The following is a 71,601-nucleotide window of genomic DNA, read 5'->3' as shown; positions in this document are numbered from 1 at the left end:
CAGAAAGCAGGCAGGTGATTGGCCCTGTGTTTTCCCACAGTAAGTGTTTGATGTTACAAAAGCATCACCAGGGCTGCACGTCAGACACATGCAGAGGTCTAGTGGTTCATTTGCCCTTTTTAGCTGAAATGCTCCTCTGGATGAAATCCCTGTCTTCAGTATTAGCACTCATTTCTTTTCAGTGACCGATGTGTGAATGAAAATGTTGTCAGTTGAAAATGCTGCAAACTCCACCTGCTGATGAAGGAAATGGATGGAAATAGCTAGTAAGTAGACCTTGAGGCAAGCTGTTTTGTCATTTTCACTTGCTATTTATTATTAAAGACACCTTTCAGGCTTTTTAAACGCATATAAAAATGTTTTGCTTGGAATAATAATTTGTGTCTGATTATGTTCTTTCCATTAAAACTTAAAGCCACATCTACTCCTTCTCCCTTATTAAAAAATCAAGAACCCGTGCTCAGACAAACACTGTATGATTCATTTTGTGTCAAACTCAAGCTCAAATAACCAACTTTCAGCAAAGCACATTTAGAGTGGAGAGGAGTTTAAAGTAGGTTACTCCGCAGTTATAATTGGTTTGTGTGTTTGCCTGAAACTAAGATCACACTGTCACTGTTTCTTAATTAGTTTCCTGTGTCTGGTAATTACCATAGAGAACACTGCATGCAGCCACATTCATGTTTATGTGGTCAGCATTTTGTATCTGTTAGGGCTCGTCATAAAAGGATTTATTACCAATTTTGGACTTAAATTAATTAATGCATGAGGTGTTGAACACATACACACACACACCACCACCTCTGAGCTCAAACCAGCGCCTCAACAGACAGAACCATGAGAGGGGATGTGGAGGGATAGCTACGAACATGTGATCCAGATCTCATTATCGCAAATCAATTGATCTTAATCAGATTGCTATTGCAAAATGTCTTGTCAAACTATCACACTAGCATCCAATTTTATACGATCGTGCTCTGCCAAATGAACCATGCCACCAAACTTCATCACCACACCAGAAGCTGTGACTCACTTTTGCTGTGGCTTTCTGCTGTGACACGGCCTTTTACATGAAGCCTTTTGGATGTAGGGACATTTTCAATGCTCCTATAATGTCTTTAGATGTACTGTGACCTGATGTTAAAGATGGTATCAGATACCTTGGGGCACACGTAAGATGAATGAAGCTTCATACTGGGTGTTGCAAATAGTTTACAGTGACAGTGGTCCTAAAGAGAGGAAAAAGTGGCAGACAAAGAGCTGAGAGGCAACTGAAAGGAGCCTGTTTCAAATGAGCAGCCAGATAACAGCTGAATCATTATGACTGAAATATCTAGCAGCCACTTCCAACACACTCACTTAAGCGCTTTTGTCTCTGTGCCTTTTATTTAAATGAGCATACTTTCATTCTTTCTTTTAACTCAGTCACTGAAGCTCAAAACGCTGCTGTACATGATGTGACAGGGCTGTGGGCAAAGAAAGTCATTAGCATAACCATGAACCCATATGTGACAGCGATAAAAACTGCACAAGGAGGAGGGAGACGATGAGAATCAAGGAGTAAATAAAAATGGAGTCGAGCAAAGAGGAGGATCAGTGGATAGCTGGCTGAGCAGTCAGGAGGCAAAGACTGGAAGAAACACAGGGGGAAATGAGACTAGAGAAGAGGGCTTGAGGAAGAAAGAAACAAGAGTGGCCTCGAGCAGCATTTAGGGAAGAGGAGCGACACTGAGGATAAAGCCTGGAGGCAAGGGAAATGAAAGGAGGGAGAGGAGAAGCACGACGCAAGGAAGGGTGGAAGAACAAGGATGGAGAAGATGAATGGAAAAATTTAGAAGACAAAAGAAATTATAAAGTAAGAAAGAGAATTAGGTTGCCAAAAAAAAACTCCCCACACACAGAGTGTGCTGAGGAAAATGAAGCACGGGGGAGGAAAAGGGGGTGATGGAGAGAGGAACGGAGAGGTTTAAGAGGGATGCTGCAGCTGCAGAGCTGGAGTAAGAGAACATGGGAACATGCTGGCTGTTCTGCCTGGCTGCATCTGCTCTGTCTTCAGGGAGAGCAGCTGAGGAGGAGGAGATGAAGAGGGCGAGGAGGAGGAAGGGGGTTGCTTTAGGATTGAATACAGAACAGACATGGAAAGAGGAAGAGGTTAGGGAGGGAGTTGGGAGGGGTGGAAGGGGAGAGAAACAGGGAGCGAGAGGCGAAGAAATGCTTCATTGAGGATGATGTACTGGCTGTCAAGTTGTTAAAACAAAAGTGGCCTTCTGAGACTTAAGAGGGAGAGCAGAGAGAGACAAATGGACAAAGACTGGGGGGGAAAGGAGCACTATGATAGTGGGACTAAAAGGGAAAGAAAGATAGAAAAAACAAGGCTAAGTGGGAAAAGTAAAAGGAAAATGAAAGGAGATAAAGAGCAAACTGGGAGCAGAGATGCAGGAGCCACTAAACAAAGACTGAAGCGTAAGACAACGAAAAGACAAAGTAAGCAGGACAGTAAGTCACCAGAAGACGAATAAAAAATAAGGAGAGGAGAGGGAATCATGTCAGAGTGATTGTGAGATGGCGAGGCAGTAGCTCTGGGCAGGGTGAGAGGAAGTGATGCGTACGCTAAGAGGAAGGAGCAGATCTCGGCAGCACGCGCCAATCAAACACCAGTCCTCCCAGGCGCCCTCCTTGACCGCCAGCACAAACACATATACATTATCAGCATGTGCACACACATACACGGACATTATGAAGCACTGAGGGGGGTCCTGGAACCATGCACACACTTGAACAGACATCTAATACAGTATGCACACAGAATGGAGGATTGGTGGGAGCAGAACACACACACACACACACACGCTAACACACATACAGGTCAGTTGGCAGGCCCTCAGTGGCATGACACGGTGTCCAGGCGATGTCTGGCTCACTCCTCAGGCACCACTGAGCCACAGTCCCCGCCACTTCATACTCACACACGCAATCTATGCAAAATATAGCTATGACGTGAGATGTAGTACATGGCACGTTTAAGAGCTATAAGTACCTGTACATCACACAATGAGGCTAAAACTGATACTGCATGTACCTCACTCACCACACAGCCACAGTTACCAGTGTCACGTGTAAACAGCATTAGAGATGGAAATGTTACAAGATCTCAGAATAAATAAAGATCTTCACAGTATATCGTGACTCATCATGCACCAACTAATTCATGTTAGCCTGTGAAAGACCAGCAGCAAACACAGCCGAGGCAACGCTAATATTTTCAGCATGTATCAAGCAATATATTTTATGTTTACATTGAATTACATGAACTTTTAATAGCTACAACTAATTTTTCACACATCAAAAGCAAATAGCCCCAACTCCTGCTTACGTTGCCTGATAATCTGCTCATTCAGTGACAGCAGGACACAGTTAGCAGAAGGCCACAGAATTAGGTTTTAGCCTGTGAGAAATTTCACCTCACAGGTGTTTTCAGTTACTCCAGGTTAATTAGACCTCGGTCCAGGATGTGCAGGGTATTACGAGGTCACCAAAGTCCATGTGCTAGAAAGAAAGAAGAAGTGGAAGTTTTGCTTGGTCAGAAATTGTACATACTGGAAAGAAATCAGCTCTAATCCAACTAGCAACAATGGTGTGTGTGTGTGTATGTGTGCATGTGTGTGTTCATGTGTGCATATGACAGCTTGGACTGGTCTGAGACCTCACCATAAACACTCAGAATAGCTTTTCTATTAATGTGGACAGATTTTTGTGCCTGTTACTTTGTAGGCTATGCAGTCCCATTGCCTCTAAGGTGTGCTGAAGCTAAAAGACCTTTTAATTAATGCAGCCTTCATTACCTAAATAATGAAGGCTGCATTCCTTGGAGGTGAGCTGGGCCCAGGTTTAGGCACTGTACATGCCAGCTCACTGGAAAGGCTCCTTGGGACAATTAGTTGAACAGAGTCATCATTAATCTTAGTAGTTCCATCATCTATGAAAATTCAAAGTGTCTGCTGTTAAAAAGGTCTACATTACTGTGTTCACATTTGTTGGATTGATACGAATCATTATACACTAACTGTCTCTCACATACATTATCAGCTATGTTTGATTTAAGTAGGGTAACGCTAACCCTATTTTGCTACAGAGGCGTCTTGATCATGGGATATATTTTCAGCAGCAAAGACGCTACTGATGATCAGAGAAATATTATAGGAATTCTACAGGCAGCAGTGTCTCTATGATCCTCTCGCTCCTCTGTGACTTGTCACTTTGATCATGAAGGCAGCTCAACTCTGTAGAGAAGGGCTTCTATAAATCCAGACGGCAAGTCAATCCGCACCCAGCCTCAGTGACTGTCAACCCGTTATTCACCAGTGGAAGAAGCCCAGTCTGTCCTGAGAATGAACTCCTCACTGAGCTTCCCAACCCGTGGCAATGAACCAAAAAGTCTGTAATTCATTGCTCACCCGTGCTACAGAATGGGATTATTCTCCAGCCCCGTCCTCTCTACTCTGCGAACCCACCATCAAACCACTCAGCTGCCAGGAGCACTCTTGTGTATCTTGTTATCATTACAGATTTCCCATGTTTGTTCACACTGATAATAAAGATCACATTATTTATTTCTGAGACAGAAAAATGAAAATATGAAACAGCAATGGGCTAATTAGACCTAAATATTTTTTTTATTTGAAAGTCCAGCCCCAACAGGGTCAATCCTAGAAAAATTCTGTCCCTTGGACAAATGTAGCTGATGACTCCTGCCACACTGTACATTTTCTATTGATCAATAAATTGTTAGTGACACAGAATATATAGTGTAGCTGGAGATTAGTCACCACGATCTTGTCCACAGATAAATTTAATTTTATGTGGCGTAGTTCCCTATAGTTGGCGTTTTTCTTTTTTTTTTCTTCTACAGACTTTCTACAACTAGTGTAAATGTCTAAAATGAATCTGTCTGACTAAGAAATAAACACAGACTAACTGTCAGAGCCGTGTCTGTTTCATGCTGCCCAATCACGAGAGATGTGACGTTAATTAACTGATTAAATGTTATTCTGTTGTCTGGACCAAATCAGATGTGGACTTTTGAGTAATACAGTTGAGAACCACTGCAGTTGAGTATATAGGCAGCAACATAGTATAGAATTCGGTATTTGTAGTATACAGTTTAGAGAACATTATAGATTCAAGATGAAAATGACAGAAGGGATTACAAATCCATCTTCTGCTTCAGCACCATGGACAGCACCATGGATTTAGTAATACGCAGCACAGTTAGGCTGCGACCCCCCCACAAATAGCCAACTGGTTAAACTGGTTAAAAATATTTGTGGCACTAGCTCAAGGTGAAAGAATTTTAACAAAACTAAGGAATATTGCAGCGGGACTGTGTGAGGTGAATATTGCTGGATCCCAGCAGCATGCTACACTTACCTCTTCGCTTTTACCACATTCAGTCTTTGGATCACTGGTTTAGAAATAAGCATTTCTATCAGACACAGCCCAACACCACAGCATCTGAAAGGTTAACACAGGCATACACACCACGGTATTTTATATCAGGTATACATAATAATGTTGAGTTCTTGTCATGTAAAGGAACACATGCAAGGCGGTTATTATGCGCAGAGGATGTGATAGCAAGGAAACTGTTGAAGCTAGCAAATAAACTAAAGGAAGTTTGTGTTGGCAGTGGCAAAATGTCATAATTTGTGGTGAAATTCCACTTTCACAGGCAGCTGTAAAGATCATCCAGCAACACACAACCTGTTCATCACGGAGCAGGAACCTGAGCATAAACAGAACAGGACTCACAACACTTTTTAAAGGCGCATAAGCCAGCAGAGATCCTGTACCGTCTGTTCTCACATGGAAGCCTCGTGACTGCGATATTTGATGTTTTTGTTCATGTTTATTAGTTTCAATTTTTAATTTGGAGATGGACATGGGAAGTGCATCACAATATTTACATTCTATATGAAAGAAGCATTTTGCTTGCTTATATTATTAAATCCTCTTATGTGACCTTCATGGTGTTAACACTTCAAATGGCAGGTTGGAATGCATTGCACAGATACGGCATATTCAACCTGACATGCCCTTTAAAGCAGCCTGACTCTCCAGCGGGTACTTATGTTGCATACTGGCTAAGTCATGAACATGAATAAATTCCTGTGATTTATGAATGCTTTTCTCTGATCTTATGTGGAGAATTTACACTATGCTGTTTTAAACAATTGATGCTTGTCATTAGCTATAATTGCAATTGTTTAACTGATGCAAGAAAAAAAAGCAGTTTCTGTGATAAACTGCACCATCTTAAAACTTATCTCAATGAATTAGTGACTCTCTCTGAGGGAGTCTGTCTATTGTTTTGGCTCTGGTGTCACTGCAATTTAGGCTTTACATTGGGTTTAGGCTTTAGGCTTTACCATCTCTCCCCTGTAGTGGGCTGTACGCAATGGGCCATTGATTAAATGTTCCAATTCATGCTGACAATTTAAATCTGTCCCAAGGGTATGACTTAATTAAAAATCCTTTTAATGTGACAGTAATTTAAAGCACAGAGCTAACTTAAATTACAACTGTGATTGCCAAATTAAGAGATGGGTTTTTAATAGACTTTTGCACCGCTTTTGATCTCTTTTCTTCCCTCACTGTTACCAGAGGAGTATTTCCAAAGAGCTTGCATCCTATAATCTTGTTTTGCTATGTTTAGAAATTATCTATTTTTCCCCCACATTTAGTCACCTATCAAAAGCTAAAAATAAATTCCAGCCTTGCCCAAGGTACAGCACTGCATGTGCAGCTGATATCATGTGTTTTGTCATCACAGTTGTTGAAATGATTGCATGATGAAATCCAGGATAAAGTCAAAGAGCATGTTTTATAAATAAGGCCCCAGTGTTTCCTTACATAATGCACAGGAACAGAGGGACAGTGGACATTAGACAGGAACTCTTTACCGGGCCGCTGGACCGAGTCTGCTAAGTGCTTTCAGAGAGACAGAGCATGGTGACTTACACTGACAAGCACACATATACAGGCGTACACACAGACATATACATATATCTGTACACAACTGCATGTGCATGCACCCATCGCTGTCCACTTTGAACTTACCCTCCTCCACCCCACATACACAAACCAGAGAGATGCACCATCCATCTACATGACACACTCTCCTTATATAATCCTCACCACGAGAGATCATTACAGGGGCTTTAAAGCTCCAATCCGTCACTTTAACAGCATCTCCAGCCCTGCCACTTTGTTTAGGGTAAGCTGAGGGATGGGGCACGGGCAAAAAAAATCTTGGAAGTTGATGCTACAGATCGTGCCAGGAAAGTTGCTCACAGAGTGCAGTTTGATATATTCACCCCAGAGAAAGAACAAAGAAACAAAAACCCGAAGGGTGATGCCTCACTACTGGACCTTTTAGTTGCAACTACCCATCAAACCAGTAAGGGTAAGGTTTTCTGTGTGGCATTTATTGCCTTCATTAGACAGGATGCAGTAGGGAGCATTGGTGGAAAACACACACAAATCCTTCACTTAAGTGCAAGTGCCAGTACAACAACATAAACACTCTCCATTGCAATGAAAAGTCCAGTATTCAAACTCATACTTTAGCAAATACTTGCTAAATGTTCGTAATGTATCAAAAGTGAAAGTATTCGTTCTGCAGAGACTGTCTCCTGTGACTGATGAATGATCATATATGATGATCAAGTTAACATGAATGTAGTGGAGAAGAAGTAGAAAGTAGCATAAAATGTAAATAATTAAGCTCATAGGCCTCACATTGCAATGTCATTGTAATTACATATTAAGTGTCTTATGACATGTTCAGACACAGTATTTTGTCTGGTCTCTGTCTCAGATTTGGGGATTACAGAATCATAAATTCTTGCCACGACTTGGCCAAAAGACATAAGAAGGCTACATGTATGTCCCCAGCCAATCAAAGACCCACAGTCTGCATCCAGTGAGTCGGACTGATAACAAAATGGATGAAAGTTGAACAGCGGATATGTGAAATCATAGCTGCGACAAAGCTTATGATCATCTGTACCTTACTGCTATTAAGTGTCATACATCACCTCCTGTTCTACTAAAGTGGTTGGCAGTGACTGTGTTTGTCTCTTGAACAAAATGTTGTCTGAAAATGTCAAAGTGTCACTTTCCCTCTCTGTAATTTCACGGTAAGTCTGTTGGCATCAGCAGTTAGTCATCTGACTTTAGATGTAGCTATAAGCCAAAGCGCCATCAATTCAATAATTCTTCCCCTTCAGGGTGATGGAAGTAGGACTAGATATGCAGGCAGATGGACAGATGAGTCAGCTGCTCTCCAACAGGATAAAACTGAATGTCAGGAGAACTTTTCATGACATTTGCATTGGCTTGACCTGAACCTCTCAGATGAAGGTGAAACAATCTCAAGCGACACTCAATCTGTCAGTATACAGTCCACACACACATTAGACATTTATGCATATTCATATCCAAATGTTTATCAGATATGAGGATAAACAGAGTGAAAGGACACTGTAAACGTGCTGAAAGCATTGTATTGCTACGGAGCGTATAAATATGTTTAATATGTAACAGATAATATGAAACGTAGAAGGCCTGAATGGCTTTCTCAGTGCAGTCTGCTGCAGCATATGCTGGCCTTTCCGCCTCCTCTGAATCACTGGGACTCTCTACAGGCCATCAGCAAGGACAGTGTAGCACCACAGTCTGAATCTGCTGTCAGTCACAAATGTACACCTTCAGCCTGTGTCTGCTCATCCAGCAGATGGTGTATGTGTGTGTGTGTGTGTGTGTGTGTGTGTGTGTGTGTGTGTGTGAGGTGAAAGGGCTAGTGGCGTGGGTTTATACAATTTGCATGCATGTATACACGAACATGTGCTGTCATCTGTCTGTCTGCGTGCTACTATTGCCACACAACTATAATATTGTTTCCTCATGTATATTTCACACATTCACATTACATTTCAACGTCGAATTTTCCCTCTTCATGCATTATTAACAGGAGTGATGTTCGTAGGATTCAGCTGGGTTCATTCTGAAGTCACTGTACACTGAACGTGCTCCTGTGTGACACCAGAAGATATACAGATGAGAGAGAGTAAATCATGTGTGGGGTGGGTGGGCAGTCCAGACTCTTTTAGCTTATGTTTTTTTGAACTGTTTAGACTGTATGGAAGTTGAGCAGACGAGCATAAGGGAAACACGAAGGTCTGGCGGCACTGAGGCTGCAATATTCAGCTCTTCATTGATGTCAAAATGACAATAGATACTGTCATGTGGTGCAGTATCAGAATGTTGCTGTTTGCTGTTTATGCATGTTATGTAAGAAATACATTTTTCAGTGGTGTTTGAAATGTTAACGCAAATATCTGTATGGTGTTTGCTGCAGCTGTGGCTTTAGCGGTGAGGTGGGTTATCAAGATGAGGGCGGTAAAGGCAATGAAGGGAAGTCATAGCAGCTTCAGCGGTTATGGGAAACAACAAGTAATCAAAGAATGACAAATGAAGAATGAACCGTGCTGAAAAAACCTCTTCTGAAACAAGTGAAAAACAGGAAAAGAGGGTGGGGACTGCACGACCCCTTGTATAATCCAAAGCTTGATGTACACCAGGAAATTAAGATATAACCTATGCGTGTTCCTACAAAACAATTTCACCCATTGCACGGCCACAGAAAATGGGCTTGCTTTGAGGAAAAGCAATTTCCTCCACTGTGTAACTGCTTTTCATGGAGGCACACATCATTTCGAATCAGCGAGGGAGTGTGATTTTTCTTTTGTTTCTCTCTACACAACTCACTCACACACAAACCTGGGTGCCTGACTGGTTACCATGAAAAAAGGCTGGGTGGATTTTAGCTCTCAAATCAGTCTATTCACAGTACTGTACTTTTTAGATTCAGTATTCCAGTGACAGTGAAGGGGAAAAATAGCAACGGAAAACAAAACAGAGACAACTACATGAGTAGTTTTGTTACTCAATTTACCATTTATTATTTTTACTGGAGGGATGGACTTTCGAGATAAGGGGGCAATAAAGAAAGGGAAGAGAGGAGCGAGAGGAATAAAGCACTCACCCCAAACGTGAGCCAAGATGCTCAACATGCTCTGTAGATATGTCTGGTTTTTGTTTAGCGTCTATCAAAAGAAGAGCACACGCAGGATAAAGACTAAGTCATTCTGTCTGTCCAAACAAGCCCTCGCACCATGTGCTCGACCCCGCAGGAGGAAAGGGGGGGCGAGATGAGCTACGAGGGGAGAAATGGATGATTAGGAGGGAGTGGCGGGGAAGGGCGAAGATGCAATCGTGAAATCAGGAAGTGGATCTACTCTGACCTTCAGTGATCCACGCAAGGCCAATGACCCCAGTTGGAATTGATTATATTTGTAGAAATGCCTTAAAAACACATCCTCGTATAACATACAGTACACAAATATGGTTCAGCTTTCTAAAAAAAAAAACATTTGTTAGCTCGAAAATGACCAAAAACATGTGGAGGAGAGGAGTCCACCTCTAAAGACTGACAGAATAAGAAGGACAGATGGAGGTGACTGAGGATAATGAAGAACGGCAGAGGAAGACGAGAAAGATGAGTGGAAGGGCTGACGGCTGCAATATGTGCTCCCTCCATTCTGTTGTCAGACTCGCATGACACGAAAATCATGGCTGAGCACGTATTAAGTATGAGCACTCGTTAATTAGCTTTCAACCTCGGTGCTTCAACATGATAAAGTGGGCTCTGATGGCACACATGGACGGAGCATGCGAGGGGTGGGATGAAGAGAGCTGTGCAGAGGGGGAAAGAGAGGGAGGGAAGCCGATGAGTGAGCTTGAATCTGCAAGCACGGGCCAATTTTTTGTGTTATTACTCAGAGTAAAACTCCGGAATTTCTAATGAATCCGACGCCAGTGATATGAGAGCAGAAGGCAGCGAGAGGGATGAAGAGGAGGGTGAAGTAGATGAGTAAGGCTGAGCTGCAGGGATGGATGGATGCACGGTTTCGTGAAGGGTGAAAGAGGAAATTGAAGAGACATTATGGGTATGTCAGTGGGAATAAATGAGCAGAGGAAGAGGAGGCGAGGACAATGACAAAAATGCATATGAAGGACAAAGACTGGCATAGATAACCGTAGCGGGAAATAGGAGAAGATAGAGAGTACATGTCATGTTTGCCCTGCTATCTGTATGCATACGCAATTATGATGCGAGTTGTTTTTATGTCACAATGTATGAGATACAGCGTATGATCTAAAAACATTTATTTGATGTATTATGTTTTGTGTGGAGTTCAGCCAGCAGTCACATGAAGAATCAGTGAATCACAACATGACATGTAACACTTCTTGAAGAGTGAAAATAACAAATTGCTCTCCTCTCGGCTAATCTTTCCCTTCCTCCGTCTCTCTGCACTAACGAACGCAGACACACGCAGCAGCTTTCCTTTGCTTCACAACACGCTCAGATATGCGTATTGATTATCTGATATGATTTGTAAATGGCCTGCGGCGTTGAAGCTGTCTGGGTTTTCTTAAAGCACAGCCTTCATGACTGAAGATGACACTCCGAATGGAAATGATAGTTCAGCCAGTCTTAGATATTCTTAGCGTGATTGAAAATGTTTAAAAAGTTTACGACTATTTTCAGCCTCAACAGTTGGTCACTCACCCCGGGGTAGAACTAACAGCTGTGTTTCCTTATATAGTCACTGATGTGTGTCAAATCACTTCCAAATTCAGTAGATGGTGAATTACTTTAGAGTGAACTGGCTTTTGAAAGCAATGCTGCATTTGCGCTCTATTAGTAGACAGGGCTTGCCTTGAAGTCGCACCAGATAAATGGCATGTAGCATAAATTAGCTATTTTTATCATGTTTCATATTCTTAGGTGATTCATCAAAAGAGTACTGCACCAATTTAGCATTGCTTCTATCCCACTGTTAGACGCACAATAGGCCGGTTTAAAAGAAGTATCAAAACTGATGCAGCAGAAAATGAGAAAGGTTTTTCTTTATTTCATGCATTTGTCTTCCTTATCGAAATATGGCTGGCATTTACCCACAATGCAACTTGACTGCTGAAAGTCCAGTCGGAGATTCAGGTGTGTTATTCTTGTAGTGGTTAATGTTGCCTCAAGCTGCTGGCCTCCAGCAGAGATGGGGAGCAGGCTATAGAGGTCTGGTGAACTCACTTCTTTCTATTTTCAAACTTGTGCCCCAGCTGACTCAAGTGACATCACTTGAGGCAATTTATCAGACTCCCCCTGGAGCCACTAAAAGCTTTATACAACTTTTTTCCTATGCAGTAGAACTCCCAAAGATCTGTAAACACACTTCAGGGTCTTAAAAAGGAGCTCCGCTTTAAATCTGCTCTAATAAATATCTTTATGTCAACAACGGATAAAATGTGAGGGAGGTCACTTGCAGTGAATGACCCACGGAGATTTATCACTAGGGTGAACATATTTTCAAACCCCCAAACTGGGACCCTTAAGTGTACCATATGTCCATGCATTTGCACATCTGCTCTTATGCGCACAACATAGGCGTTTCCATCAGGATAGAGGACAATTAATGTTACCTCAGTGCTTAACACACCTGCAAACCCTTCAACACCATTGACTCCAAGAGCACAGCATTTTCATTGCCAGGCTGTGAAGGAAGGAGTAAGCCTCCTGGAGCTCTTTCTCTTTGGTGTGACAGCTAACCGTGAGCATACTGACAAATTCTGTCCGAGAGAGATGCAAGACTCACAGCCTATGATGCTTGCCTATGGCGCACAGGCGAGCTAACAGCCTTGACAATGACACATTGATTGATTGACACACATACAGACAAATCAGTGCTGCGTTCAGATGTATGGTGCATTGTTTATGTTTTTATATTGGGTTAGGTAATAATGAGTAGGCCTGAACATGACAAACATCTATGTAAGTGCTGAAAAAAGGTATAATATTATAATTGTTATTTTAATTGTGGTGAAAACCGAGACAGTTGTAGTGAATGATGAAAGCTGGGACATTTTAATGTTTTACAAATACGGTACTCGTCAGGACTCAGGACACCCATCTTGAAACCGGGACAATCCTGGAACATCTGGTCACTGTATTTGTCAGCTCCACTCTTCCTGTCAGCTGTTATATACAGCATTTAAGCATCTTTCAGGTGTTTCAGGGTTTTATGCCCTGCAACTGTACTTTTTGATCCACTGTCACCACTATTATTAACCTAAGCTAAAAATCTCTAATAAACCCATTAGAGTTTACAAAGGAAGAAGGATGGCTGTGATGGCTGATCCGACAGGTATTCTTTCTTGGGGGAGGTGGAAGTGCAAGAAACAAAAGATCCAGCAAGTCTTGCTTGGTATTTAATGGTGCAGACAACCATGGAACAAAAACAAGGCGAATAATAGAGTAAATAATATTAATAATTTATTCTTCAAGCATAAAGGCAAACAAACAGACCAGCGCATATCAACTTTAGGTCTCCATCAGGGTCTGACAAACACACAAAATAGTCTGAATTATTTACCAGCTGTGGGTGGTACACTATCCAACACATGAGGCCTAATACAAATACATAATACATAATCCATACAGGACGCTGAAACAAAAGCATGAGCCCCGTACATACATCGACACTAATCAAATCCTGAAAGCCAACAAAAACTAATAAACAGCAATATTCAATAACATGAAAATAATGAAAAAAAAACTCCCAAACTGTATAAAACCAACCTCACATATTGTCAATGAATTCAAATACTGCAATGAAGCAACAAGTTAGAGCACTTTTACAGCCAAAAAGTTAGTACTCTGAGGCTTAAGTATAGATAAACAAATCTCAATCTGACAGTTAGTTATCTGATTGCCTTCAGAATGGTCTAATAATTACAGCAAGCACTGGAGTGTACTGCAAATCCAAACAGGTGGAGAGGGTGAATAAGGGTATCCAACTTTTCGAGACTGAACAGTATAATATTATGCCAACGTGAGTGACATCGAGTTGTGGGTAAAATACTTAAGTATAAAAGCACTATAAGGGTTGGTTGATCATAGTCACTGAACAATAGATGAACATAATATTTAAATGAGCAAATATTAACATTTTCACACTATCTTTGGACTCCCGGGGACAGAGCAGATGTTTTGTCTGCTAAATCTGGCAGTGAATGACACGTCTCACCACATTTCAGTGCACTCACTTTTATCTTCAAGCCACGGCACACCGTGGAACCACTTATCAGAGAAAAGGAGTTTCTTCTGATTGGGTTCGGTTTGACGTCTGTTTGCAGGCGGCAGTTCTCTGAAGTAGCCGCTAAATGTCTGTCTGTGGACATCTTATACAGTAGGTTACTTCACTGGCTCATCATTATCAAGATGTTAAAGAAACTGTTGAAAGTCTGCCTCACTGTCAGTCCTGGAAGCTCAGTGACCTTTAGTGTGACAATCGAAAACGTTTGTCGTTGGATGATCTGAACAGACAGTTTACTCTAAGTCTGGACAAAGTAGGCATTTGAATTATGTGGTACTTTTTGGTTTTTGCACAAGAGACTTTTTCTATCCTTAGATTTAACTTAAGTTTTGATGTTTCCAAATCTTGTGTAATGCTTATACTCGTGCTCTGCAAACCTGAGCTTAATTTCTGCAGATTTTAGATCAAAGTCCTTCTCTTCATTACAGATGCCACGAAACCACCAAAACTGTGTGAACAGGATGTTATGCAACTTATGCAGAGTGGTTTTGTGGTCTGTGCCCCTGCAAAAAACTGTAGTATGCAGCTCCCCAAAGGATTCTTTTGGTCCAGAGAAAAAGAGTTTATTTCTCTCTGGCTGCAATCTGAAGAGAGCTCCACACTGTCACTTCTAGAGTTGAGGCGGCTGTGAAGTTCCTCAAGGTCTTAGACTCTTTTTACCAGTGGGTCTTCATCATTAGAGAGCCAGCACAGGGCTGCATTCATGGTCAAATTAGAGGGGCGGCTGGCGGTTTGAAGGAGGGATTCAACTTCCGAGAAACTTTCTTGGTACATGCTGTCAGACAGGCATTGGTACTTATAGGACAAAATGCGGACTTGGGTCTAATAACCTCTACCCTGCAGATGCTGGTGTGAGGGTTTTGTAAAGTTTTCAAAACAGCATTTTGAGGATTTTGGTTGTACCGGACTCTGAGGTGCAGACGTGTGTAACATTTAAGTAAGAAAATAATTTCCATAATTTGTGGGTTCAAAACTAAGACCTCATGACAGTGAGGACAGACACTCTTGTGGGAGAGGCATAGTAGCTGGCATGATGGCTTTGCACTCACATTTACACAGTTACAGCGTAAAAGACATGGCATAAAGGTGGTGTCTTAAGGTCGAACACAGTGGGACATTGATGAGGTATTGATATTGTGACACATCAACAACACATTACCCCTGTTATAGGAAGGCTACAGTGTAAGAAGTTATGAAAAATATATAATTAACTGTCAGTTTTTGTTGCTGTAGAGCTACATTTGTTTCTCAAGGGACTCTTCACAGAGCTGGCATGGCATAGAAAACACAGCTGCAGCTAATGAACTTAATTACTTAAATACTTTGATTTAGGTAAGTTAATGAGCAACAAAAATTGACAATAGTCCGTATTATTGTCAATGTTTGCTAATTGGCACATCGCAGTCAAGCTTACCCTTTCTTCATTTTATTAGCCGCAGCTGCGCTCACCCTGCTGTGACACTGTGAAAAGGGTCTGTGAGTGCGGAGAAGCAGAAGTGTACCGACAAGCTACGTCAGTGTTATTTATAAAGCCCAAAATCACAAGTTTGTCTCAGAGGGCTTTTATTGACGTCACTTCCAGTCAGTGAGAAAAGATCTCACTGCTTTTTACAGTCTGTTTTGGGAATTTTCGAGGGAGACGATGCTACAGTCACATTCTGAGAGATAGACTGTAGTGATGAGAAGCGTCCAAGCAGTTATGGCTCAGGCATTCTCGCCATCTGACAGCTCCAGATGGTGACTGCCAGACTAGCTCACAAATTCAAATAAGTAGTTATTGAGCTACGGTTGTATGGTGATAGGCAGAGTTGGTCATGCAGACATAAAAAATATAAAAAATCTGCAACAAATTAGGGTAAATTTGTCTTAGTGTTTGACATCATATGTAATTATATACAAAATATGTTCATGTAGCATGTCATATAGCTTTATAAAACCAGCATCATTATTGTAATTTCATATTGAATATCTTATATTATTGCATGCAACATCAAGGGAAAATCATTGCTGAAATTTGGGGTTTACAGTCATTTTAATCCATAAAAATACAGGCACGTGCTTGCTAAAAAACAACTGCTTTATTCTGGTCATCTCCAAGAATGAATTAGATTTCAACATTAAAATGACTTTTGGGAAACCCATAGTAGGATAATCTTCCTCCGCATCCTCAGACTCGTTTGTGGTTGACAGCAGAATCAATCAGTATTTTAGACAGGGGTCCGGCTCAGCCTCATCAGACCTCCCACTGTGTGTGTGTCTGTCACAGTCTCACTAATCAGCTTACCACCTGAAAGAGCGAAGGGTTACAGGAGGAGACAGAAAGATTGGTAGATTATGTAATGTGTCAGCCTCCCTGACAGATTATTATACATTTATCAATAGTTCATCCATGACACCAAAGGTACTTGTGTGTGTTATTGTAAAATGAGATACCAACAACCAGGCTTTAAAAAATACTGACAGTATGTCTACACAGGGAATTTTGTAACTGCAGGTGAATTTGTTAAATACTTTAGTAGAATCTAAAATCTACAAAAAAATGTAAAGTGATATGTGACAGTCATTGTTATTTGGCATATGTCTGAACTCATGCCTGAGAAAAATGCAGTGTTGTACAGTGACCCACTAGTAGCAATGAAAGGCATTTATCAGCTAGATTATATGTGGCAAAGACACAAGTGAGTTTGGCTGCTCTGAGAGGTTATTTAATCATAGTTTGAATAGAAGCAGATATTGGCTGGTTGACACGCAGCCCAGAGTCCATTATCAGCTTAATGAAGCCACCGCGGAGTGAAAAGACAGGGCCGTGATTGATCACACCGTGAACGAACAGCCAGAATATGTTGTTAGTTATTCATGATTTGCAACTCGATCTCGGGCTCATTTTGAATCGTGCGTCTCCTGTTTCTCTCGTCCTCTTTCTCTTTTTTTGACATGCGTTTATAGGCCTGTGCGCTGAGCTGTGCTTATTATTACACACCACAGGCTCAACTCAATATTCTGCTGACAACGGCAGAGAGGGGGAGAGATTAGGGAAGGACGTGAACGGAAACGATAACGCATGAGCTGAATACATACATTAAAAAACCTGACTTGCACGTGCTGTTACGGAAGGAGGTTACACAGAAACGGGGGAGAAACAGATGGCTTTGGGAGTTAAGTGCAAAAGAAAAAAGGAAGAGAGGAAGTTAAGGGAGAGGTAGGATTTTGGTAGATGAAGAAAACTGGAGAGGAAAGAACTGGAACAGAAAATGACAGGATATACAATGACTGACATGTATAATATATGAACTCTAATTTAGCTACATCTATTTATAGCCTTAATGTAAAATACACTAATTCAATTCTGACAGTGAATCAGCAAATGAATGTACCACACGGCTCTCTGCATTAGATCTGATCTTCACTATATACAGGCTTTCATTTGCCTCAATTAAGTGAAATGACTCATCAAAACAGCCCATAACAAACACAACAAAAGTCTTATTGCAGTGGATGCAAGGAACCATTCAAAAGGCACAAAACAGAGATGACAAGTCAAGCAGACGTTTTGAGGTTAGTATCAGTTTACAAGTTACATCTGATGTATCATAGCTCACGTCGCTGCCGTGCAGAAAAAAGCCTTTTATTTCCTCTGCATTATTCATCTGCTGCTATGTAGCTGACACTTTGAAAACTCTCCCCAACCTAATGGGAATAGTCATACAGTATGTACAGTCGCTGTCTTCCAGAGAGAGACGAGGGATAGACAGATTTAGAAAGCTCTTTCTTCATGATAACTGGAGTGCGGGATTTATGCGTACTGCTTAATTTGTGTTAATTCAATAAATCTAATAAACAGAGCAGAATTTACAGATTAAGGTTAAGTGTGTGTAAGTGTGTGCATCAGCATGTTCAAAGGATTTTGAGCCAAAACTTTTACTTCTGATGTGAAGTCTCAGAGGAAAATCAGACCCTAACCTTGCTCTGTTTGTTGCAATTGATGGTGTTTGCATCTGTCTACATAAGCATGAGCCAGATTTTGTGTCTGTACAGTATTTGAGTGAAAAGCAGTGATTTTAGGTGTAGCATTCTCCAGTCAATGCTGTTTAAATCCTGTGACATGCTCCACCAGCTTATGCTATTTTTGGCTGATGTGCTATTCTGAGTGCCATTTCCCTACAAGGTAATGGTGCTGTATATTTGCACAGAGTGCATAAAGATAGGTCGGGTCAGCGTGCTGTTCGTCGCCATGGTAATTATTTCAATGGAAATTAGTACAGATGTGTGGAAAAGGAAGATAGCGAGAAGATGATTGTCTGCTCCTGTGTGGACACACATGCTCAAGCACACGTGGTAGACAAGGGTGTCTGAATAATGAGCGAATGCACAAAAGATAAGAGGACACACATCACATTAATAGTCCAGCAATGCGCACACTTAATTACAGAAGACTTGTGTGTATGAGTGTGTGTGTGTGTTTGTGCCAATTTGGCTATATTGTGAGTAACTTAAGCTTCAACAAAGCAAAAGTGGTTCATCCATGACAACTCTGTACCCATTAATCCTGTTAAATCATATATTTGGTATCACATTTTCCATTTAATTAATTTAAAGCAGTTTGCACAGATGTGAAGTCAACAAAATCTTAACACATACTGTGCACACGTGTCTGATTTTAAGCATCGATTCAGTCATTTGTTGGTTTGCTCGTTATGCCCTATGTGCCCTCCAGTCGCCCTCTCAGTGGCTGTCCCTCAATGGGAGCATAAAGCAACTGGCCCAGTGTGACCGCCCACTAATGGCCTTCCTGCCAAGACTGTAGAGATTTACAGACTCCACTGGTCTTATGGGAGCTGGTCAAAACAAAACAAACCTGACAGCCGCTAACGGTTTTGAGAATGCTGCAGTGGTTTGTGCGTGTGTGTGTGTGTGAACGTGATGTGTGTACCACATCTCTGCAGAAACAGAGGGAAGAGGAGGAGGCAGAGAGAAAGAATGAGAGAGACAACCAGCGGCTAATGGTGATCCCACAGAGCCATCACTTCCTGCGACTCACAGTAAAGCGTGGGGAGCCACAGGGGAGCAGCTATTAGGAAACCTCAGACTTCATCTGCCATCAGGACTGTGGAAGCTCAGCCTTCCCCCGCTTAAGAGAAATAAAATAGCACTAGTGATGAGCACCTGACAAGAGCTGAGCGAAATTATCTGCTGGTAATTGTTCTTCTGCTGAATGTGGTCTCATGCTGCCAGTATGCCTCTGCCATATACTCACTGACACTCAAGCAAGCAAGTTGAGGGAATAATGGACTTATATCAATTTAAGGACTGCATTTTAAGGTGGATTTAAGTGAGGCAGAGTAGTGTAATGAGAAGGACTATCACCCAGGGCTTTAACTAACATTTATTTTCATTATCAATTAATCTGTCTATTATTTCTTGATTAACTGATTTGGTGAAATTACGCTGTCTTGGTTTGAATGACCATGCTCAGAACTAATTTCATGCATATTTGTCTGGTAGAAAACTAACAATCTGTACTGATGGCATCATTTTACCCTCCATTTTAACAACCAAGTGTGTGCCACAAGGTTCTTTACTGGTTCCATTATTATTTACAATCTAGTTTAATGATATCATTACTCCAACACAGACTTATAATTTTAATTTTTGTGAAGATGATACAATGTTGTATGTCCTCTTTGGCTTTTCTCCAGCTCATGTCAACTCAAGATTACAATCTGGTTTTAACTTTCTTCAGACGTTTGATAAACTCAAACTGGATCAATTCTGTTAAGACAATGTGTTTCATTCTCAAGAACCCGTAATTCTAACAAACATTTTCTTGCCACCCATTAACATAATTATACTGAAATTAAAGTTGCTCAATCTTAGAGTTGAACATCAGCAACTCACAAGGATAAAAATGGTTTTCTTAATAAGGATAATGCTTCTTTTTCTCTAGAGGACAGGAAAACCATTAAGCAATTTTTTGAAAACCCAAGGGGATATTTTTAAATTACTTGTTTCGTCAAACCAAATTCAATTTACTATTACATGAAAAGATCAATCAGTTAGGGCTGCAATTGACTGACAATTTCCATATGATTTGTAATTGTAGGGACTGCTTTAAGCCTGATGGGATACATCCAAACATCATCAGTAACAGACTGCTCAGTGCCAATCTACCTCATGCTCTTAGCATGCCAAAACAAAAATGCATAAATAAGCTTGAAGGCACAAACAGGCAGACAGCCTGTATTTGTCACTCCTTGCCCGACCCTCTGCACCACCTCACTGAGGCAGTCAGAGGATGTCTCTGTCCCAATCAGGGATACAATGCCCCCTTCCCCACATCCACCACAATCACCAATCAAGGAGTTTGTTAAAGCTGCCACTCTGAAGCTCAGTCAGATTGGTGAACTATTAAATAACAATAACAATAAATAACAGACATCACCACTCAAGTGTCACCAGAATTGAGACAGACACCATAGCGCTTCTTTAAACATACCTAATAGTGATCATAAATTTGTCACAGCCAGTCAGTCCTGTCACAGAATCCCTGCAGCTGAACTTAACTCTTTCTAATGTCAGATCATTGGCTAGCAAGTCCTGTTATAACAGCACTGAAACAGGCTGGTCCTCAAAGTTAGAATTTTTATTAGTCATCATGATATGAATACCTGGCTTTTGAAGTCAAAGCAGAATTAACAGTGCTAATCGTTACGGAGATCTGAACATTCATATCAACAAAAAGAATGACTCCAAAGCTGTGGAGCCTGATAATTTACTGGACAGCTTTGAAATCACCAAACATGTATGAAACCACTAATCGGCATAGTAATATTCTGGTGTTAGTAATAACATTGATAATGTATCACTGTGTGTTTTTTGATGCCATCCTAATCTTGACAAAGAGTAAAAGGGAGTTTTTGGGATCTCTAGAAAAGTAAAAAGTCGCTATACAAATAAAGTTTATTATTATTGTTGTTGTTGTTGTTGTTGTTATTTGTTCCAGCTTTACTATGACCCCATGAAACCTCTCCAAGAAAACAGTGATACCTACCAGCTCCGGGCATGTTCTTGTTTACCTGATTCCTGACCTCACTGTGGAGGGGAGAAAGAGAAAGAAAATCAGTGGAGCACAAAATGCACAGTCATACGTGGAAACAGGTCATGATCCTCTTCTACTTTGGATTTGCTTTGTTAATTGCAGAGCTGTGAGGAACTGGACTGCTGCTTTTGCACGTTTTCGGGTGTGGATGTCACACAGTGGATGGGCGCAGGGCTTGCATACAGCTCGTGTATTTCTGTTGTTAACTGAGGGAAGGATAGGAAAGCCATATTTGATGTAATGCCACTACTCTTTTAAGCAATACTACTGGTGATATTCAAGAAGGCAAAGCTTTTTGAAACATTTTTTCTTTATGGGACACAGAATAGCCACCTATATGTTTGTAGACTGCACTTTTTTGACCTCAAACTTTAAGCCACTGCATGGCTCGCTTTTCAAAAATCCATTAAGGCAAAATCAAAAATTCATGAATATAAACAAACACATTCGAGTATGAATACAGTGCATCGATCCACAGTTAAACAATACGAACAAACATCTCATCAAAAATACTGCAAGATAAAATTCAAAGAGAAATGCTTTTGATCTGATGCATGAATATTCTTGGGGGTTGATATAAAAAAACAAACTGTCATCACAGAATGATAAAAATCGATTTGTTTCGAGGTGTTTTCAACCGGAGTTGCATGCAAAACGGATAATTCCTAAAGCTCAAACAGATCAGAATAGATTATCATCAATCTCCCTGTAGGTAGGAGTCACACATGAATACCCAAGAACACACACACACACACACACACACAGTAGGTGTTCTGCAGGCACTCGCACCACAGAAACTGTCCATCCATTCTGGTGGAGCATTGAAAGGCTGGTCCAGTAAGCAATCAATCTATTCCACCATCCATTCCCCAATCGATTCATTCATTCCCTCTGCCAGTCACTCTTTACTTCATTGGTCCATCTGCTCATTCAACCAACCCTTCAGTAATGTAATTTGCACAGGCTTCACATAGACCACACAGACTGTGACTCTTTCACTGCCTTTTCCTCCATCTTTCCATTGTTTTGTCAGATGAGAATCTGACGACTAATACCAAGGAACTATCCATCCATCCATCCATTATCTATACACCGCTGAATCCTTTGCAGGGTCACGGGGGGGCTGGAGCCTATCCCAGACCAAGGAACTAATGAAATGTAAGCAGTTTGCCTGACTTTACATTTACTATGTAATTACCCATCTTTTAAACACAATACAAACATAAATCTTCATGGTGTTACAGTAAAATATTAACATGTTTGCTTATGTTGGTCACTATTGAGTTTCAACCACTGAACATACCTAACCCCACTGTTGCTTCCTATCTATGCCAATCCTCTGCAAACACACGATAAAAGCACGAGCCATGATCTCATTCGCTAATTGTTTGTACCAGCAGGTGTGAGCCGTCTGTCACATCATGCTCACTGTGAGCGTGTGCAGACTCTTGGGGAGATCTATGCTTGTGTGTTTGCTTGGCAGAAGCAGAGTGGGTGTGGTGTCGGTATGCTTGTTTTTTGGCGACACATCTGTCAGACGAGTAGGGTTTCAAGCTGTCTTCTCTCCCTGTGATATTAACATGAAAATTCAGAGAATGCTTGGAGGAAAATTGAATAGACCAGCAATATTGATCTGGAGTTACTTGTGTGTGTGTGTGTGTGTGTGTTGTTTGTACACAGAGCCCCACATAAGGAGGCATTACAAAGTATTTCTGTTGAAGAATGCATTTGACAAACCATATTTTGTATCTAACAGAACCTCTGATGGATTTATAGAAGTAATCATGTCATTGAAAAGGTGACCACGATGTACAAAATCCAGTGTATCAGCAGGGTTGTGCAGAGTTGTAACAGTTACAGTCTGAAAAACATCTTACAGTTTTATATAACTGAAAATCAAACACCAGGGAAATGACTTAGGGCTGCATGTTTATACAAGAGAGATGAACAAAACAGATTTAGCTCTAATTTCATAGAAATGTAAAAGATTTGATAAAAAGATTGAAAATGATCGGTGAATATAATTTTCAGCATCATTTTTTTCGTTGTCTGATATAAGACAACTTAACTTAGCCATTTGATTTTATGCCAGTTTAACATCATTTATGTATTAGATTCAATGTGTGTAAAATATTGTAAAATAACTTTGCACCTGTGAAATGTTACTTCCTGCTGCATGGTTATGACATTTCTTGCATTATAACATCCAAAAGCAGCAGAAAAGTCTTCCTACTACATGAACGGGCAAGAAAATGGGCACAAGATGGCGGTGGCAGAGATGCATCCCACAAACCGAATGCACTCTTCTGTCCCCTCTTTTTCTGTTCAGGTTCTTTCTCTCACTCACTTTTCTTTGCACACAGAGATGTTGTAGTGAAGACAAAGAATAGTGGAACTAGGAGGGCCCCAACATGGTGAGGGCCCTCAAAAAGCCTGGAAATTGCCCGAAAACCCTGAAAATGTTTATTGGTAATGCATAATGCTAATAGTGTCCATCAGGTCCACCATCTTCTAATGTTACTGAGGATGTCAGACAAACTCAGCTCATAAGGTGCAGTTCAAGCAGTCATTTGCAGCAGTTGAAATGACAATTGCTAACACTAACAATGAGTAGTGTATGTTTCTCAACTAATGACTTAAAATATGATCAGTTTCACTGCTGTGTTTAAAGAAATAAACCTTTGTCAGCATCAGAACGTAGTTATTTAACATTACACCCTGCATTAATTCCAGTCAGTTTTTGTATATATTCTATATATATTTCTTAGAGTTTAATTAATAATGTTCTTGAACTGCATAGAAAGCCTCACACAGTAATCACAGTGTGATCAGAAAAGAGTGTACAGACTTTCTAAAACATCTCAACGTATTAGTCTACTGACGGCCCTAACAACCTGCAGATGCATGTTGCTGATTGTGTATTGTGGCTGTATATTAAAAAGGGGAAGGGGGCCCACCGAGGCTGCTTATGGCCCAGATTTCTGTGCCTCACTTGTTATTACCTGGCCAGCACCAGAGACGTGCATGGAGCGACACTCTGCGGTCACATGATGAACAACAGCCCAATTCTAATAATGCGGAGGTGCAACGTTTGGCCCTCACGACTATCCGTTGGACGGCGCTATCATGTCGGCTCGCATTATGGTCAGTTAACCTTCACATTTCCAGTAATTACTGAACTTACCAGAATAATTTTAAACATTTTACTTGATCCCTTTAAGTGCCAGGTAATCGGTCTGTTGATCAGTAGACATTTGTCAGTAGTCAGTTAATAGGCTGATAGCATTTTGCTACAAAGCTAAAGCTAACGCTAACTCACTCACAACATGCTGAATGCAACTGAAGTTAGCTAAAAGGACTGAATGTCTACATTCATGTGGCTGTATGCAACAAGCAGACCAAAGCGGCTGAGCCAGCACACTGTGTTGATATCAGAGCATGAATGCTTTTTTTTAAATTAACTGTAGACATGTCGTTTCTTTTGTTTGTCATATTCTCCGCTTTACTTGAGAAGAACTGGAGGACAGCGGTCACTGTCTCCTGTCCACGTCCCTCCTCTCAGTCTCTCTGTTCAGTCTCTACACAGATGTTGCCAGCGGTCGGCTCTTCTCATCATTGGCAGGCGGCCGCACAGCTCCAAGTCAGCGTCTCCGCCTCCTCTGCACACCAGGCTTCTCCTCTTCCTCACCCAGCGTTTCTACGAGGTGGAGGATCTCCTGAGCTGGAGGTCTCTGCGGAAGAGGAAGAGCATTCAGAAGAAGCACGCGTAAGAACCATTTAGGCAGTGCTGTTGCTGAGACTTCAGCTGAAACAGAGTGAATGAAATGAACTTCAGTAGGTCTCAGGATCAGTGAAATGATTGCCATGACGCGGTGCTTTAAGTCCATTTCAGATGCAATTTGTCAAGTTACTGTAGCTGTCCATCACTGACTTTTCCCCACTGTCTCTCACAGTTACTATGGCTACACTCAGAAGTTTTATGGGCCAGACATAGCAGCAGCATATTATGTCTTGAGTATGGAGGGAGGATTTAGGTAAGTGCCTTGTTCTCTTGCCATTGCACTGTTATCTGTCGTATGGATACACTGTAGGTTTAAGATTAAAGAAGATCTTTCTTCCTTTTTTAAATTACTGCTCATGCCAACCCTCTGGCTGTATTTGAAAATATTGTCTCAGGTGATCACACAATTTATTTAAACACAGCTCTTAAAGATGCCATTAAGAAGCACAGCTAATGGTTTCTGAACCTGTTTTTTATGGGGTTGGTATTGTGATATTCGTATCACTCTTTCTGGCAGTTATGAAGATGTTAAGCATTATTGTAAGCAGCATTACATGTTGTTACATAGTTGCATATAATCTGTGAGAATGCTGCAAAAATTACAATTTAATAAACAGGTTTCAAATGTGCCGCTGTGATCAGGCTTTCGTGTGATGGTCTGTGTTGCGTCCTCAGGTATGCTGGCCAGTCAGAGTGGTTCCGTACAGACCAGAAGGGCAACTTTAATTGGGACTTCTTGAATTACAAAGACACACCCTTAGAGGAAGTAAACATGAGCTCCACACTCATCAACTACAGAGGACTGAAGAACCTGGGTAATGAGCTCCAGCTCAGCCTTGTTTTCTTTTCTTTTTTTTAGTCTGTCTTACTCTGTCAGCCATGTACTCATTCATTTCTATAATAATTAGCTTTTAAGTAAAGTGTTTCTTAAGTACTTTGTCCTCCCTCAGAGGGGCAGCGATCTTTGCGGACTCTGTCATTACGAGGATGTCCTGAAGTGGACGACTGGTTCCTGGCCAGGCTCCATTTATTTCAGGACTCCCTGGAGGAATTGGACATCTCTCACTGTCCACGCATCACTATAGGCGGCCTGGCAGCACTCAGGAATCTCAAGTAATTCCCCAAAGACTCACAACATAGCCTATTTGTTCTTTCCAAAACCCTACTGTTGCATTAATTTCCTGCCTTTTTGTGTTGTGTGTGTATTTGTGTTGCAGAGGACTACAACGCCTAGATGTGTCATCCCTCCCTGGGATCTCATGTCCTGGGTTGGTCATTATCCTGCTGGAGGAGATGTTACCCCAGTGCCAGATCACAGCTGCTGGCTACGACTTCAGCCTGAGGCAGGAGAGAGGAGAGGGGTACGAGGAGCAAATGCAAGAGCAGAGGTAGGGCATGGACCGGCATGGAGTTCAGAAAGAGACCTCTAAGAGAGCGCTCCTGTCAGTTCACCGTAGCCTGACAGAAAGGACAGTGATGGAGCAAAGAGACGTACAGAGGAAACACCTGACATAAGAACAGGGGAGGCCGTGAGTCAGATTTTTGCAGCAACGCAGCCATCACAGCTTGTTTTCAGTTTTGGACCACACCAGTGTCCGCTAACATCAAGTCTTGATGAACCTGCTAAAAACTCATATTTGATTGGACAGTGGCATCATCCAATTAGATATAAGCACATTAAGAAAAAAGAATACAGCAAGCGTGGCACAAAAATGTTCTGTCTGAAGTTTCGTTTGAAATTTTTTTTTTTTTTTTTTTTTTGCCATTGTCATCTCTGGTGTGCGTATATCATCGCAGTCTGCTTGTATTCTTCCAGAATCAACTTGTTGTCATGTGTGCACATTTATGATGCAAAATCATGTCTGTGTGAAGCTAGTTACTCCTTGTCAGCATATGTAGTAATGATTTTCTGCTGAAATGTAAATATGATTGTAAATATACTCAATAAAGATTTTATTGTTCAATATCAGGATTGCTGTAAATGTATGACCTTTACCCGTGAATCCACAAGTCCTGTTTCACAGACAATGAAAAGCATGTGGCCACCCAACACAGTGTGTCTGCACATATTTCTAATCTTCACTGGAGGCTTATGTGAGGAAACTAAAGCCCATAATCCAGTGTGAGCCTTGTACTGCAGCAGAGTCAGACCCCACAGTGGATGGATGAACACACCAGTGAGACTGGGACACAAGAGTGAATGGAGATGAAGAAATCTCTTCTAATTTTGTATGTAAAGATACCATCTGCAATGATTGGGAGGCCAGTTTTCATGTCAACAGAACTTGCGTGAGCTACTTCTTCACAGCGCATTTCGGATAACATTGTCTTCTTTAAAGTTGTATGCAAAATAATGCATGTAAAAAACATAAATTTCTCATGTCACCCATGTATATTAGCAGTGAGTTTGTTGAATATATAGAGTTTTCGGTGACAGTAACTGAGCCCTAAGTAGTTAGATCCGCGGTAGGAACCAATCTATGGGAACTGGTACACAAGAAACACGGACCCTGTTTCTGACGGACAAAAACAAGACCCCCCCAGCTGAGCGGTAGCTACAGTTGATACCTGTCGTAACTTAGTAAAATCTGGAATTTAAGCCAATTGTCGCTCGGATCCTTGTGGTTAAAGGTCCTCAGTAGACGGATAAATGTCTGATGCATCAGGTAGGATGACTGTCTGATGTGAAAATCGAGTTATAACTTCAGACAATCAGACGGTTCTACACCGCGCTAGCTTGTCTGGTTAGTTGTGCTGCTAGCTAACATGACCATTTACATGGGGAAATATTTGCTGAGGCAGAGTTTAACTTGGTATTTAATTTTTCATTTGTAGAACATCCTAAAAAAGAAGAGGAGGAGGTAACGCCTGAACCGGAGGTGAGAAAGCCAATTTATCTGGGAGTTAGCAGGGAACTAAACGATAGGTGGGGTTATAGTCAGCTAGCTGCTGCTTTGTGACACTCACACAAAGCATGGTATGACAGGGCAGGTGTTGATAACGTAAATCTCAGATGAAGAAAACAGCCATTAACAACAGGCTTTCTCCTCGTGGAGTCACATGATTAATGTCAACGTTGTGTCCGTTGTAGGAGCAGTCCGACGACAGCAGTGAGGAAGAGGCTGCAGGAGACTCACAGAGTATGTGAGGATAATGCCATGTCCGGAAGTGGTGCAGTGGTGTCAGAAAACAAATAGAGATTTACACCCTTCGACAACTGTTGTCCATTTAATGCAACACCTATTACATCATGTGTCTCATACACATGCCATCATACTGTAGATGTTCTTCTGACATTCATTTTATTATTTCATGATGTACTTTTTTTAGTTGCTTTTGGTTGGTTTGTGTATGCATTGTATTCTAGAGTTATTTTTTTATTTTTGGTCCTTGTATTTGCTCCCGCCAGTGGACTTCCTGCGAAACCTCTTCTCCAGCACCCTGGGCCTCGGCTCAGCAGACAAAGTTCTGGATGAGCTGACTCTGGATGGAGTGGCACAGTACATAAAGAGCGGAAAATGTGAGTCTGTGCCTGCTTCCATTCAGCTCATCCATTATTTCTGACCACAGTGGATTGATTTGCGTCATACTATTATAATGATGCAGTTGTTATTGATCTAAGTCAGATGTGTCTCTGCATCCACACAGGTAAAAACATCCTCTGCATGGTTGGAGCAGGAATATCCACATGTGAGTATCTCAATTTGAACATCACAGATAAAACATTTAAAAGTATCAAACTGCTTTTAAATTATTATTGGTTATTTTTTAATCTGTTACCCTCAACACCATCTCCACCCTCAGCGGCCGGGATCCCTGATTTCCGCTCGCCAGGAACTGGCCTGTATGCAAACCTGCAGAAATATAACCTGCCTTACCCAGAGGCCATCTTCCAAATCGATTACTTTAAGGTGTGTGAAGATTGCTTTCTTTGAAGGTTTGGAGAATGACACACTGCAGTATATAATAGCTTTCTCAGGGGCCTCAAAAACCCCTGGCAGCTTTGAAAGATTAGAACTGAAATTACATTATTGATATTTGCCTTCATCTTAATTCTAACCTGATTAATCCACAGTGTAACTAAGAAGCCAAGTCTCTTGGATTTCAGTTTTGTTCTAGTATAATAACAGATGCGAAGATTATGGCAATTTTTTGTTGTAACTTTTGAGAAAGAGCTCTGAAAGCCATTGAACAGTGTCGGTACCTAAACTCAAGAAAAAAAAAAACAAGCACATTAAACCTAATTTTTTCCGTCAGATGGACCACTACCTCTTAGCCACTGTGGCTAATTGCTTGGTGTGCACTTGTACAGTCATCTGAAGACCATGCTGTCTTGTGATATGAGGCAGTGCTCACTCCAGTCTTCACTGTCGCTACAATAAAGTGTAACACTTTTCTCTGTCTTTGTTGTCAGAAACATCCAGAGCCTTTCTTCGCCTTAGCCAAGGAGCTTTATCCAGGACAGTTTAAGGTACAAAACACTTCTTGCTGCCTTGTGTGCCTCAAATAATTGTAATGAATATAATAACTCTATAGAATCAAAAATATATCAGAATATTTAAGCATAAAATGTGTCTTCACAAAACAAAGGCTTCAGAGGTGTTTGTTCTCTTGTGGTTGACTTTTCTCGGTGTTTAGCCGACAATCTGTCATTACTTCATGAAGCTGCTGAAGGACAAGGGGCTCCTGAGACGCTGCTACTCGCAGGTAAGAAAAAGAGTCCCCACTTCACATACAGTACATTGAGTCTTTGCGGTTTTGTATTGACATTAACACGTACGTGTTCTTTCAGAATATTGACACTCTGGAGCGCGTGGCCGGCCTCGAGGGAGACGATCTAATTGAAGCTCATGGAACGTTCTACACGTCCCACTGTGTCAGCTTCTGTTGCCGCAAGGAGTACAACCTGGAGTGGATGAAAGGTGTCTTTTTTTTAGCTTTTACATGTTGGAGCATCAGATTACAAGGTTGTGACTTCAGCCATTTGGGACTTTGACCTCCTCCCTCTGCCTTGCAGATAAAATCTTTTCTGATGACATTCCCCGATGTGACAAGTGCAGCAGTTTGGTCAAGCCAGGTCAGTGGATCTTTGTCTGTCTCGTTATTGCTTTTCTAGTTTCCGTTTTTGTTCTGCAAGCACTTTCTTACTTGTGTTTTGTAATTTTCTTATTCGTTCTCCTTCCAAAAAGATCTACCAACAAACTCTATTTTATCTGTTGCTTACATGACAAAATGACTGCTAGATAATTGTGTCAGCATATATCTCAATACCTCTGTGTCCCGTGCTCATTTTTCACCCAGACATCGTCTTCTTTGGAGAGAATCTACCTGTCCGGTTCTTCACTTCAATGAAAATGGTGAGGACATGGCAGTGCATGCATGCATGCGTGTTTAAAGAGAATGTGATGCAATACCTCTGCAGAAATACTCTCTTTTCACTGTCTTTATCTACCTGTCAGGACTTTCCTCGCTGTGATCTTCTCATTATCATGGGGACGTCTCTACAGGTCCAGCCATTTGCAGGACTAGTCAGCAGGTACTGCATATCAAGTGTCATATTCCTGCAAGCCACTGCTGATCATAGACACAGCTGCAGTGATAATCTGGCAGTGTGCTGCAGTCTAGCAGCAGGTGAGACCATCCTGCAGAATGAAAGATTCAGGCTTGATTCCAGCAAAAGGCTTGTCTTGTGGATGGGAATTAGGAACCGGTTCTAAATGGTCAAATCAGTGGGAATGGTATGCCTCCTAACCTATGAAATCCTTTCAGCGATGGCGGCATGTTTTTCTGACAGTTGCGCATTGCAAGACAGTGATTTTAAGCTCATGCGTCTATGCTGCTTGAAACTTCTGTCAAAGCGTGGCTTCATTTCATGAAAAAAGATGCAATGTCAGTTCATGTCACACACATTTTTCTTAGCAACATGGGCTTGAATTCTTGGAAAGCCATGTATTTGACATGCTATGCATGAGTGCCACAGCTTCCCAGTCAAGCAGCATGTCCGTTACTGAGGGTAAATATTTCATAGTATGATAGCATTAGTGTCACACAGGCAGGCGTAGCAGTTTTGTTTCTTTGACTGAAGAAACGAATGCTGCACAAATATTCTTGCATTTCATCCATTTTAGATGTTGACAGACAGACTGTTGCTGCAGCTGGCTCTCAGCCTGCAGCCAGCTCAACTCCAGTTACGTTGACACTGAAAAGCTTTTATTCCACACAGATAACTGATCAGGAATCAATGAGGAAATCGATAAAGTATCAGACCGCTGGGTAGAATCGATAATGGCATTGGTATCAATAAAATCAGTTCCCATCCCTACTACTCATCCACATTTTGAAACTTATTGTAGATTGCTCTGGTAAAGAGCTAGCTGAATGGCTGAAATATCATTGAAGTAATTGCTTTTTTTGCCCCTTTCTTTCCTTTAGGGTTTCGAAAAGTTGCCCTAGACTTCTCATTAACATGGAGAAGGCAGGACAGGTGAGCCTTCACCCCTCCATCATCCCTTTTCTGCCTTCATCCGTGCTGCTTTTTCTATTATAGATGTGTTTCTTGGCATTTCTGTGCAGCTTTGTCTGTGTGTTTCTCTGTGCAGGCTGATCCTCTGTTTGGGTTGCTGGGTTTTGGAGGAGGGATGGACTTTGACTCAGACAAGGCATACAGGTGATACAGAGAAAGCAAAAAAGTATAAACTGGGACATAATGATCAATAGTGACTGATATTTTTTTTATATTAAACCTGCATGTATTCTGTGGATTAGCTTTAACTGACATGATGCAGTTTACCTTTTGACCACCGGAGAGTGCCAAAGCTTTATCCATGTTGAGGATTTAATGAGATCAAATGTGCTATACTACATTTCTGTTTTACTTTTCATTAATTCATACTTAAACCCATTTCTCAGTAAGTCATTTAATCAGTAATCACCCAATCAATGAGTAGTCATAACATTCAGATGTTGTTGCTCATTCATGGTACCAATATTTAAGAAACATGCTTCAAATTTTTAAACAGAAATCTTTAGCGAAGTGCATTTTACTGGCTTATCAACAGAGTAAAAGATGTTAAAGAAGAGAAAAATAAAATCATTTGTGTTGGTGGACAGTCAGTGTTGGAATATTTGTATGTGTGCTGGAAATGAAGAGGTGATATGGAGCCATGTCCAGGTTCTAACATAGTGGCCCCTTTTTCCTTCTCTCCAGAGACGTAGCTCACATCAGTACATGTGATGACGGCTGTTTGGCTCTAGCTGACCTGCTGGGATGGAAGGTTAGTTACACAATCACCTTTCACAGATCCTGTGCTCATTTGAGGTCGTACTTCTTGCGTGAGCACAGTCTGTTTGCTGCAGAAAAATCCCACGACTCTGAGAGTAAACAGCCTAATATTGTAATCATTTCAGCGAAGAGGTAATCGTTTGTGAAATAACATCAACGCAGCAACACAGCCGTTTAAACCAGACAGGTCACGCATTTGAAAATGAGGTAATGCAACTGAAAAGAAGAGAGACAGAAAAATTTGTGTTTGTTTTTCTATATTTGTGGGGTCACTGGAAGCCCCCTCACTGTGTGGGATCCAAAATGCTGAATCCCATATGTTTAACCATAAGTTTTATGTTGCCATTCTGTCTGCAATAATAATGTATGGTTGTCACAAAATCCCACGGCACACCTGGACTTACCTCAGGGAGTGCCGTTTGGGGACCACTGCCACTGGTTGTACTTTAATAAAAACAGGCTCATGTGTCAGCCAGTCAGTATTTTTATCTCCATTGTAAGAAATAAAAAGTGACATACCAACAGCGCTTAAGTTCACTAATTAACTCATTGTATCTAGTTTGTTAAATCTGTGCAAAAATAGAAATGTGAAAAACACAATTTATGGTTTTATTTATAGTTACGTGCTGGACTAACTGCTCTTTGTGAACAACAGCTGGTCACAGTGGCTTCCTTGAGTCTTCCTATTGAGTCAGGTTGCCAGGCAACCAGCGGAGATGCTGCGGGACCTGACCACAAAATGTTGTTTTTGCTCAACTGTTTGTGTACAGATTAAATCACAAGACACAGAGTGTTAAACAGTAAACAGTGAGTTTTTTTTTACTCCCCCCCCGGCTCTCCCCCCGTTTTTAGTCTGTACGCTAAGCTAAGCTAAACACCTGCTGGCTTTAGTTATGGCCTACAAACATGAGAGTGGTGTCATCCTAGCATCTTTCACTCAGAAAGAAAGCAAATAAGCCTTTAAGGGTCATTGAACATTAATGGCATTTGGCATGTAAGCAGTCTAGTTTCAAGATATTGAATATCAAGTTACTGGTAGAGCTCATGTAGAAGTATCTGTATGCAGCCACACTGATATGTCTAAATATAATTTAAACAATTTAGTACGAAGCGCGCCTGCGGTAGTCACAAAGCCCTGTCAGTGCAGACCTGCAGCAGAAGCAAAAAAAAAAAAAGGTGAGAACTTTTGAAATGTCAGGCTAACCTATTTCTGATTTTCCTGTGTGATCTTGTGGTCCCAGGTCACCACTGTGGAGGGACTTCTTGATAAACGCAAGAGCACAAGCTGCTTCTCGCTTTCTTACAGTCTCTTTTCTGTTCACCACTCTGTCCTCCGCGTCTCCGGCCATTAGTCATGTTGAATCGCTTGTTTTGCCATCACTGCTCTGCAGGCGGAGCTGGAAGAGTTGGTGAAGCGGGAGCACGCCAGGATTGACAGCCAGGACAAGGCCAGTGAGAAAGGAGGAGCTGCAGCCAAGGCCAGCTCTGCATCGGTGGCACCAGAGCCCAAAAAGGAGGAGTAACGTCTTAAAAAAGTTCCCTTTTTCAGAAAAGCTACCGTAGTGATGTCATTTTTCTGCACAGTTGGCCGTTCAAGGGAGATTATGATACCAGGCTTTTTGTTTGGAAGGAAGCTCATTTTCCAAACGCAGACATTTAATTCTCCTGAACAACCTCATGGGATAGCCCTGTGTTTTATGCTCTTGTCCTGTTTATATCGCTTATTTGCACTTTACTGACATCAATCTACTTTCCTTTATTTTATTTATTTTTTCATTACCCCACATCTGTCTCAGCTGTATACTTCTGTCTGGGGCAGTTCAGACATGTTCAAGTATATCTACATTTCAGCACCACATGTTCCCACAGAGCATGGAAGGTGGTTCATATCTCCAAAACCCAGGCATGACTCTGCTGCATTATAGGACAAGCTACAGTACTGTCTCCAAACGTCTGGTGCAGTGCTTTGGGCCAAGCTACTTCAACTCACTTCATCTTTCCCCCAAGCCAAAATCTGTTGGCCTGATTGGTCAGCGACTTCATAAAAGTACTTCCTGATAGGTGAACCGAGGTAGCTGTAGATGTAACAAAAGGATAATTGCTTATGTGGAACTTTTAAAATGTAAAAATAACATTTTTTCATGTTAACCTTTTGCTCTTGTTTGATTTGACTTCTATAACGTATTTTAACACAATGTTCTCGGATGTAAATGGAACAACAAGCAAATGAACGAGAAATGATGCATAAAATAACAGTAACTTTGTGCTCTCTGCAGTCAGGTCCTGAGTTGCTCATTAGGTGGTTTTGCCTTTTAAATCTTAGGGGATAGATAGAGTGCTGCAGAGACACAAGGAGCCTAAATGGGCAAGAATAGTTTAAATACGGTGTAGTGAAGTATGAGACGGTGTTGTTTCATAGGAAACAATGTGGGCTTTCTGAAAAAAGCATGAATTGTTGCCTAATGATATAGAAAATACAGGGGGTGGACACATTTACATTAACATCTGTACAAAAGAATGGAAACCAAATGCAAAAAAAACCTGCAATAAACCTGGCCTTTGTAAAGCTGATGATGTTGACTTTCGTTGTGGCCTTTTCGGTCTTTTTTTGCTTAAGCATTTGAATACGTCCACATATTGTACACATGCACCAAGTTTCGTAACTTAAATAACTTCTGACTCGTAGCACCACCATCTGAAGTATTGCTGCCATCATTTCTTCTACATGTAAACCCAACTTGCTGTAGTTTCAGGATGGAAAGGTTGAGTAATTTTGCAAAAACACGGTGGAGTTGTGAAAGTTCGCCTGATGGTATGCGATGAATGATGGGATGATGTGGCACTGGCTACCCTCAGTCTGATTGGCCACTTTATTACCATTTTTATTGTGTATCTTTTACTGTTTAACCTGATTTACACATCCATACATGCTAGCAATAAAGGTGGTTGATTTGAAGTGCTTGGTGATGCGTGTTAATGAAATTCTTTTACATGTTTTCATATTTGTTACCATCCATAGGCTTTTATATGAACAGTGCTCATGTGGTCTCAACCTAGTTTTTGCCCTAATGAACTTGTTGCATCAGATGTGATTGGTTGGAATATAAGACTGATCAAGAAGCAAGACTAAGAGAACTTTTTAGGACATTTCACTAAAATCACAGGACCAAAGAGGCGGAACAACAAACAGGCTGACTGAGCTTTTCTGTCCATTGAGTCATGTTGTTAGCATGGTTGAAAACCAGTCACACATGTGTGATGGTCTTCATTTTGTACAGTTGTTAGGAAAGCTTTGAGAAGCAGAAGGGATCATTTTCTGACTCGCATTCCAGAGGTTATTAGTTGGTTTTGGCCTGTTTTGGGTTCATTGGTGGCAGCCATATTGGTCAGTTTCATTGTACAGATCATGGTGATGGCTGGAAATGATTAAACAGAAAGGGTGACAGCACTTCATGTAAAAGGAAAACCATAACATGGCATCATCTTGCCACGGAAATGTTGACCAATCAGCAACACCTCTAGCTGCGGTTTTGATGAGATGCAGGTCTGCTGTATAACCAGCATGATGTGAGTTAAAAATGAATGCTCTCAGTCAATCCAGCCTCTGTTCTTTCTCTCATATTTCTACTAGTTTTTCTATATATTAATGTCTCTAACTGATGGATTCAAAGCTGAGTGTATGCATCTGTGTGTGCATTTCTTCCACAGCTGCAAGATAAAATCTGTCAGGCAGAGAATCTCAGAGTTGTGGCGAAGCATTTTCAGGGCAGCTTTGCAGTTTTTACGATTCATTATTTCTGAGCAGAAGACAGAAACAGTGCTGCAGAGGGAAAAAATAGGCACATGTAGCACTTAAGAGAACATGCAGTGTCTTTTGAGTGAGAGCTGGGTTAACCACATGCAGACTAGAGGGGAGGGGAGAGAAGGCGCCGTGATGAAACATCAGCTCAACAGTTTCACATGAAAATTGAAAGTACATTAAATGCCAGCATGTGCAGGTGACAGAAGAAGGCAAACGTGGCGGCCGCGCGACAGCTACCTGCATTTTTAAATACTAAATATCCTACGTTACATGAGGAAACTTTTTGAGGATGTACACGAGCTTCCTTTTTTCGGCTGTGTCGGTATTTTGAGCTTTCTTAAGCAACATTTTGTGCTGTGCAGAAAGGAAGAGTTGAAGAGAGAAGATTACAACATGCGAATGTGCCAATAGCGTAGAAGAGAGAAGCTACATGAACTCACTGAGCCAGTACAACACATGTAAGTATCAACCATTTTCTAGTCTTTTTATAAAGGTCTGTAGATTTTTTTTGTCTGATTATTGAGAGTTATTGTTAAAAAAATTCAAATCTTCACCAAAAGAATTATTAGATTTTTAACCTTAAATTTGTCTCAATCTTGGAGCATGAAGGCATCAGCAGTCTGAACCTTTTTACTGCCAATTTGTCTATGTGTGACTTACACACTGATCTGTTTATGTGCATGTATGCAGACATTTGTGCATGCACATAAACGTGTCCACATGTTTGCATCCAGGGCGGTTCACAGTTCAGTTAACGGGACCACAGCCATCCCGTGGAGGAGCAGCAGGAGGAGACTGTCGCTCCTGGAGCAGCTGCGGGGCTGTGAGGAGGCCTGGTGCCCCGGGGCACCCTGGGATAGAGAGGGGGCCCACGCTGCAATCTGTGGAACACCTGCTGGGGTGAGCTGTCCTCCTCCTCACTGCATAAATCAATCAAGTGAGGAGTCCCACCTTTATTATGTCATGTAACATCAGGTCTTTAGTATGACGGTGAATTACACCTAATGCTGTTTTACTTGTTCAGAGAATTCATTGAAGTGAAAAGTTCAATGAATAATTCTCATTTTTGGGAAAAGCTGAAGCTGAAGTTCAAAATGCATTGGGTCTCATATTTTGGATTTTTTTTTTTTTTCAGTATTGTTATGACGAAAGCCCCAAATCACTATCATCACCAAAACCTAATCAGCTGATCGTAAATGGGGCAGTGATCTCGCACTTTGTCCACTAGCTCCATTTGTTGCATTTTGACATATCTTGCAACAAACAAGGGGTGAACCGTCGTTGATGATTTATGGGGGTGGGCATTTACTTAAAAATATCTTCATTTTTATTTATTTTTTGAGAGTATATTATATATATTTATATGTCATATATTTTTTGTGTCCGTCTCAGTTTCTCGTCATGAGAGTTTTTGCTTTCCCCATCTCTCTGCATGTCCTCTGTATCATCCTCTCTGTCTTCCTCTTGCTGTTCCCTCATTTTTAAGCAACCCAATATCATGCTTTTCTGTGCTACACGCACTGCACTGTGTGCTTCATTTACATTTACACAGCAGAGGTGATTTTACCCAGACTGAATGCTGACATGCACATCCGTGACATGAAAGTAGTTCCTTTTTCTCTGTTTGACATCTGATAACAAACGATTCTTTCGGGGCTGAGTGCAGAAGTAGTGTTGAATAAAAGCATGTGCGTCTCAGGGGTATGACATTACAAAACGGATACGGCGGAGGCAACGAGAGGGTGTGAGTAGATCCAAAAAAACATATTAAAGCATGTTTGTTATTTAAAAAAAAGCAAAACTCTAAGTGGCAGCAAAGAGCATGTGAGTGATTGTTCATGGGGAAAAATAAGAGTGCTTTTTTTACTGCAGAAACTCTCAGGAAAGCTCAGAGTTTGTCCTGTGAAACGTTGTACCTAGGATAACTCATTTAGTTGATTTAAAAGCGGATTTCTTTCTTTCATTTCTGCTTGAATGGTTTCCAGTACGCCTTCCTATGAATCAGTCAAGTGCATGCGTGTGACTACATGTTGCCGTTATGAATCAACAGAATATTTGTTCATGTGTAACATCTCCATCGCCCTGCTGCCCTGCTGCGCATGTGTGTGTTTGAAGTTTGGTGACTTGCAGTGAACTTGTCTCTATTACTGTGCGCACTGATCATGCAAGCCACTTCCTGTGTGTGTGTGTGTGTGTGTGTGTGTGTTTGCGTGTGTGTGAATGTGTGCTGGTGTTTGAATTCAGTTGTGGTGATGAAAGTGCACGACTGAGCCGCTGGTTTGCTATGCTAGGGATTGCATGTGCTTTGTTTTACCCAAGTTAATTATGTCTCAACTGTCTATTCTGTTGTGGTCACTGTTTCCAAACAAGGCAATCTAACATCTGTGAAGTTAAAGCAAAGTTAACAGTGTAAAAACACAGCGACTGCTATTATGATTTGGCTGTTAGGTGAAGTTTTATTTATTTCATGGACAACAGACAATAATAAGCATAAGCAAACAACCCACTTACAGTCATTTGTCTTTCAAATGTTGCCAGACTAAACTCTAAAGTGGCATCCTCTTTGTGTAACTGAGCCCTGCCTACTTCAGACGAACCCAAAAAATACAAAAGAAAGAAGCAAACCTGCTCTAACTTTGGCAAAAGGTGTTCTCATTATTCATAGGCAGGAGAGGGAGAAGGCTTTTTTAGGATGTTTAATTTAAAATCTAAAACTTTCATCAGTCTATGATTAGAAGCTCTTAATAATTGAGGAATCTTTACAAATCTGTCAGAAATTGAAATACAGACTGTGTGTGCAGTGGTGCATCAGTGAGGCCTGCTTGAAGAGTGGGCACTTATGGGAAATGTGCTGCTCTGTGCTTGACTTTCAGCTTGGCTACAGCCTGCCATCATGGCCACTTTTCAACATCAAATAGATCTGGTGTTGTCGCAGAAACAGACGCTGTGCTGATTTTCCACCACACCAGTGTGTCTCTCCTTCACGCTGCCGTGTAGCTTTCCAACACGAGGAAACGTCTTCCTGCTCGACCAGCTCCTCTAACGCTCTGTAATGGATACTGAAATGAGTCACTGCGTGTCTCCATCCAGAGTTTCCTGGTTGTTCGCGACTCTGCGACGTCTCAGCCCGGCCTGCTGTGTGTGTCCGCTGGAGGAGACGATGAAGCAGTTCTTGACTATGTCATCAAAAGCACAGACACAGGTGAGCACCAACTGCATGCAGCCACCTACTCCTTTCTGTTTCTCTTTGAGTGTGTGTGTGTGTGTGTGTGTGTGTGTGTGTGTATGTGTGAAGTATGTGTGTGTGTGTATGTGTTGATGATACAGAAGACAAGCTGTCACTTGGTCACTTAGTGGTTATTCTGTGAATCTTTTCGTCTGCTGAAACTCATTACACTTATAACAGTTGCAGAAACCCAACAGCGTCATGTGTTCAGTAGTTAGACTTTCTGATTCTGCCAACAGTGCAAACATGGTGAGGTTGTTACAGGTGAGCGCAGGTGATCTGATACACACCCCCTAGTCATTAGCAAACTGCAAATTCTGGTTTCTTTAACTGGGAGCTCCAGTTGTGTAAGAGACTCTTCTGATGTGAAACAACCTATTTAGCATTAGAAACCACTCAGTCAGAAAGCAACAGACTTTCTGGCTACTGGAGCTTGTGTGAAATTAAATTTGCAAGAAACAGTCACAGTGTCTTATCTTTAGAATTCCCCTTTTGACCTTCTTGGTTCAAGCTTCGGTGTGTTTCCAGGAATGTGCTGCATTTTTCTAACTGATACTAATTCTGCCCCCTCTTTCTCTGTTTCCCTGTGTCAGTCTTCCAACTGTCTGAGTCTCGTCTGTCTTTCTCTGACTTGGCTCAGCTCGTGCTCTTCTACTCTCTGACCAGGTAAGGACCTGCGGTGTCTCTGCTGCCTCTTCGTTTTGCTGTGTGGGACTGAGCTTCCATTGAAACTTGGGCGTCTTGAACGCTTTATCATAAATAACAGCCGCGTTGAATGAGCAAACCAACCTGCAGTAAACACATAGCACCAACAATACTGTGATTATCTGTGTGTTTTTTTGATTTTTCCATCTTATATTCAGCCTCATCAGCACTGTGGCCACTTCAAAGTCTGTGCAAACCTCTTGTGTCTGTCTGTTTAGCACATTTCTTTTATCTCTGTCATCTCGTCCTCTGTGCCAGGGACGTGTTGGCGGTTTGTCTTTCCATTCCCCGCTGGATCTACAGTGTAACTGAGAAGAACAAAGATCGCCTCTCACAGCTGGAACCCAGTGAGTCCTTCCATCTCTGTGGCTCTCTGTCTCACATCCCCTCCTAGATGCCACGTCACAAATGCAAAACCAAAAACATATATTTAAAGAGCTGTCTTATTTTTGATACCTCTCTAATGCAGAAACCTGGCTCTGCACACCACCTGACCAACAGACTGATGAAATGACCCACAGGGAGCCAACCACTGTAATGTGCTCCATACAGGTATATATTCTGCGTGTGGATGGTCTGCATCCTCCACTCTCATGAGCATTGTTTTCAGTCACAAAAGGAGGCTCTTTTCAGCAAAATAGCTCTAATAAACATACAGTATACTACCTGCCCAGCACAAAACAGCAGCTAGATTTGTCTTTAGTGAAAATAATGGAGATATTTTTCCCTGAGTTGGTGGAGACAAGAACAGATCTTAAAGGAGGGCAGATATTGGACCCAAATGACTGAGAATGCTGCTCTGTGTCTACTGGATGCGTAAAGACAACTGTTTGATTGTTTCTTGCCGACATTGTGGTGTACACACTGTCACACTGCCCATTCTCTTCACTGTGTTTGTGTCCATTAGCTGACTTCCACCAACGGGGCCCTGTGTATCATCAACCCCCTCTACCTCCACGAACATGGAGATGACTGGCTGACCCACAGGACGACCTCTGCACAGCGCGCCGTGCAGCCATCAAATTACAGACGAGAGCGACGCCTCAGCACCACCAGAACGTGGGCAGGGGCAGGGCTCCAGAATAAACGAGCCATCTCGTTGGACCAGGAACCCTCTGCTGCACATGTGGAGAGTTCTGGTGAGGACTTGTTATTTTTAGATTTGAGTTTAAAATGTGTTAAGAAATTTGCCACTCCCACTTTATAGGCCCAGCTCACCAAAATTACAAAAAAGCATACTTACCCAGTTGCCTGTAGTGATGTTTAACCATGCAGTTTTAATTGCACTTTCCCAGGTTTTGAGATGCCTACTCCTATATACCTGGTTATACCATGTGTTTTTTTTTTTAGAAACAACTTACTCAGGAAAATCCACACACTTAACAGCCAACAGCTTGAAGGCGTAGTTTGACATTTCGGAAAATCCGCTCATTAGATTTCTTGCTGAGAGTTAGATGAGAAGATTGATACCACTCTTGAATGGCAGCCAGGAGTCATTTATCTTATTTTAGCATTAAGACTGAAAGCTGGGGGAAATAGATAGCTTGGCTCTGTCTATAGTTAAAAAAATTGGCTTACCAGCACATCTAAAGCCCCCTTATTAAGGTTATATGACATTTTTTCAATGTGTATAAAAACAGAAGTGTACATGTGATATGTTGTGGTGTTATGGTGGGGTTATGTGCTGGATTATTCCTGGCTGGCTGCTTTTAAAGTGGATTTGCATTTCATTGCCAACACGGTTTTCATAATTGGTGTTCTCCTTGTCCAGGTCTAATAAGAGCGAAGTCCGCTGATTCACCACACTGCCCCCAAACCCCGTCAACGCCAGATGCCCCAGCAGGAGTGGTTCTCAGGAGGCCCAGCAGAGATGCTGCCTCCAGCCCGTCTTACAGAGGGAGCACGGGAAGCCTTCCTCCATCTACTCCCTCTACCCCTGGAAGTGGAAATAGCACAGTGTTCGAGCTGCAGCAGCATGGCAGCCCCGTGCCTCAGTCTCCTCACAGGGTGTCCTGGATCGAAGATGGGGTCTGGCTGCCCCCGCCAAGGCCTTCCTCTTTTCTCCAGCCGCCGTCGCTGGAGCTCGACTCGCTGTCAATCAGCAGTATAGAGGAAGAGCAGGAGTCCCAGACGCCAAGCCCCACCCCTCACCACCCGTCTACGCACCGGCTGGCTGACAAGGTCATACATCGGCTCTCAGCGGTGGGTCAGGCGCTCGGCGGGTTGGTGTGTCAGAAGAAGAGACTGACCAATCGTGTGCAGGAGATGAGCGAGAGGAAAGGTGGGGCGTTTGCAGAGGCTGTGAAAGGATTTGTGGAGATGACGGTGAGGAGTGGGGCTGATCCTGGCGGGGTCACAGGGTCAGAGTTCTTACAGGAAGTGAGGTCATCGCTCACATCACTGCGGGAGACACTGTTGGACTGTCAAGAAATCCAGACATTGTTGGACAGCATTACTGACTTAAATGACTCAGAGATCGGTGAGTGAGTGCTTTGACAAAAGACAAATAAAAAAGTAGCATAATTGACAGAACATGTGTTATTATTATGCATCTCAATAGATCTGTGTTTCGTGCTCCTCTAATTTCTCCTCACTTACCTTTTGACCCTCCTGTAGACTCCTTGGTAGAACTTTCCATCCACAAGGTGGCTCTGAAGCCCATCTCTGCACACCTTTACTCCTGCATCCATACCTCCCGGACCGATGACGGCAGCTTCAAGCGTCTCCAGAACAACCTGCGTGTGCTGGAAAAGAAGGGGATGGAGGAGCTAGGCGGATCGGCTGGAGTTGGAGTTCCTGACTCCATCACCCTGGAGCGGATCCAGCAGAGGTGGACTAGTGTGCATGCGGCCTATTCCCCGAACAAGAAGGTCCAGATCCTGCTCAAAGTCTGCAAGACCATCTACCACAGCATGAGTGCTAATGCTAGCTCAGGTAACCAGGTTGTTTTTTTTAGGATTGTCACGGCCTCCGGCCATGTCTGGGTGGGCACCTTGTTTGCCTGTTAAATCCACATCCTCCTCTCCTCTGCTGCAGGTACAGTGTTTGGAGCAGATGATTTCCTGCCCTGCCTGACGTGGGTGCTGCTCCGTAGTGACGTGGTCACCTTGCAGCTGGACACAGACTACATGATGGAGCTACTGGACCCCACACAGCTACAGGGAGAGGGTAAGGCAGATACAGTCAAACACAGTGTAATGGACAGGTTGGTGAATCCCTCATAGTTGCTAGGCTTCCTGGACTTGTTCGCACCAGCACTTCTTAACATAGCATAGTTATAACACAAATGTTGACTAAGTGGAGATTTACACATCACATAGTTAAAACAAGTTGCACCACACAAAGTAGTTCTTATGTAAAGATTATTTAACTCAATATTTTTACCCAGTGACTGCCAGGTGTTACTATTGCTGTTTAATCAACAGCTAACTGACAAAACTACTGTATGACCTGTTAATCTGACTAAAATGCTGCTCATTATAAAGTAAGATGAAAGATTTGAAATTACATTCCTCTAAAATAACACAGCATACCTCCAATTACAAAATATGCCAATAGCACTTTGTTAAATGACCAAATTCCATCAGCTAGGCTGGCGTAATCAGATGTTTCCCGCTCATCCTAAACTGTATGTACGCTGCTTACTCCAAACACACATATTTTTTTTGTGTGCATGTAAAAATAAAAAGTTGTGCCTAACACACCGCTTAAGTTTTGAGCAACCATGTTAAGTGAATCACTAGTTTAAATCTCACCTGTAGTCACTTAGAACTTCAAAAGCACTTGACGCACTAAACACGGGTCTACGAATAGGTGGTGCAACTCAGTTCTCACCACATAGAGGTTTGGGTTTGACTTGCGTGTAGTAGATGCTTCTGATTATAGAGATTTAGATACTGTTTAACCATAAGTCACAGACCGTCTCCCTTTCTGCATCCCCCATTTCAACAGGTGGCTACTACCTTACAACTCTATACGCCTCTCTTTACTACATCAGCAGCTTCCAGCCACGACTGGCAGCCCGTCAGCTCAGTGTCGAAGCCCAAAAATCTCTTAACCAATGGCATCGCAGGCGTACCCTGCACTGCAACCAATCACGCCGCAGCAAGCATCGACGGACCATTCGCAGGCAGGGTTGTCGAGAGAAGATCGTGCAGAGCTCTGAGACAGGAGCCGGAGGTGAAGGGACCAGCGGGAAAGAATCGGACTCGGTTAATATTGATGAGCAGCAGACAGAAAGCACCACAGAGGCTCTGCAGCAGGAGGAGACAAGTAGAGGACGAGGAGCTGAGGACGAGTCACAGATGTCCACTCCTGCATCAGACTGTACTCAACAAGATGTAATAAGGAGCAAACAAGAAGCGGGAGAAGAGGACCATAGAGGATTGTAACGGAGAGGAGAAGAATGGACCTGAGAAGCTAAGAATAGCAACCTGCCAGCCATGCATTCTTTGACCATTTAGACAATGTCTGACCATAGACTGTATAAAACATAGTCTCTTTGACGTCACCCATAGGTTCCTGAAGAGCCATAGTGAAGCTCAGAGACGGTGGCTCCGGCCGTCACTATCACAGCTAAACTCCTGGCTAATCCAAAAATAGGCGAAGAGGTGGAGTGTGCGTAGAGCTGAGGTGGGCCGAATGAAGCCTGGCTTCTGAAACCAACCAGCTACCTGTCACTCATAGTGACCGTGACCATAATTATGCATAACTTTAAGCATTAATGTAACTTAGACAAAAAAGTTGAAAAAAAAAAGTAAAATTTCACCACCATGCAGATGTCATCAATGGGGAAATTAGCGAGAGAGACCAAAAGCGTTTTTTGTACCAGGCCGTAAACATTTTTATTTCTGCTGTAAAGTTGGGCATGGAGGTCAATGGGGATTGACTGGCTTATGGAGCCAGCCTCAAGTGGCCATTCAAGGAACTGCAGTTTTTAGCACTTCACCCCATTCACCCCCAGAGGTCAGACAACCTAAAAATGATCTCAGTGGGTCCAAACCTCCCATGAGCTGCCACATAAATCCAGAGCATGTCCTGTCATGCTCAAATTACTCTTTCATAGAGGCTGTTACGCTTTTAAATGTTTTTCATTTTTTAAAACAAAATACTGTTCTTTTACCTCTTCGGGGATCTAAAAACCTTTCAAATGAAAAAATTCAGGGAGGCAAAAATCACTCCTTCACTCCTTCACACAATCACCATGTCCATACTGAGGCTATAACCTATGACAAAGGGTCAGAAGTGGAGAGGGCTCCATTTTACACGGTCATGTGCCAAAATGGTTGGGAAGAACAGGCCTAAATGTGTCCAGACTGCATGTCATAGTTGTATTGCAAAGAAGAGAAGAGCTCACAATTGACTGCTGTTCATTTGTTTCACAAGATCTGTGTTCCCTCTCAGCTGATACTTGAGTTTTCATCTACTATTTCACATTGATAAATTAATAATATATTGCCATCCATCCATTTTTTCCTAAGAAATGTGGTAAACATAAGCAAGCTTACAGCAGATGTCATTTGATGCCCGTCTTCTATTTTTTTTATTAAACAGAATCTCCTGACCAGGCAGCTGATAAAGTCCATGTTCGGAGGCTATTTGTAAGGTGCAACATAAGTTTCAATTCTTTTATATGCTGGTTGATTAAAATTAATATCATTTTTGATTTGTAAATATATTAATATCAAAGCAATAATGTGCAAAAAGAGAAAATGAGTGAGATAGTGATAAAACAGTTTGGCTCGTACGGCATGCTTCCGCTCTCATCAGCACCATTTTCACCGGCAGCTGGCAGCTGTGTTTCTGTGTATCATTACTGCAGAAGGTCATTAAACAGCTCTGGCCACAATTTTGTGGCTAGTGCAGACAAAGCCAACAGGTTCACTTTCATGTCTCTCATCAAACCTGAAAAAGCTTCACGGCAGAACAATTACCAGACAGCAGGTGAACAAACTGATATCCAGATATTTCCCTCAGGAGTGAATGCTGGAATTACATTCGTCTGATGGACAGAAACACGTCTCCAAACGAATATAATGTTGTTCTGTGTTTTCCTGTTGTGTAAGTAAGCAGCTGTTATTTAACATGTTGATCATCACACATTAATTGTGAGATGTGTGTGGCTTTCCTTCTTGATGTGGACTTCATCTACCCCCAAAGGAGCCAAAAAATATTTTTTTAAATCAATAAATGGAGCTTTGAATAATCATCACCTTTTTGCCTGATGTCACAGTGCCCTTGTTTAAGAGCTGTGAAGCCTTTTACTGACATGTCGTTTGTGTTATATCTCTCTTCCATAACCCCCCTGAGCTTGTGTATTTTATGTATACACTGTTCCTTCTTTGTAAATTTATCTACAAAGTGCATCAAGACTTCACAAAGACAAGCTCACTCAGTGCCTAACAAGAAATCCCCAAACAACTAGAGGGCAGTGTTTTTGGACCACTAGAGGGCAGCATTAACCCTGCTGTGAGATTGCAGCATATATCCTATTAAATGTGTAATTTACAGTTTGAACAGATTAGATTTTAAACTGATGGAATAAGGTTACACTGCACTTGCATTGAGGAATCTATATAAAAAAAGGAATAAAATCTGCATTTGTTTATGCAGTTTTAAAAAATGTAGAGAAGCAGTGTCACCGTGTGCAGCGGCTCCTGTCCTGCCCGGAGGTCGCTACAGATTTGTTTTTGTTTTCCCCCCTTTCCCCCAACAGGATTGCACATAAATAAAGATGAACCCCCGGAAAATGAGGGACTTGAGTTAAAAAATTGGTGGACAAGAACAGCAGCTGAACATTGAAACGAGTAGCTGAGCACTTAAAAGTTCCTCAAGCTAATAACAGCTGAAGCGTAAAGAATTTAAGGAGGTGAAGTGGCCGGAAGTGAATTTAAAGGTGTTGCTGGATGACAGAATCTTGTTGAAGTGGCAGTCAAAGCTGAAGCACTGACAGTTAATAAGGTCTTTGAAGTTTTAAGCTGAAGTTGAAACACTGGAAAGAAGTTCAAATAGCATGTGCCTGTTTTCTAGCCCCTCCTCTTTTTAAATATATATATTTTTTGTATTTTATTATATATATTGTTAAATTGTTGGATGTTTTCTTTGGTCCTTTTGTTTTAGCAAAGCATTTTGACCTGTAGTTGTATATAAGGTGCAGCATGAATGAAGTTTGTGATGGGAGATAAACTGACAACTGACAAAAAACTTACAATCATGGAGGTAGCAGCAAAAAAAAAAAAAAAAGACGGAGTCAAACAAGCAGTGGATATCAAAGGAACTTAAGTGAAGATGAGGCACAGAACGCAATGGAATGCTTAAACAAATGTCATTAACAGCTGAATGATTAGCACCTTATAAAGCTGAGGTTGAAGCAGATAAAGGGAACATTCATGATGACGCACTGAAAGCAGCTGAAGTGTTTGTAGGAACTGAAGTAGCAGCATTTCAGTGCAACAACTTGCCATTTCGTCTATTTAACTTGATACGTGTTTTTTCTTATTACTACCAATTATTTGTCTTTATATATTTTTTTGCCAGCCTGTAAAGTCAAATGTTAGCAAAATAGCTAATAAATGCACATACATCAGGCATGTACACATGTAAATAGTTATATGGGCCTCTCGTGTAAATGGACACACACACACATCTTCACGTACACACACATATGGAACCGTATCATCGCTGCATTCTAAATGACCGAGCCAATCAAATTTGCCTAATGAGACATCTGGCATTCTGCCTGCATGTGGATGTCAAGCCCAGAAACAGCTGGGCTTTTACACACACACACACACACACACACACACACACACACGCACACACATTCCCTTTCTCTTCTCACACTTTATCAGTACTGTCAGATCCGGTAGAAGACTGAGAAAGAAACACAGAGATACATGCTGGATCACACATTAATTAGGCACACACACACACACACACACACACACACACACGGCAAAATCTAAGGAAGCATTGAGGAAGGAGTTGTGGTCAAGACTATACTGGGCAACACATAGCGTCTCACACTGGTTCTCTCACACACAGTTCTTTCACACATGTGATATATTATGCATACATGAGTGTGTGTAACGCACTCACCACGGCCATAAATTAGATATATGGCAGTGGTGGCGGCAGCGGAGGAGGGGGTCCGCAGAGAAGAGAAGAGGAGTGTGTGTACTTGTGTGTATGTGAAATAAGGAGGGGGGGCACAGATGGCTGTGGCCTGAGGCAGTTGAGATACTGCAGCTAAACATGGAGACTGCAACACACACACACATGCACACACACCACACACAGAAGATTAAGTGTGTGTGCGTGTGTGGTTGGGGGGGGGCTGCTCACATATACAAACACTTACACCGGATAGGAGAAAGGAGAAATAGGAGACACAAAATCACATACAGTACAAACATACAGTGGCACAACCACTCAGCCTCCTTATCAGAAACAAAGAAACCCTCTTACAGGGAGTCAGTTAAATAAGAAACTGACTCCTAATAGTTGTAAGCATGAAAAAAACACTGTTTTTTTCTGTTTTTCTGTTTGGTCAACGATTGTTGGTGCTTGTCTTCCATGGTGGAGTGTAACTAAGCACATTTATTTAAGTACTGTACTTAAGTACAAATCTGAGGTACTTGTACCTTTGCTACTAACAGCTAAATATTGCACTTTTTACTCCACTTACAGCTGTAGTTACTTATTACTTTACAGATCTTACATACAAAACATGCTTTGTGGAGTAGTTCAAATAAGCACCAACTACAACAGTAAAATGCTGCTTACACATTAATGCATCTGCGCTAATAATCCAATATTCCAGCACAATATCTCCTATAATAACACTCACAGGAACAATTTTTCTGAATTATGAGTACTTCTACTTCTGACACAGCTGTATTTCAAGTACATAACACGATACATAACAGAAATGTACTTTACATACGTTTTTCATTTGGCAGTATTGCTGTTTTAACTCAAGTAAAGCTCATGCAGCACTTTAATAGCAAGCACATTTTGGACATAGAATCACCAGATTATTTGCTTTTGTATGTTAGATGAAACCTCTGCTTCATTGCATATTCTAACGCCTGGTTTTAATAACCACTCACGTTTTGTTTAACATGCCCCAAAGATGCCCTGCACTGCTTCGCTTTAAGATCAGCACTCCTCTTAAATCAGTTTGGATGAAGTGTTGAATTTGTCTGCATCTTTCCTGTGCTGGCCTGCCTTGTCCCCATTTGTCACCCATCCCCTGTGATACACAGAGGTGTCTTTGTCTTTACTGCGGCCTGTCATCCAGCAGCTTGGCCCTGTCGCGGCTCGTTCACACACTACAACACAATAAAACTTTCGCCCATTCTCTTTCTCTTTTTAACCCTGCTGGTCCTTTTTCATTCCTTCTCTCTGTCATTCAGTTCCTCTCTGCTCTTCCTCTTTGCCCCGCTGCATTCCTCCAATCCTTTCTCTTTCTCTCCCCCTCCCTCTCTTTTACCCCTCCCTCCACCTCCTCCCACCCCACTGCCCCTCCCTTTCTCCCACTTGTCTGAACTCTGACAGGTGTGTAATTGAATGATTAATGACCACCAGAGTGCCCCCCCCCCCTTCTCTCACACACACGCACACACAGAAACACACTTTATGTTAAAATGGAATTGTACATATTTATGCACACACATATTCATGCGCTGACACACGCAGGCGTTCACATTTTCACATTACACATGTGTATTCATTTTGCTTCAATAGCCCAAATGGTCAAATTCAAACCAGTAGGACTCTTGAAATGATGGAGACATTATAAGGAGCAATGCACTGAAAGCAATATATATTATCCTGCACAGGGCCGACACTGTACAAGTGCTGCGAGGGAGCTCATTTGAAATGACAATCACACTGTTGTCATTTTAACAGAATGTCTCGACCTACGTGAATTTTACGAAATACATTTCCCGCTAAAACGTGTCCTTCACTTTGGTCACCTCCTCAAAATTCCACCGAAACCTCACACCTCTGATCTGTGAGTTTGAAAGGCTGAATCATCTCCTGCAGCACCACACACTCTGCCTCCCTACGCTGTATTCTCCTCTAACCGCAGTACACAAACATTGAAACACAATGCACATTAATGCATTCAAGCACTTTCTCCCTCCCGTCTCCCCTCTCCTCTTCATTTGTCAACGTGAAGTCAACAGATTTTATGCAGTCTAATTCCCACCGTCTAATGGAGTCTGCGTTGGTGAGAGAAAAGGCTGGCAATCCTTGTGAACCAATCATAAGCCGAGGCTGCGGCTATGAATTATACTGTGTGAGTAAGGGCTGTACATTGATGTATGAATAAAGTATGTGTTGTTGATTTTTCTGCTGAGATCCCTGCCTGGGTTGTGATGTTGCAGGATTGTAAATCTTAGGATCATTGTTTTGAAATGGAGGGAAAAGAAGTGCATCCGTTATGCAGCAGAGCAACATGCTCTGTTATTGTAGGAAATTGTAGAGCCTGGATTTTTATGGTTGATACTGACGATGATATTCAGCACTACCTCCTCAAAATTACATATACATACCACTAATTTTTGTTTAGCCAACTGTGCTTTGTAGGGTTGGTAATTACTGCCTGGTGGCAGGGAAGTGCTACATTTTGCATTGCCAGCAAGTTGCATCTAGAGCTAACGTGACTTTTTTGGATTTTGAATTAAATGTTTTGACCAGTTGGATTGCTATGAAATTTGGATACACACATTCATGTTGTCCATTGGGGTGGTTTTTTAATTACATCATGTTAGCATGCATCAACTGGGCTCAATGTAAGTAAATTGGAAATTGAAATTGGAATTTTTCTTTATATTATAATGCTTCCAGGCAAAAATACATATACTTTATACATACATTATGAACTTTTTCCCCGTTTGTCTCTTCTTTTTTTTTTGGTCTGAGGAAAGATTTTGAGTGATGAACAGATGACAGAATATAGCTCTAAAGCAAAGCACTTTACATTACATGAATATATATACATGTATGGACAGGGTATATGCATAGTCTTACATGTGAACAAATTTTAACTTAAGGAATTAGTGCTTATTCATTTTATCATGGAAAATTTGTCATGCAAAAAAGAAATGTACCCATGTTTTCCCACAAAGAGCTTTGTGGTAAACCAGCATTCACCTTCCCACCTTCAGAGGTCATATAGTTTAGATCGAAAACAAAAGTTGTTGCACTGTTTTACAAGACGTGCTGTGAAAAAGAGAGAGGTGGAGAGGTGAAAGAGTAAGAGTGAGGGGCCCACGCTGACCACCATGTCCGAGGAGTGAGTGTGTGGAGGGACAAAGAGAAATGAAAAGTGGAGGGGTGCTGAGGTCAGGACCTAGGTGCCGGGGAGAACAGCCATTTCCTGTTGACCTCTGTTTGCACTCTGGCCCCTGACCCCCCGCCTGCTCCAGGCCAAACGGGGGCAGGGTGAGGAGGGTAGTCAGTATTTGTTGTGCGTTTGGGGTGCTGTGGGTGGATGTAGGGTGGCTAAAGGTGGAATTATGTATGGATGTTTGATGGCTAAAAAGATGTAGTTCAGAGAAGAGGTGAAGGTTATGGATAGGATGTGCACTCCAGGAGCTGCGAGGGTAAAGGATAGGACAGAAAAACTAGAGGTTGTTTAAATTATGTAGTATTTGCATATGTTGACACATGATATTATCCTTAGTTTAGGTGATACATGAGTCACGGAGCACTGGTATGAAGCCTTAATGCTATGAAACATTAAAGAAAAAAAATCAGAGCCCTTCCCTCCCTGTGATAATCCAGCCTGTGTGACAGATCAGTGCTGCTGCAGCCTGAGGCCTCCATCAGGGTTAAACAGATAGTCGGAGGAGGGGACGGAGGGAACGTGACTTATGATTGTAAAAAAAAAGAGGAAAATTACACTATTTGTCAAGAAGAGGTCCTGTAAAAGGGAGTGGCTTTGGTGGTTATTTGTTATAAGTGTCTGAACATCTCATGCAGGAGCCAGAATATTCCTGAGTGCTATGGATTATTGTTAATCAAGAACACTGTTTCGTCCTGCTTTTGATCTTTTCTGCTTCCTGTTTTTGACTGTGGTTATGTTTGGGAAGTCGTGAGTGAGGAGAGGAAGCGCTTGAAACTTGTTTGTCTCTACACAATGTTACTGATTTTTATAACTGATTCATTTATAGAGTAGATGCTACAAAATGAGAATGGGGGAACAAAAGCACATCTTATATCTACTGGTAAAAGCAGAAAAATCAAGCAACTGAGGATCTCAAGCAGAGCTCAGAGGAAAGAATATGTCAACTGCTGCTGTGTTTTAGGAAATTTAAAAACTGCAACAACTGGCAGCATTATCAATAATAATTGATCATTTTTGTCTTGGTTTTGCACCAAACTTACCTTCAGTTTAAACATTTTCTGTCAAACATAGAGCCTAAACATTGGCAGTGTCCCGATTCCATACTAAATAAACAGTACAAACTACACACGAATCGTAATAGTAGAGCCTCACCTGCAACCAAAAGTTTAATGGTGTCTTTGAAGAGCGAAGACTTTCTTGTTATGAGATTTAGGCGAGACTGAAGATGAAGTCCACGTCATGTTTTTTTGCACTGATGGCCTCACATCAGCATTGCTTTACACCACCAAGGGGATACCACAAACAAGCTTATGTGCTTGCTCCATTATGATTTACAATCAACATAACAATACTATTGCTCTACTTTATTCTATTTCACACTACTACACTGACCGCATAATATCCATTTTTATGCAGATGATACACTCATGCATCATGCCTCATCTCCAACTTAAGCCTGTCTTTAATACTTTTTATCAGACACCTTTGCATAACATCAAACTTGAACTGAATGCTGACATTACCAAAATGTCCTTTATTCTCAAGAACCCTAAATCCTATCATACCGTACATCTTCCTGCTATCCATACACAGAATGGGACTAAAATTCAAGTTGTTCAGGCTTGTATACATCAGTGTATTTGGTTAGATTGCAGTCTTTCTTTTAAGCATTAACTGGACCAGAAGGATAATAACGTGTTTTTTATAATCTGAATCATTGTACAATCACTCTGTGCTTGACCACAGAGATATTATGCACTTGCGTGCTGCTCCTTTCACCTTAAAACAGCTTGATGGATTTTACCACTGTGCCCAGTGCTTCATTACAGGAGATAAATATCGTACACATCACTGTGTATTATATGAAACATTTGCCTGGTCCTCACCAGCGGCAAAAAGAGAACTGCCAGTATACATGCTGTCATTTTTATTTATGATTGTCTCCTACTGCAGCTGCCTCAGTGTATCACATCACTTCCAGATCTCAGGACTGGTTCACTCTTGATACCCCATGAATACTGAATTTGGACAGATTGCCTTCCAAAACTTTGAACCTTATATATATACACTTCTTAATAAAGTGTCATTTACAATAATTTATTTTATGATCATAAAAACGTTGGTGTGTTTATTAGAAGGGAACTTTGCACTTTTTGTAGCAGATTTTATTTGTTCGGCTTGGGACAGAAGACAAAGTTCTTATGTTAGAGGTTCAGAGTACTTGTTTGTGCATGGCACAACAAATGGACTAACCAACCAAATAACTAACAATGCAATTTTGGTATCATAAATTAATGTACTTGTATTAACAGGAAATGATATAAAATGAACTTCAACAGTCTTTGATTAAAATTAATTTTTTCTAATACTTAAATTTTTTTCGAAGATCTTCCTGCAGCTGTCTTTTGTAATTTGTTTGTGCAGTTTTGTCGACTGCCCACTACAATCAAGTGAATTTTGCACACTGACATTTTTGAGTATTGATTAAGGTGACAAAAACCTGCTTAAAAATATAAAGTCCTAAAAAAAATGGGACACTTTACTCTCCAAACTAATGACTGTTGCTGCTGTCAGAAACTTCAAATCCATCACCTCCTGCACCAAAGCAATAAACTGGCCACAGGTAGAATCAGACAACACACACAAACACAGGACCAGTCACAAATCTTACAAAAAAAACATTTTAATACTTTAACTGTATTTCCCATCGTCATTCAGAAATGTTTCAGCTGTCCGAGCAGAGTGGAGAGGGAGCCGAAATGTTTCAAGAGTCCTTTGGCTGCAGCTCCCTCACACACCGTGGTGACAGACAAAAAATGTACTAGAAATGCTTACAGAAGATTGTGTGTGTGTGTGTGTGTGTGTGTGTGTGTGTGTGTGTGTGTGTGTGTGTGTGTGCGTGTGTGCAGAAATGGCTTTCAGTGTAGTGTGTGTTGCTATGTGTGTGTGTGTATGCTGAGTGTTTGCGCGTGTATAGGAAAGATCCTAAGGAAACGGACACCTGTTGGCATCTTAAGGAGGTCAGTGGTACGAGAGCGAGGCAGACTGGAAATCATTCATAGTGTTTAGCTTCATGCTGAGGAAGAGCACTAATATTTTAACAAGCTGGCGTGAAGCTGCATCCGCCTGGAGTGGCACACATAAATATAAAAATAGAATAAGAAAAAACGTAAATCAGCTTTAAATAAAGTGTATGTGAAGGTGTGTGTGTATCTTTGACAGTCAACATGTGAAGGAAGACAGGGACTAGTGAAGAAGGCGTGTTCACAGGATCAACTCCCATCCAGTAACCGTCCCCGTGCCGTTGCAAAGTCTGGGATAAATATTCATCTGTCCCTCCGATCTGATCAACCGTCCTTCCGTGATTCAGGCATGATGGGAAGTGTAGTTTAAAGCATGTGTCTCACCCACAGGACACAGTTGAGACATTTGGAGAGGAGGAAGCACTTCTACTCTGAAAGAGGTATGGCTTAAACCTGTGGGTCCAGACTGTGTATGTGTGTAAGTGTCATGTTTATGTCTACTTGTGTATGTATCTGTGTGTGTCTGTGTGTGTGTGTGTGTGTGTGTGTTAGCGAGTGGAACAGCTACATTGAGGTCAGTGTCTTTCAGTGGGGAATGTAAACTTCGGAGCAATGTGTCTCTTTTCTTTAAATAGTGTTCTGTATGCGTCATTACACATACACAGCAGTACACACACACACACACACACACACACACAGACACGCACACACATCTCACTGCAGACACTCACATTCACACATTCATACAGTACTTTGCCTTCACACACACCCCAACCCCCCCCACAACTAGTGTGCATGTATGTCCAGTCCCTGTGCGAGGAGCGGCTCTGCCGGGTGTGCGTGTGGCGGTGGGTGGAGCAGCATGGCGGGGTGGGGGTGCGGGCCCGGGTAGGGGTGGAGGGAGGATCCCGGGTGGGGAGGGTAGCCCGGTTGGGACAGTAGAGCGCCAGGGTAGTCACCCTGCAGAGAAGACATGCCCTGGAGACCTGGAGGGGAAACGTGTGGGATATTTTTTAGGCTTTGGCTCCACTGAAATGGAGAAATACTGAGCAGACACAATGTACAGAACCGGAAATAATCCACCTTTCAGTGCAGCAAAGTGTCCTCGTTCACTGTATCTAACAATACAATAAGTAACAAGCCTTTTCTTTCTTGTGTGTGTTTCTCTACAGGCGACTGTACCTGCTGTTCGAAGCCCGAGGTGGGCCTGTCCATCAAGACCGTAGCCCCCAAGAGCTGCTCCCTCTGGGCTGTAGGGACCACCCTGACCTGTGAGACGACACACACCTTCAGACACAAACACACACACACTCGTATACACGCAGAGTTGTTTTCCCAGTGACCGACCAGCTGACTTATAAACACCAACCTGAGCGATTTGACTGGTCAATCATCGGCTGAACTATTCTCCTCCTGGCGTTGATGAACCTGCGCAGGGAGAGAGACATAAAGAAAGAGTGTGTTGAGACAGAGAGAGAGAGAGATGGGGAGACCACCCGTTAATGGAGAAAACGGCTGACCAGGAGACTATTAACCTTTTTCATTTTACAACCACTTAACCCTTTCAGAGGGCAGAGTAAATCAACGTTAGGGCAGGGCAGGTATTGATCGGCCTGTGATAATTGATTGATCTGCATTGATCGGGACACTCTGTGTGTGCGCCGCTGCACGGGATACAAATATAAACATGCAGGTTATCAGCTTACAAAATCTATTAACATGTAACACACACTTCATATTTTGGTTTTGTATGTGTTTCTATATCAACATCTGAGATGCAGAAATTTACCATTGTGAAAGAACTAATTGATCAGCAACATATAATATAATATGTGTGTATATGTGTGTGTGTATGTGTGTTTTCCCTGTGCAGACGCATGTGTGCCTGTAGAGTGAATGGGGAATTTGGTGCAGTAAACCATCTGATTATTGGATATTGATTTGCTATTCTGTCTTATGAACATAGGGCAAATAGATTTTTACTGCGCTGCAGCTTCAGGAAAAAATGCTTAGCAGGACATTTCTTCCTCTGTTACAAGCTTCTCTCTAATAAACTAGATTATGGTCTACTCTAAAAGTCTTGTAAATGTGCTACCTTTAATTTAACTGACATTTATTTGCACAAAGTGTGCACAATAAAGAGATACTGAACAAAACGTGACTTAAGTGAGTTGTAAAAAACAGATGTTGTTCATTTCTACAGGAAACCATCGTGCCAATACGTCATTGACGTGGCAACAGCCTTGCTGTTACTTGAAAGTTGACGCTCTGCATTTAAACATGACAGTTTAACTGATTATTGATAAGCCACAGGGCTAGAATTAGTGTATTGATTGAGAGTGCACTGACCAGTTGTTGACCTGTAAGATGGTCAATCCTGTGTCCTGTGACAGTTGCTTCTTCTGCTCCTCAGACGGGTAAGGGTGCTGGAAGAGGACATATAGAGCCAGGGTTAAAGAAATCAAAGTACGCCAGGCTTTGGTGCTTTTTTTTTTTGTGTGCAAACGTGAGTAAATGCTTGAGGGTCAACAAGGGAATAACCTCGAACTACAGTCATAGTAATGATGAAATAATGTACAGTATGCGAGAGAAATCACAGTGTGAATACTGATCGCCTTCCATCTGTATTCACATCTGTACTCACATTTTCAACCTCAGAAAGCCCTCAGTCTCTGTATTTCACACACCCATACACACACACACACGCACACACATACAAACTGCAATAATTGGAGTGAAGCAACATTTGACCTGCCTCATTTAGTCGCTAATTACCTCACCAACAATTACTCACTCCATTTCTATCTCTTCCACAGTTATTGAATAGCGAGCATATTCACATAATCACTTAATCCCCTGATTTTTCATTTAATTTAATTGACCTCTATTATACACTCAGTTCCCCTCTCTGTCTGTTCTTGTCAGTGACGTTTTGCCTCACACTAAATCCTCCCTGTCAGTAATTACTCTCTCGTGCAGCTATACACAAGCTGTCTTTGTCTTGTTACAGCTCTGCAGGATGGTTTTAATTCCTGCCCAAAGTCAATATTTTCATGTGTAATAATCTAACTTTGATGATATAAGGACGTAAAGAAGCTTTCTCACCGACAGGTGCTGGAAGAGCCACGCTCTCATGATGTTTGTTGCCACTTTGGGGAAGATCCCTCTCTTCTTGTTGTTCCTCCTGTCTCTGTCGGACTCGTCCTCCTCACCTGTGCTGGGGGAGGCCATTCCTCCGTCCAGACCATCGCCTGCAAGGATGCACGTATTATATCTCAGGGACTGTGTGAGTGTCTATTAAGGTGCAACTGATACAAGCTGAAAATGATGTCTTTGCAGGTAAGTTGTATTACTGTAACACTTTAGCAATTATATTTGGCCAAAAAAGTAGAAACACTTCCCCGGTGTTTCTTGTAAAATTTGATTGTCATATAATTTACACCTGCAAGCAGAATAGTAATAATTATTAATGCATTATCTAATATGTATTAATTAATGCATAACTAACAATGATAAATTCTGCTGCAAATAAGTCAACAACCAAACTGTATCATATCCACAGCATCCAATATTAACAATAATAATGATATTGTTTGCTGCAGATGTGGCTATTGCACACATGCACACCTCTACACCTTTGTTTCCCTGCATGCATTTTTGCTGTGCAGAGCAGTGTTTCGTCACACATGCAGTATTTTCACTGTGCGTGTGTGTGTGTACCTGTGTCACTGCAGTTGTCAGCTGTGCTGAGTGAAGGCAGGCCACAGGTGCCTGGTGTTCCCAGAGGAGTAGTGGCACATTCATCTGGCTCCCGTAACCACGATGCATTCTGCAGGGACAGAGAGACAGAGAGAAGGTTGGAGGATGGGAAGAGTGAAATTCCCATCAGGGGAGAGAACAAGGAGTCATGAAACACATGGTCATTATTCAGACATCCAGAGTATGCAGCTGGACAGGTGGATGCTGGAGCCTCTCCTGCGGCTTTACTGTTTGCCATTCAGTGCTTTGGCAGCTCATCTCACCTGCTCTGACAGACTGGAGCAGGATCCAGTGAAGTCCTCCATGTCAGACTTGGAGCCGCCCTCCCGTTCATCCAGGATGAGGTCTGTGGGCATTTTGCCCTTCAGACAGGTGATGTAGCGATGGCAGAAGTTATCGCACAGGTCATGCACCTTCGGAAAAAGATTCACATTCATGAGTGCACACTGTTAACACCACTTCCTGATCTGTTCCCAAAAACGTCACAGTAGCGCTACAAACATTAAAGGTATTTATGTAAGAATGAGCCATTTGTCGAAGGTTTCGCCAGAGTAATCACTAACTGCTGCTCATTATATTCTTTGCTGTAGTGACTAGCTGTCATTAGCTAGTTAGCTCAGTTAGCCGTGCAGCCCAGGAGACTGTTGGAAGTGTTCACTGGGAGGCTCAGCAGCCTCCCAGTGAACACTGCCAGACTGGGACTGCAGCCTCAGAGACCAGCAGAAGCCAGTCTGACAGCAGGGAATACAGTGCTGAGGTGATTTAAGGCAGCCCCCACCAGGGCTCTGTCTCCGGGAGACAGGAGAGCCATGAACCAGCAAAGGGGGAGGGACTTCTGTTTTGTTTTTCAATTCATTTTTGAACATTTCAGACCACAGTTCTAGCCTTATCTTACAACACTGCGACTTTCATTTCCATGAATTCAAATTAAAATGCAAAGATTCCCTGAAACCTTCTCAACATAACTGGTCTGGAAACTCTTAAACAATTGTATAGTTATAACTCATATTTGCTTAAAATAACTTATGACAAAGGGCATATAATAGTGCTTAGCAATTGACTAAAAAGTGTTCAAATGAAGACATCAACCTTCACCAACCTTCTCTAACTCCAGCAGATGAAAGCGCAGAACCTGTATGGCCTGGATCATCTGTGGAAGAGAGAATGTGTATGAACACATATCCCACAATGCATAGTGAAAAAGTGTGTTCATATTTTAGTGTGATTTCAGTGCACTTTGTACCAAGTTGTCCAGCTCGGGATTGGAAGAAAATATGGGCTTCTCCGAACGGATCTGTGAGACAAAACAAACAAATGAATACAAATCTTTCCTTGACGTCTGCTCCGTGATTGGCTCGCACGGCTGTGGCTCACCTGCTTAGCAAACGCGGCGATGTCGTCGTTGAAGGACTCGGAGGAGCAGACGTCGCTGTGATTGGTCATGCCAGGGAGGTGGGAGGTGGCCGAGAGGGAGGCAGAGTCTCGAGGAGAGCAGGTGGCGAGCTCGCACTTTTCAAACACTAAGGCCAGCAGTGGGAACAGTGGGTGACTGCACGCACACGCGCACACACAAACACACACACACATAAACGTAGTTAACATACTATACGTAAACACAGTAACAGTTGACATAGCGTACACATGATACATTCACAGACGGTGTCACGAGAAACTTTATAGCACAGTATTTGTGAGACAGACAGCTGTAAATACTTCACATGTATTTTCATATTCAGTGTACAAACATAAACTGTATGTTAATCCGCTAAAAGTGCTCATGCAATTTTAATTAATTTCTAACTACTAACGGGCTGCATAAATCATTGTTTTCAACACATCCAAGGTTTCAAACACACACACACACATCATACATGCTTACCCATAGATCTGGTCTTTGTGGTGTTTGAGGGAGTCTGGGATGGTGGGTCCATACTGTGGGGGAGGAAATGGCCTGACATCGTCCCCGTACCCCCCCACCGACATGCCCTCCGACCCTGAGTAGTGCACCAGCTCTTCATACTGAAACACAATTAGATGGAAAGACAGAAAACATGAGACACATTCGACATCTGTGCCCGTCTGACATCAAATCATATTGTGATTTTATTACGTGGCTGAGCTGTCAGGGGGCTTCAGTGGCACAGCTTACTGGACTCTCTGTTAGGAGACCTGCTGCTGTGGCTTTCTGTCTGCCCAACTGCCGAGCAGATTTTGTGCTGTGTTTAACATTAGAATTTAAGGTTGTGTGTTTTATTTTCATAACCGATCAATCTGAACATTACTTTCTTGATTATTTGTTTGGTGTAAAATGTCAGAAGAGTAGTAAAATTAGTACATGCTGCTGAAAATTCTACCACTCTCAGGATCATGACACCCATTCAGATGCACTTGGATAACCTCAAAAACAGAGAGAGATCCTTGGAGAAAGACAGTGAGCCTGTAGCTGCTAATATCATCTCCTCCCTCCTAAACTCAGACTAGACAGGAGCCGTGCTGAGACGTCTCTCACAACCCGCTGTGACAGCCTCGCCGGGGCCCGCTCACACACACACACTAACATAGAGAATCAGACACACATATGGCACGCTCACACACACACACATGCACAGACAGAGAGAAGTTGCACACATAGCATCATGAATATACATGTCTGACTCCCTTGTTCGCCCCTCTTCTTCTCTGTGTTATGGAGCTAATTTGTGCTCCACTGCAGCTTGTCTCTGAGGCGACGCTGCTCAGGTCAGCAGATCTGCTTCTGTTTCTCTTTCTACTGGATTAAAGGGACTCCCGGCGCAGTCCCACAGGGCCACTGGGATCATAGACAGACGGCACCTGCTAGGTGGCCTGGCCCGGACACCTTTCACTTCTGTGTTATTTTAACCAAGCCATAAAAGTTATGATCTGCTTAGCCTAGTTTTTCTGGAGTCTATTCCCCATGCTACAAGAGGCTATGATTTACTACAGAAGTGTGTGGCTGGAGGTAACTGATTTAACAGATTCGCAGTAATTAAAACTATATCTATTTATTTATAACACTTTATTACTCTCAGACCTCCAAATAACACACAGACAACAAATTTTGTGTCAAAATGAGCCTAATTTGAGCTGATTTTGTTATTTGTGGAGTGCATAAATATCTAAATTGTAAGTGGTGTGTCAGCAATGGGGTTTCACTGTTGATAACACACCCAACATAAAAGCAATTATTCTTACAAATTATCTCATTTCAACCTTTGGGAATCAAATAAAAGAGAAATTGAATTTTCTCTCTTCGTGCGCATGGACTTCCCTCCTGCAAACCCCTCTGCAGGACCCCTGGAGGTCTCTGAACCCCACTTTGGGAACCACTGTCCTAAATGGCTTATCAAATTGTTGTATTTCAGAGTCCCATATGGCCACCGGGATCACAGAAAGCACCTGCTCTGAGGCCCTGGCCCGGGACACCTTCTAGTTTTTATGGAGGCTGGCTATTAACACAATCACCGCTATCGGATTGCGCGTCTCTCTTTACGCACGGCGCCTATCGGGTTTCTGTGCGTAAAGCGGATCAAAGCGCACGAGTCGAGATGACAAATTCCACGAATTTTCCCTTTTTTAAAAGTCACGGAGCTGGTAAACAGGCTTCGGATGGCAGGACAACATTTTCATGAGAAGTTTTAATTGTTTTATTTCAACGGATGCAGGAAAATTATAGCAGGCCGAACAGGCGTGTTTAGGCTGCTTCAGCTGGGATAATATCATGACATGCAGGAATAACATCATTTCGCTTTAAAGAACTGGATAAATGTAGGAGTGCGGCATAAAACTGTGTAAAATAAAAAGCAAAAATAGAGGAGGAAATTGGGCGCACAGCTCCGTCTCATGTTTCAGCTCTTAAAAGTATGACTGTATTAATAAACCTCTTCCGCTATTAAGGAACGGCGAGTCCATTTAACTTTGCAAACATCTACACTTTAGTTTAATATAAAAGCAATGCACATTTTCTACTCTGCCAGAACAGCAGAAAACAAGCAAATTCATTCGAACTCATCATTTTCTCCGTGCGTCGATTTAGAAAATGAAAGTGAGTGAGTTAGTTTTACCTCAAGAAATGATTTCACTATCCAGCAAAAACCTCAGTTAATTTAATTTGAGTTTTGTAGTTTTTTCGGCACTTAAATAAACAAGATTGAGGGAAACAACAAGTTGGAACAAACTTTAACAAAACGAGCGAAAGCTGATACAAATATAAAGTATTTTTAAAAAGTTGCCTAAAGTTTAAATTATGATTATGGCTGCAGGTCGATGTCCCTGCATTTACAGCAGATAAAACCAAACAAATCAAACTGGACCTGTTACAGATTTAAGATCAAGTCCGGCCACAAAACAACTAAAACTTTTTTTTTTTTTTAAACTCTTAAAGGGTCCCGACCTGCATCAGACCACCAATCTCCATTTGATTTTTTTTAACATTTTGAAACTGGCAGACTTTCAATCAACATACAGCGTTATTCCTGCAGGATAGAACAATATAAAGCTGAATGATCCAGTGAAATATAACATGCTTGCTTCACCTTTGAACAGCAGTTTACTTAACCTGTGACTGTACAAATGACCAGTAAATCAGTGTATACCCAGAAAATACATCTATATTATCTTATTATCTAACAAACAGCAGAAAGCCTTTTGATTGTGCATATCCTTATTTAAATTTTGATTTTAAGCTGTTGGCACAGTTGGTTTTGTGTGTGTGTGTGTGTGTGTGTGTGTGTGTGTGTGTGTGTGTGTGTGTGTGTGTGTGTGTGTGTGTGTGTGTGTGGACCTCTGCTCTGCTCCTCAGTCCTCTCTTCCCTGCTGTTTCCATACAGCAGTGATTTTCTGCCTACCCACTGTACATCTCTAATTGCTCTCTTGCACTCAGAGGTCTCAGTCCGCCTGCTGCCCGTCAGCCACTGCCTGTTTCTCCTCCACCACCACCGTGCCTCTGAATCACTGTAGCAAAAAAACTGACCTACTTACTGAGTTGAAGCGCTGCCTCTCCTCTCCTCTGCCTCTTAATGACCTACACTCTAACACTTCTGTGCCTTTCTAACGTCTGGCCGGCATTACACAACAACAAATCCATATTATTCTAAGGAGAGGATTAAATATTGCATCCAAATCAACAGCTCCCCATGAGGACTGCTGACATCTACACTGCAAGTTACCCATAACCTCCACTGAACTGCATTTCACCTTATGAATTATGACTGTTTAAGGTGGCCGTTTCAAAAGTTGTTTCTTTGCACCAACATTTTTGTGCTTCCACACTAACATTTGAAGGCATGGGAGGAACATTTCTAAACAGTTTTTTGCAGGTCAAATGGGGGATTTCACGGTGGCTGTGATGCTTCTGCTGGCACGTTTTCTCTGTTGTTTTTTCCTCCACACTGAGCCCATGCCGGCACAGCCCACTAGTCTGTTTCCAGTGGGCCTTGTGTTTTGTATGGCTGCTAAATTCGACTTGAGACCCAGCAGTACAAAGAGGATTCCCACCCATATGCTCCCATATTGATGTCTAATTACCTCTTTCCCTCGGTGATATTAAATCTGTTATCCCACCAGGCTCTGGTCTTCTGGTCTAAAACTGTTCTCATTAACAACAACAACAACAACAGCAACAACAATAATCATAACAATAATAATAAAACTCATCAGACATACCCTCTTCTCCATGCGACTCGACAGCCAGACCTGCACCGGAGACGATGATGCGCTGCTCGGCTAGTCCGGCGAGCTACTCTCCCTTCCTCTGTCTCTGGGCTCCTGGAAATAAAAGTAATTTTTTTTTGTTCATGTTTGTATATGCATTAGCACTGAGGTTACAAACACGATTTACACCATGCAAAAAAACAGCCTGTAGGATTCAACAAAAACACAAGGCTGTGGGTAGAAAGCAGCCAGGACCTGCTCCCCCCGTGTCTGTTTACTAAGAGCCCATCGCGTCTACTATTAGCCTGTAACATTATGATGGGACTGGACATTTTATGGACGGTGATATCCTTCTATGCGCTGCTGCCGATGTGATCTTAATGGTTTATAATACACTTAGCGGTAATAAAGCTCGCAGCCTATTAAATGCTATTAGCTGGAGATGTTGAGTTATAGCTGCGCAAGGCTCCAGTAAATGGTGTAAAATGTCCCACCGAGACGTAAATATTCGCCGTTTCCAGTCCTGTTCGGGCCGTGTCCGGTGTAGTCCAGAAACCCGGTGAGAGGGAGCAGCGGCTCACTGCAGCGCCTCGCCTCCGCCTGGTGCGCCTCTCGCTCCGGCTCGCAGCCGTCGGGATGCTCGGTGCTGTGGGGAGACGGAGAGAAAGCGTCCCCTTCCTTTTTGGCTCCTTGTGCTCGCTGTCCGCGCAGCATACGGCGACAGGCTGGAAAATGTCACGGCTGGGAATGAGCGATGGTGTTTTCAGGCTCAGGAGGAGCGAAGAAGAAGGAGGAGGAGGAGGAGGAAAGGAGGAGGAGTGGTGATGGTGGCGGTGCGCGGTGTGCTGGGAGGTTTCGGAGGGTCAAAACGCGACGGGGTCTCTCGGCCCCCCTCCTTCCTCCCCCTCCTTTACTCCTCCTCCTCCTTATCACACACACAAAACGCCAGAGAAGAAGAAGAAGAAGACCCCCTCGATCGTTTATCAAGGCTCTCCTCCGAGCTGATATCGCCCCTCCATCATCCCTCCATCCTCCCCGCCTTTCTCCCTATCCGGGCTGCAGCTGCGCTATAATCGTCTCGGGACAACTCGGGAGAAGAATCGTGATAACTGTCCCACTCTGCGAGCGATGGCGCACGTTTAACAGAGCCCATAACTCGGAACAATCAATTAAGATGATAAGAATGAGAGTATTAAACCACATGACGGCGCATGTTTCTGCAAACACCTGGCCTGGCCAAAAGTGTGATAACAAAAGCAACGCATTGGAAACATGCTGCCAGTGTGAGATGCAAACAAAAGAAGGGAAACTGCTGTTTTGCACGCATAAGGGTTCGTTTAAGGATACTTGCAGCAAAACTGCAGCGTTTTTATGAAGCTGCTCCTCAAACCGGGTCATAAATAAGTTTGAAGCGTGCTGTATGACAAGAAAGTTACTGGCTGATAATAGCTTTCAGAGTGTTTTATTGTTTCTGTCGGCGTCCATTGTTGGCCTTTTGACACTGGCCAAATGTCCCCCCTTTGGTCCTCTTTTTGTGGATTGAGAGAAGTGAGAAAACAAAACCATTATTGTGAGAAAGTTTCATCAGATCCTTTCACGTGTTGGTAGAATATCTAAACCCCCCCGGTCTTGTGTTGTAAATGACACCAAAGTAACATCATGATTATTCAAAACGCTCCTCTTCCCCCGGTCCCGCTGTGAGGGGCCAACGGGCGGCTGCACTTCAATCAGCAGCGGCTTGGCGGGGCACAGCGGGCCGGGGCAGGAGTCTCCGTGGGCGGCATGGAGCTTGACCGTTGGGCGGCCTGTGAGGGCCCCGCACAGGCCGTCCAGTCTGGGGTCTTTTAACTCTGCAGGGCGCTGGTTTCCTACAGGGGTGATCACAGCGCTCAACCCCCTCCTACACTGAGCCGGTAATACAGCCGCGGAGCGGTGTCAATGGGCTGGAAAAGAGGATCCAAGGCTTGTTTTCACTTTGTTAACAGGTTGAATGAAAAGGATTAACACTGCAGTGTGCATCATCTGAAGATCGTATGTCCGCAGACTCACGGAGCTCCTCATTCTCGGCGGGGAACATTTAAAATCACAAATTATGCTCAAGTGTTTGGTGCGGCTTCTTGAGCTGATTTCAGTGTTTTCCTTCAACTTGGACCATAAATCTTAAATCTCTGTAACATTTATCTAACAGGCCATTATCTAAACATGCAGATTACCCTCATTTACATCACAAACACTGGAGGATATGTCATCACATCTCCTTGCAGGTCTGTGGGACAACACCCAGCCTTCTTTTCTACACTGCATGTGTCAATGACAACACATTTTAACACAACATATGTTGTTAAACCTGTGCTGAAAGGTAACAAAACTGCAGCATGTTTTCCTAAGGAAGACATGCACAGATGCTGCATAATGACACACAGGATTTGATAAAGATACTGCCATCACACACAGGGAGGCTGTATAAAAGCAAGGTGGAACTAAACAAAAGCCAAGGTGAGAGAAGATAAAGAGTAAAAGAATTAAAGAACCTCACTGTGTGTCATCCTTTAGGAGCTGCAATCTGTGAAATACACTGCAACAGCATCCCAAAACAAACGTTTGTGTCTGTGTTGTTTTTGCTTTGTTTTATTTAAACCTCAATGTTCTGTTTGCAGTCCTGGACACCCTGGACCCTCTTTAACAGCTCAAAAACCCACGCAGCATTATTTAATCAGTCTGAAATTTCAGGTTTTTTCTTTTCAGAGTTGTTTATAACCCATGGCTAAACATTCTGAACAACAGAAAATGATGAATTGCTTCTGCTTGGGGCCTCAGAGACCTCAGCTGTAAAACCTGGTTAACCAAAATGGATTTTCATTAGCGCTATATCTGTGATTGATGCTGACAGTACTTTTTACACCAGGATGGGGAACGTCCGGCCTCCGGGCCACATGAGGCCCACGACAGTGTTTGATCTGGTCCGTGAGAAAATTCAGAAATACAAGAAAAGCATCTCAGAAATGCAAAAACGAATTCTTTAGAGAGGATTTATTTGTGATAAAAGAAAATAAGATGCAATAGTGATTAACATGTCAATTTTGGGTGAAAAGAAAAAAGACAAGCAGAGGTGAAATGTTGTGTTTTCCAAGACAAATGGACAAAGAATTGTTTTTGAAGTGAAAGACAAGCCAGTGTGCCTAGTCTGCGGGGACGCCCCCGCAGTGGAGATCTTTACAGCCTGAACCCTAGGACCCGGGAACCAACCCAGGACTTGTCTGGATCCTGGAGTACACATCCGGGTCTTCTCAAGTGTGTGATTAACCTTCATGGTGGAAATTACCAAGAACCTCTCAGAGCTGAACCTCGAGCCCCAGCAGCTTCTCAGCTCTCTGCTCTCAAATGTGAAATCAAAATGCCACGTCACAAGTTATAGTGTTATCAAGGACCCAAGTGCTGATTCTATATTGAATGTATTGTTAAGTGTCTGCTTATTCACTGCTGGTAACTCTAACCCATGTGCTGGTGGTATATCATGTATATACCTGAAAGCCACAACGCGACATAAATGCCCAGCTGTCAATACATGACAACTGGGATACCTGTGCAGTATACATGTTACTGCAAAGGGAAAAGTAAACAGCATCTCAGCTATCTATGAGCTCTTTATTTCTCACACTCTGGAGGATTTGGCCTTGTGGTGATGGTGGTGTTCTGCCAACACACTGGGTGAACCTAGTGACCAGACTGAGCATATTCCTATCAGGTCCACTACAAAATCACTTTAATCAAAATTAAAGCTGAGGTAAGTGCACCTGGAAAGAGGAAACACTCTGCATTGTCCTACTGATAGTTTAGTTTGACCCTCGAAGGAAGTTATAAAAACTGAAATATCCCTTGATAGAAAAAAGGTTTCCCACTCCTGTTTTACACAGTAAAATTCTCCCAAGACCCAAATAAGTCTGTTTTGATGACTGTTGCCAGAGTTTTATACCAATTTGTTCAGATAAGGCCAGAAAGAGTAAAGTCTCTATGTAGGAAAACACCCTATACATGTCTTTGTGTGCAAAATGACCTTTTGCACAAAGAGTATATATTTGTTTATGCATTGCTCATATAACAAAACATGAAATATATTTCTTTATTTAAGAATATGCTCATTTCCATTTTTCACAATTCACAAATGTAAAAGTCGTTTATATCAAAAGCAGTGGTCATCACTTCAATACTTCTCTATAAACTGAGTTTTTTGAGATTTCCCTCTGATGCCTTTAAATTTTCTTACTGTCTTCCTAACGTGGCGTGTGCATGAGTGAAATTTGGCTTTCATTTAATGGTTTCATGGCTGATTAAATAAAAAAGACGTGACTTCTCGTGTGAGGGCTTGCTTCCAGGATAATTCAGGTTTATGTGATTTCCTCCTGTTGTGGAGCTCTTCTCTAAGAGACGAGCTCTTTTCCTGCAGCACGCAGGTGAATATCAGTCAGTCAGGCACGTTCACGGCGGGACCATTCTGCATGTCAAGGCTGCTGCAGTTATTTGTCACTCCCTGTCAAGGCTGAAGTGCTCGCTCCTCTGCACCCACCAAGGCCTGCTGAGCGTGTGCGCCTGGACTCTGGCACGTAAGCTGGAATGCATGTGTTTGTGCGTGGGCATCCATGACTTTGCGTGCGCGCTTACTCGTTCGCTTGCGTGCTGGAGGGTCAGTGTCAAGGTGCTCCTCTTCTGACTCGGGCGTCACTGCAGGCGATGCCCAGGGCTAGAAAGCAGGTAGTCAACCAGAGCAGGAAACTGTGTTTATGAGAGTGTGTGTGTATCTGTGGATGTTTACTTGCCAGATTGCATGTGTCTCCCTGTATGAAATAAGTAGAGGTGGCTGTGTAATCTCTTAAAGTTCTGACTAGATTGCAAACAACGACAGCAGACTTTAGTCTTTTACAAACTGCTCTTGTCCTCTGTAGTGTTTGCACAGCATGATGCTGTTGTTGCAAACAGAAATATGACATTGCCAGCCGCTGAAAGCGTTCAGATGGTAATGCATCATCTGCAAGGTGAAAAACAACAACCTCTACAAACTGCTGCTGCCCTCCCCTTGGCACAAAGTCTCGTTCACTTGTCTCTACGAGCGAGAGAGGTGGAGGGAGGCAGAAGGCCACCCAGCCTTGTTGACTTCAGTGACTCCGCCATTAAGAAAATATGGCTGCCATGACCTCTGGCAAACCACACACAACCACCCAAAACATCAGAGGGCTGTGATCCTCCACGCCTCCATGAGAGCGAAGTGATGGAGGGAAGTAAAGTGAGAAAGAGAGGATGAGGAAAAGCAACAGAGAGGGCTAAAAATGAGGGGTAACTGAGGGGGGCGCAGAGTGCATTTTTATGAGCTTGTGCCTCTCCAGTTTCTGGGTCGTCTGGCCTCATAGACATAAATTTTCGCCCCCTCCCTCCCTCCACCTGTCTTGCTTTCTTCTGGCACGCTCGCCAAGCAAATCTCCCCTTATCTGCTCTTGCAGCCTGTTTGCAAACTTTCCTTCCAGGCTCTCCCGTTCTCCCCCCACCCGGGTCATTCCTCTTCCTTTATTTCCCTGCTGTTTCTACCTGTTTGGGCACGGCCTCTCACTTCAGCTCGCCACCATCTCTCCATCCTTCTGCCATCCACTCTCATCTCTTCTTGTTCATAGTAAGCCAACATTACAATTCTCCCTTCTGTAATTTTCTTCCTCTCTTTCGCCATCCCTCCTCCCCCCCCCCCCCCCATAGATGAAGATTAACTGGGGAGTGCAGCACCATCCGTCCTCCTGACTGTTTGTTGTTAAGGAGATGGATGGAGGCTCCCTCTGCCAGCCCCACGCAGCCGCAATTACACCAGCCGCCATGATGGATGGAGGGGAGGGAAAGGGGGGTTGGGGGTGGGGGTGGAGAGAGGGAGACACAGAGAGGGGCATCTATCACGCCCCTTAATCTACCTGTCAGTGCAAGGGCTTGGATGGAGGGGAGGGTGGAGTGTGTGAGGGGAGGAGGTGAGCAGCTTTACCCTGACTGTTGGTCAGAGGTTTATTTCTTTTCTTTACCCTGAATTTCTCTCTTTGCTTTTTGGAGAATTGGGCCTGCAGGGACTGGACTCATTAAATGTCCCGATCACTGCAATTGATTTCCCAGAGTTTATTGGATTCTGTTGAACATACTTGGTGTATGTGTGTGTCTGAAGCCTGTGAGAGTGTGTGTTTTTGACACGCATCAATACGAGGACAGGAAGGGGGGTGTTTTTAGGGCCGCAGCCCCCCTGCTGGCCAAAATGACACACAGTCACAGCTGAAATCTAATTCTACCTTTTAAAATTATTTCTGAAAAAAGTAATGTTCTTGTGCTAATTCTGTTGTGGTTTAAGGGTGAAAAATGAAGTAAATTTGAAGGATAAACACATATACTCTATTTAGTTTAGCATATATGTTTACATACACTAAGAATCCTGACAATCCTGCTTGCGTTCACCTTGGCCAAAGGTTTAGAGGAGCTGCTGAAATTAACTGTCCACAGCAAATTAATGGTACAGAAAGTAACATGAAATAGCACATTTCTTCACTTTGAATACTCCAAAGCCAGGCTGTATAGAAAAACAGCAGTGTTGCAGAATTGCAGAATTTATTCTCTGTGTTTGACTTGTTGACATGGAATGTCTGCGTCCTCAACCTGTGGAGGTGAGGAGATAAAAACAAACTGCAGTGAGAAAGTACAGTGAGAAAGTACTGACAGGTGTTCAGTCTAAGGATAGACAGGGTGGACGTCTACCTTCCTACGCATCCTTAATAAAATATTGAATGACAAAACCAAACAATAGCCATGTAAGTGATGATCAACTGTTTTTGAAGGTTTAGGTTTGTATCAATCAATTATATGGATGATTTTGGATAATATAATTAATTCTGCTGTGATGCTATTTACACAGGAGTTTCAGTTGTAACTCTAGAAAATGTATTACATGTCTGTCAGTTTATTCTGAACATTAATGCGTGAGTGCACGCAAGCGGCTGCGGATCCAGGGCAGCCCCTCACCCCTGAAAATACATTCCGTGCATGGGCATCAACAGGTAATAAGATGCAGCTTCTGTTGGCCTTTTGCAGAAATGCCTGCTTTGTATGTGTACACATTCTTGCATGGCATATACACACTGCACAAACATGCAAACGACACACACGCTCCCGCATTACGTTGTTTATCATCCCATCTGCAGTTATTGCCTCTGCACTCCGCCCACACACGCTAACCTCTGCAGCATCTTCAGCTCATCCTCATACCTGTTGAAGGTATCAAAGCAGTGACCTATCAGCTAGTAAATCTACATACATTACCTGTAATGCCTCTCCATTTTTCCCACAATGCTGCAGAAATATTATGAAAAGTAATCTGAGGTCTCCTACCTTCTACCCCTCCTCCTCCTCCTCCTCCCATCTCCATCTCCCTCCTCCACCTCCTCATCTGTCCAGAGGAGTGAGAGATGGGATGGAGGGATTAATACTCTTCCGCCCAAGCCAACCCTGGGAATGATAGATGGACAGATGCAGGAAGGGAGCGGAGGAGGAGAGGGAGAGATTAAAGGAGAGAAGTCTGAGGGTTCATAAATCCAAAGTGGGAGACCTGG

The 71,601-nt window shown here is 42.4% G+C and overlaps 4 protein-coding genes across 5 annotated transcripts; 3 read left to right on the top strand and 1 right to left on the bottom strand.

The window, feature by feature from the left end:
• The first annotated feature begins 24,478 nt into the window (after nt 1-24,478).
• On the top strand, nt 24,479-27,035 carry dmac2 (distal membrane arm assembly component 2). The gene is made up of 6 exons (XM_041941235.1): nt 24,479-24,519; nt 24,951-25,141; nt 25,329-25,409; nt 25,832-25,971; nt 26,107-26,269; nt 26,374-27,035. The coding sequence occupies exons 1-6, from the start codon at nt 24,502-24,504 to the stop codon at nt 26,546-26,548; spliced, it is 768 nt and encodes a 255-aa protein (XP_041797169.1). The 5' UTR covers nt 24,479-24,501; the 3' UTR covers nt 26,549-27,035.
• A 645-nt stretch (nt 27,036-27,680) lies between these two features.
• sirt2 (sirtuin 2 (silent mating type information regulation 2, homolog) 2 (S. cerevisiae)) lies at nt 27,681-35,394 on the top strand. The gene is made up of 16 exons (XM_041940393.1): nt 27,681-27,822; nt 27,992-28,035; nt 28,248-28,296; nt 28,566-28,676; nt 28,805-28,846; nt 28,961-29,067; nt 29,571-29,627; nt 29,795-29,863; nt 29,949-30,078; nt 30,174-30,233; nt 30,458-30,513; nt 30,616-30,692; nt 31,589-31,640; nt 31,756-31,823; nt 32,364-32,430; nt 33,830-35,394. The coding sequence occupies exons 1-16, from the start codon at nt 27,807-27,809 to the stop codon at nt 33,959-33,961; spliced, it is 1,137 nt and encodes a 378-aa protein (XP_041796327.1). The 5' UTR covers nt 27,681-27,806; the 3' UTR covers nt 33,962-35,394.
• A 1,038-nt stretch (nt 35,395-36,432) lies between these two features.
• Nucleotides 36,433-46,379, top strand: rinl (Ras and Rab interactor-like). Of its 2 annotated transcripts, none has more exons than XM_041940622.1 (11): nt 36,433-36,698; nt 36,975-37,140; nt 39,331-39,442; nt 40,060-40,132; nt 40,430-40,518; nt 40,641-40,723; nt 41,079-41,310; nt 41,943-42,650; nt 42,788-43,105; nt 43,208-43,339; nt 44,123-46,379. In XM_041940622.1, coding segments are annotated over exons 1-11 (2,355 nt in total). In that variant the 5' UTR covers nt 36,433-36,696; the 3' UTR covers nt 44,563-46,379. The 2 variants fall into 2 exon arrangements, with proteins under 2 accessions (XP_041796556.1, XP_041796554.1); XM_041940620.1 differs by having other exon boundaries at nt 36,931-37,140.
• Nucleotides 46,380-55,339: 8,960 nt separating this feature from the next.
• On the bottom strand, nt 55,340-64,006 carry meis3 (myeloid ecotropic viral integration site 3). The gene is made up of 12 exons (XM_041940732.1): nt 63,995-64,006; nt 60,192-60,331; nt 59,687-59,861; nt 59,556-59,606; nt 59,412-59,462; nt 58,576-58,725; nt 58,274-58,382; nt 57,659-57,804; nt 56,903-56,979; nt 55,923-55,981; nt 55,736-55,822; nt 55,340-55,539 (listed from the first exon to the last, which is right to left on the bottom strand). The coding sequence occupies exons 1-12, from the start codon at nt 64,004-64,006 to the stop codon at nt 55,340-55,342; spliced, it is 1,257 nt and encodes a 418-aa protein (XP_041796666.1).
• Between the last annotated feature and the right edge of the window lie 7,595 nt (nt 64,007-71,601).

The sequence above is a fragment of the Chelmon rostratus genome, chromosome 7 (genome assembly GCF_017976325.1).
Source record: "Chelmon rostratus isolate fCheRos1 chromosome 7, fCheRos1.pri, whole genome shotgun sequence".
In the NCBI taxonomy this organism is placed as follows: domain Eukaryota; kingdom Metazoa; phylum Chordata; class Actinopteri; order Chaetodontiformes; family Chaetodontidae; genus Chelmon; species Chelmon rostratus.
Note: the sequence above shows the minus strand (reverse complement) of the source record. Positions and strands in the feature narration are given on the sequence as shown.

Coding starts and splice junctions, on each gene's coding strand:
- dmac2 (XM_041941235.1), top strand. Junction 25,142..25,328: donor AGCATTCAGAAGAAGCACGC/GTAAGAACCATT, acceptor TGTCTCTCACAG/TTACTATGGCTACACTCAGA. Junction 26,270..26,373: donor GCAGCACTCAGGAATCTCAA/GTAATTCCCCAA, acceptor TTTGTGTTGCAG/AGGACTACAACGCCTAGATG.
- sirt2 (XM_041940393.1), top strand. Junction 29,628..29,794: donor TTTATCCAGGACAGTTTAAG/GTACAAAACACT, acceptor CTCGGTGTTTAG/CCGACAATCTGTCATTACTT. Junction 29,864..29,948: donor TGAGACGCTGCTACTCGCAG/GTAAGAAAAAGA, acceptor GTGTTCTTTCAG/AATATTGACACTCTGGAGCG.
- rinl (XM_041940620.1), top strand. CDS start 36,961: ATGTTTGCATCCAGGGCGGTTCACAGTTCAGTTAACGGGACCACAGCC. Junction 40,519..40,640: donor CCTCTCACAGCTGGAACCCA/GTGAGTCCTTCC, acceptor TCTCTAATGCAG/AAACCTGGCTCTGCACACCA. Junction 43,340..44,122: donor CACACAGCTACAGGGAGAGG/GTAAGGCAGATA, acceptor CCATTTCAACAG/GTGGCTACTACCTTACAACT.
- meis3 (XM_041940732.1), bottom strand. Junction 58,726..59,411: donor ATCTGCTGGAGTTAGAGAAG/GTTGGTGAAGGT, acceptor CTTTTTCCGAAG/GTGCATGACCTGTGCGATAA. Junction 55,823..55,922: donor TGACCAGTCAAATCGCTCAG/GTTGGTGTTTAT, acceptor GTCGTCTCACAG/GTCAGGGTGGTCCCTACAGC.